This window comes from Triticum aestivum, chromosome 4D (assembly GCF_018294505.1).
Source record: "Triticum aestivum cultivar Chinese Spring chromosome 4D, IWGSC CS RefSeq v2.1, whole genome shotgun sequence".
Taxonomy (NCBI): domain Eukaryota; kingdom Viridiplantae; phylum Streptophyta; class Magnoliopsida; order Poales; family Poaceae; genus Triticum; species Triticum aestivum.
Genome location: NC_057805.1, coordinates 33073547 through 33145635, shown reverse-complemented (window position 1 = coordinate 33145635; position 72089 = coordinate 33073547). Strand labels below are relative to the sequence as shown.

General features: G+C 44.1%; 3 protein-coding genes across 5 annotated transcripts; 1 reads left to right on the top strand and 2 right to left on the bottom strand.

Moving 5' to 3' along the window:
* Positions 1–26194: 26194 nt before the first annotated feature.
* LOC123095973 (EPIDERMAL PATTERNING FACTOR-like protein 2) lies at positions 26195–27306 on the top strand. Its single transcript, XM_044517544.1, has 2 exons — positions 26195–26549; positions 26657–27306. The coding sequence occupies exons 1-2, from the start codon at positions 26468–26470 to the stop codon at positions 26956–26958; spliced, it is 384 nt and encodes a 127-aa protein (XP_044373479.1). The 5' UTR covers positions 26195–26467; the 3' UTR covers positions 26959–27306.
* A 1115-nt stretch (positions 27307–28421) lies between these two features.
* LOC123095972 (GDP-mannose transporter GONST1) lies at positions 28422–32969 on the bottom strand. 2 transcript variants are annotated; one of them, XM_044517543.1, is made up of 10 exons: positions 32604–32969; positions 31591–31762; positions 31226–31451; positions 30979–31118; positions 30349–30478; positions 30057–30155; positions 29717–29871; positions 29221–29337; positions 29035–29132; positions 28422–28930 (listed from the first exon to the last, which is right to left on the bottom strand). In XM_044517543.1, the coding sequence occupies exons 3-10, from the start codon at positions 31442–31444 to the stop codon at positions 28872–28874; spliced, it is 1017 nt and encodes a 338-aa protein (XP_044373478.1). In that variant the 5' UTR covers positions 31445–31451; positions 31591–31762; positions 32604–32969; the 3' UTR covers positions 28422–28871. The 2 variants fall into 2 exon arrangements, with proteins under 2 accessions (XP_044373478.1, XP_044373477.1); XM_044517542.1 differs by having other exon boundaries at positions 31595–31762.
* Positions 32970–34134: 1165 nt separating this feature from the next.
* On the bottom strand, positions 34135–40621 carry LOC123095970 (AMSH-like ubiquitin thioesterase 3). Of its 2 annotated transcripts, none has more exons than XM_044517540.1 (14): positions 40161–40621; positions 39905–39969; positions 39715–39808; positions 39383–39556; positions 39133–39239; positions 38566–38671; positions 38428–38474; positions 37982–38306; positions 37738–37827; positions 37597–37659; positions 36942–37016; positions 36099–36161; positions 35014–35066; positions 34135–34573 (listed from the first exon to the last, which is right to left on the bottom strand). In XM_044517540.1, the coding sequence occupies exons 1-14, from the start codon at positions 40287–40289 to the stop codon at positions 34393–34395; spliced, it is 1572 nt and encodes a 523-aa protein (XP_044373475.1). In that variant the 5' UTR covers positions 40290–40621; the 3' UTR covers positions 34135–34392. The 2 variants fall into 2 exon arrangements, with proteins under 2 accessions (XP_044373475.1, XP_044373476.1); XM_044517541.1 differs by having other exon boundaries at positions 39905–40079; positions 40161–40226.
* Between the last annotated feature and the right edge of the window lie 31468 nt (positions 40622–72089).

Sequence of the window (72089 nt, the reverse complement as noted above, 5' to 3'; positions counted from 1 at the left end):
CAACATCATCACTCAAGGTTCTGAGATATTACTAAACAGGCTACACCGGAGGTACTCAAACTGGGATATGACTCTGATCAACCAATCCTAAGAGACTACGGAGTAGTAACACGTGATCCTGATAGACAGAAGAGGAAGCCTAGTTCCTTAACCCCGTAGGAAAGATAGGATGACTCAGATCAGAAGGGCATGAGGTAAAAGAAGTAAAAAGAGCCTTACGTTCCCTTCCACAATCAATTCCCTTACATAACTAAAGAATTTCTAGACTCAACTTCGACCAGGTTGGCTTGGAAAACCTACAGGCAGTCAGGCTCTGATACCAAAGCTGTCGGGACCCCGATTCTAAGTCACACCGGTCTAGCATGTAACACCTCATGTCACTTTGCGGCCTCATGCACGGTATTCCCACGGGTGTCGCCTTACCATGGCCCGGGACCGTTTGCGCCTTTTGGCTCACGTATATGATAGTGTCGCTAGCATCCATATGACAGAGAACCCGGGCCGACATGACTAGTCGTGAACCCAAAGTGGCACTAGCTTACGGGGACAGGCATACATGAAACAACATCGAGCATGTCGGTCAGCAGCGTGTGAATCCGGGCTGTAGCAACTGGGCTAACAGGACTCCGGGAACCCGGGCTGTAGCAGGCTAGGCAGGACTCCGGATGTCACCACGTGACATTTCCCCGAAGGGACAGACACAGGAACGAAGTGAATCACATGCCGGCCAGTCTAAGTGTTCCGGAGCAGTAGTGCTGGGCTAGCAGGACTCCGGTAAACCGGGCTGTAGCGGACTACCATGGCTCGGTGGAAGCACTAGACTACATTTCCCCATAAGAGAGGCTACCAAGGATAGACAACTAGGTTGTCGGATCCCACACATAGCATTACCCGTTACATGTATGCATAACATGCAAGTATGTGCTGTACAACATGGCATCACAACATAACGCAAACTCATATAGATAAAAGGCCTAGAAGAGCCACATAGCATTAAGTACAAACAGGGGTCACATGACCCATCATTCAGAGCATACAAGCAACGGAAGCATTACATGTCTGAGTACAGACAACTACAAAAGAAAAGGGCGAGAAGCCTGACTATCTACAAGCCCCTCCCAAGGGTACAAGATCGTAGCTAAGGTACAAGCTACTCGTCGAAGTCCAAGCGGAACTACTAGTAAGACTGAAGTCTCCGCTGCAAGAACATAAATAAAGCAACATGAGTACAAAGGTACTCAGCAAGACTTACATCACATCCTACCATACATGCATTTGTATCAAGAAGGTAGTGTGGGGTTTAGTTGCAGCAAGCCAGCTTTGACTCAGTGGCTATCCTGTTCTACGACTACGAGAAACTTCTTTGAGGTAAGAAGGCGCACACGAGTCCACTAATCACCACCTCAATACACCACTATGGATTCATTCCCGTCTCACTACGAGAAGCCATCCATAGCACTCACACTTATCTTGAGCATTTTAGAGTATCCACTTCAAGTTGTCTATGTACCACGTAAGCATCCAAGAAGTCCATAACCGAGGACACGGCTATTCGAATAGATCATGGTAACCCTGCAGGGGTGTACTGCTTCACACACGCTCTCGCCACTTACCGCCATGTACACGTCGTGTACCTCGGCAACCTTCAAGCGGAAGCCTGGCGAGGGTGTCGGCCACGACCTGACTAACCACACACGACTCTAGTCCAGGTTTATCGCCTATTCGGGTTCCATCCGCAAGGAGATCCGGCCGAGGTTTCGCTCACGGCCCCAAATGATGTGTGCAGGGTTCCCGAGCCCACCATCCGGGTGCCACTCGGTACACCAGGCCACGTGTGCCTAGTCTGTCCCAAGCCCACCCTGCCGGGTGCCACTCGGTAGAAAAATAGCACTACCTACAAACACCAGAAACTTGCAACTCCTGGACAGAGACCAAGGCAGTTAATAAGTCGAGAGAGCTTGGAGCGCCCGGAGCCCAATGTGTGGTAGTAGCTAGTCATTGGACAACTTACACAGAACTCGGTTCTTAAGGACGGTCCCAATGAGACAACCCACCATGTACTCCTACATGGCCTCTCACCGCTACCTTTACCAAATCGTGTTCACACGCTTAACTCTCGGCACCAGAACATATCGTAACACTCCAATTCATTCCCAATGAACCAGGCCTGACACAACTCTAAGCAATAGCAGGCATGGCATGGTAGGAACACAACATGGCTCAATCAACTCCTACACATGGTAGTGGGTTTCAACTATTTACTGTGGCAATGACAGGTCATGCAGAGAATGGGTTCAACTACCGCAGCATAAAGTAGCAGTTGAATCGTTGTTGTCCTAATGCATAAAAGAGAGCAGGAGCGAGAGAGTAGGATTGTATCGGAATGAACAAGGGGGTTTGCTTGCCTGGTAGATCAACAGAGGAGGAACTGCTTCACAGGCAGGTACTCTCGAGCACTCTTCGGAGTAAGACCTATCGAGAAGGAGCGGTGTCGACAATCAATACACAAGCATATGCAACAATATGATGCATGATCATGGCATGTAGATGTGATGCTGTTTGTGCTAATGCATCAAGCATTCATTTGGGTGAAATCCATTTGAACCAAAGATTCAAATGCATCTCCAAAGTAAGCTCTTATATATGCCATTTATATGTTTTCACCTATACAGTAGCTATAAGTTGGTTTGTCATGCATGAAACTAGTACAGATGGATAGATTGCATTTTTCTGATGATTTTACATATATAAATTATTTCAATCTGAGCTACGGTTGAATTTCTATGAATTTTAGAAGTTTTACTAATTTCTGGAATTTCCTGATTTAATTTAAATCCAGAAAGGAATAAATGCGTCAGCATGACGGTGGCATGACGTCAGCGAGTCAACCACGGCTGACCAGGTCAAACCTGACGTGTGGGGTCCACACGTCAATGACACAGGGTTAAACAAGGGGTTAGTTTATCCTAATTACAGTGTTAGTGGCGTTGGGGCCCACTAGTCAGTGTCAGGGGTTAGCTTAGGTGGTGATTAGCACTAAGCTAATCACCTGACAGGCCGGACCCATGTGGCAGGACTCAGGCGACGGGGCTCGTCGCCGGCGACCACTGGCCACGTCGGAGTCCCCACTGGAAGCCACGGGAGCGGCGGCTGGGGGCACGAGGGGGTTGCCCGCGCTCCCGCGCATCCAGGGGAGCCTGCGAGAGGCTGCGGGGGCGGCGGAGCTCGCCGGAGCGGAGCTCGCGGCGGCGGCCGGAGCACGGCCAAGTGCGGTGAGGTGCTGCGGGGAACAGGGGAGTGAGCGGAGAGGCTCTACGGCCTCCTGGCGTCACCAGGAGCACGGTGACGCGCTCGGTTGCGGCCTGCGGTGGCCAGGGCAACGGCGGCGACATGGACGGCGGCGAGGAGCTACGGCCATGGTGGGGGTCGGGGCTACAGCGCGGGAACGGAGAAACGGAGAGAGGGGAACGGGGCAGGAGCTCACGGTGGACTCGACAGCGTCGTCAGAGAGCTCGGGGACGCACTGGAGACGGTGGGGCAGCGAAGACGATCTCCGGTGGCCGGAGATGAAGACGACGGCGATGGAGGCGCTCCAGGGCCTCCCGAGGCGCGTGGCTCGACGGAGAGGTAGCCGGCGACGTGGCGGAGCTTCTGGGCATGACGGAGGTGCGAGGGGACGGCGGTGGCTGCGGCAGCAGCGAGCGGCGGCGACGGTGGCGTTCGGCCGGGTCGAGAGAGAGAACCAGGGGAGGAGGGGAAACGGGAGAGAGTTAGAGAGGCTTGGGGGGTCGCGTGGCGACGTCCAGGCGTTCCAGGCGACGAGAGGGAGAAGCAGGAGGTGGCGCGCATGCGCGCGGGCGGCAAGCGCGTGCCCATCGTCCTCCTGGCGCGAGGAAGGGGACGACTGGCACGGCCAGCTGGCTGGGCCGGCCTGCTGGGCCGCTGGGCCAGGCCAGGCTGCACAGTGACGGGCTGCAGAGGGAGGTAAGTGCAGGTGGGTTTTCTTCCTTTCTTTCTATTTTTGTTTTCTGTAATTTGTTTTGATTTAGTTTTAAACACTAAATCATTTTATTTACTTCTGTCAATTTTTGTAGGAACTAGTTGGATTGCTCCAAAACTCCTCACCAATTAACAGAATTTTTGGACATATATTATATATATAGCAAATATATATCCAAAGCAAATAATTATGCATTAATTCCAAATGGCCAAAATAAATACTTATGAGCTCCTGAAAATATTGGTTTGATTTTTTATCTCTGTCCAATATTTTCAGAGAGTAACATGAACATTTTCTTGGACCTTTTTGGAGCAATTTTTATCTGGGTCATTTCCAGAAATGATTTCTGAGGGTTTCACGAATCCCCATTTCAAATTTAAATGAAATTTAAACATGATGCACACATGACTAGCTAGTCTAGGTCATACCAGAACTAGGGACGTGACACCATAATGCAATAAATATCAATATAAAAGCATGATGCAAAATGGACGTATCAACTCCCCCAAGCTTAGACCTCGCTTGTCCTCAAGCAGAAGCCGATAACGATAAATAAGTCCACATGTTTAGAGGTAGAGGTGTCGATAAAATAAAATACGGACATGAGGGCATCATGATCATTCTTATAACAACAACATATATGGATAATGTCATATGATTTCTTATGCTTAAGTAATAATCTATTCACAATGCAAAGTATGAATCAGAAACTTTATTGAGAACTAACAACCTATAATCTCAGTCATTGAAGCAATTGCAATTTATCATAACATAAGAAAGAGTCTATGTCAGAGCTTTTTAGCAAGCCCACATACTCAACTATCATTTAACCTTTCACAATTGCTAACACTCACACAATACTTGTGGTTACGGAGTTTTAATCGGACACAGAGAAAGATCGGGGCTTATAGTTTCGCCTCCCAACCTTTTACCTCAAGGGTAATGTCAACAATAATAGTTCATGCTAACTTACTTCCAATTAGATATATATGTCAGGATCTTTCCAACACATTGTGCTTGCCAAAGGATAAAATGTAAAAAAAAAGGAAAGGTGAAGATCACCATGACTCTTGCATAAGGTAGAAGATAAAAGTAAAAGATAGGCCCTTCGCAGAGGGAATCAAAGGTTGCCATGCGCTTTCAGGGTTGGATGCACAAAATCTTAATGCCAAAGAACGTCACTTTATATTGCCACTTGTGATGTGGACCTTTATTATGCAGTATGTCGCTTTTATTTCTTCCACATCACAAGATCGTATAAAGCTTATTTCCTCCACACTAATCAATCATACATATTTAGAGAGCAATTTTTATTGCTTGCACCAATGACAACTTACTTGAAGGATCTTACTCAATCCATAGGTAGATATGGTGGACTCTCATGGCAAAACTGGGTTTAAGGGTTTTTGGAAGCACAAGTAGTATCTCTACTTGGTGCAAAGAATTTGGCTAGCATGAGGGGGAAAGGCAAGCTCAACATGTTGGATGATCCATGACAATATACTTTATTTCAGATATAAGAAAACATAACCCATTACGTTGTCTTCCTTGTCCAACATCAACTCTTTAGCCTGTCATATTTTAATGAGTGCTCCCAATCATAAAAGATGTCCAAGATAGTATATTTATATGTGGAACCTCTCTTTCTTTATTACTTCCTATTAATTGCAACGATGACCAAAGCTATGTTTGTCAACTCTCAACAACTTTTAATCATCATACTCTTTCTATGTGAAGTCATTACTCTCCATAAGATCAATATGATCTCTTTATTTCTTTTTATTCTTTCTCTTTTCTTTTATTCCCTCAAGATCATGGCAAAATAATCAAGCCCTTGACTCAACACTAATCTTTATTATATAGCTCACGGACTCAATTACATAGAGGAATCATAAAGCAAAACTCAAAACTAGATCATACTAAAACTTCTATTCTACTAGATCAAGATAATACTAAAAGGATCGAACTAAGAAAACGGTAAAGATAGGAGTGTGATGGTGATACGATACCGGGGCACCTCCCCCAAGCTTGGCAGTTGCCAAGGGGAGTGCCCATACCCATATGATTATGTCTCCTTCTTCGGAGGTGATGGTGTGATATTCTTGGCGATGATACTCCTCAGGATACGATTCTCTTCCTCGAGCTTATTGAGTTGCTGCTTGAGATCCATTATCTCCTTACGGAGCTTACCCGTAATGGTTAAAGCTCCTCGCACCCATGGATGTTGCATAGCTGTAGGGGAACAGGTAACACTCTTTTTCATATTCTCGTGAGAAAGAAATCTAACATTGGAAGGGATAACCGAGTTTGGAATAGCCAAGCTTTGTAGTTCCCCCATCATGAATCCAGCTCGGAAGCGAGAAGTGACTTCTTGATCCTCCTCCATGGCATCTATCCTCTTCAAATCAGCCTCCATCTCTTCCTCCGTTGCTGGCCCAAAGTGGTCAGCATCGCTGTTTGTCCTTGATCTCGATGCCGGATGATACACCCGGCTCTCCCCGACTGACTCTTGAGAAGACATCCTGCTATAATCTGCAGCAGCAACAGCTCGAAACAAAAACAGAGGATATTTGCGTGATAAAAGAGTCAAAACCTTCGGGAGATTATATAATGAATTTTAATGACCAAAATACGTATCATGCAAGAAAACGGAGTCCGGAGAGCACACGGGGTGCCCACGAGGTAGGGGGCACGCCCAGGGGGGTAGGGCGCGCCCTCCACCCTCGTGGAGGCCTCGTGTCCTTCCCGGACTGCTTCTTATTTTTCTATTTTTCTAAATAATCCAAAACGGAGAAAAATTGCCATTAGAACTGTTTTGGAGTCGGTTTACTTACCGTACCACATACCTATTCCTTTTCGGAGTCTGTAACGTTCCGGAAAGTGTCTCTTATGTATTCCTCCGGGGCTACGGTTTCAATAACATTGGTTTCAACATTTATAGGATTACCTGAGATATAATGTTTGATTCTTTGACCGTTCACCACCTTTGGATTTGTGCCCTCGAAGTTGTTGATTTTTATGGCACCGGAACGATAGACCTCCTCGATAACGTAGGGACCTTCCCATTTAGAGAGAAGTTTCCCTGCAAAAAATCTTAAACGAGAGTTGTATAGCAATACATAATCACCTACATTGAACTCACGCTTTTGTATCCTTTTGTCATGCCATCTTTTAACTTTTTCTTTAAACAACTTGGCATTCTCATAGGCTTGGGTTCTCCATTCATCAAGTGAGCTAATGTCAAATAACCTCTTCTCACCGGCAAGTTTGAAATCATAGTTGAGCTCTCTAATGGCCCAATATGCCTTATGTTCTAGTTCGAGAGGTAAGTGACATGCTTTTCCATAAACCATTTTATACGGAGACATACCCATAGGATTTTTATATGCAGTTCTATAGGCCCATAATGCATCATCAAGTTTCTTGGACCAATTCTTTCTAGATCTATTAACAGTCTTTTGCAAAATTAATTTGAGCTCTCTATTACTCAATTCTACTTGACCACTAGACTACGGGTGATATGGAGATGCAATTCTATGATTAACATCATACTTGGCAAGCATTTTACGGAAAGCACCATGAATAAAATGTGAACCACCATCAGTCATTAAATATCTAGGGACTCCAAACCTCGGAAAAATAACTTCTTTAAGCATCTTAATAGAAGTGTTATGATCAGCACTACTAGTTGGAATAGCTTCTACCCACTTAGTAACGTAATCAACAACAACTAAAATATGTGTATATCCATTAGAGGCAGGAAACGGTCCGATATAATCAAAGCCCCAAACATCAAATGGTTCAATAACAAGTGAATAATTCATAGGCATTTCTTGACGTCTACTAATATTACCAATTCTTTGACATTCATCACAAGATAGGACAAACTTACGGGCATCCTTGAAGAGAGTAGGCCAATAAAAACTGGATTGTAATACCTTATGTGCAGTTCTATCTCCAGCATGGTGTCCTCCATAAGCCTCGGAGCGACACTTGCGTAGGATCTGTTCCTGTTCATGCTCAGGTACACAACATCTAATAACACCATTTACTCCTTCTTTATAAAGATGTGGGTCGTCCCAAAAGTAATGTCTCAAATCATAGAAAAACTTTTTCTTTTGCTGGTATGTGAAACTAGGTGGTATAAATTTAGCAACAATGTAATTAGCATAATCAGCATACCATGGAGCAGTACGAGAAGCATTTACGACATTTAGTTGTTCATCAGGAAAGCTATCCTCAATAGGTAGTGGGTCATCAAGAACATTTTCTAACCTAGACAAGTTGTCTGCAACGGGGTTCTCAGCTCCCTTTCTATCAATAATATGCAAATCAAATTCTTGTAGCAAGAGAACCCATCTAATAAGTCTAGGTTTAGCATCTTTCTTTTCCATAATATATTTAATAGCAGCATGATCAGTGTGAATAGTTACTTTAGAATCAACAATATAAGGTCTGAACTTATCACAAGCAAATACAACTGCTAAGAATACCTTTTCAGTAGTAGCATAATTTCTCTGGGCATTGTCTAGAGTTTTACTAGCATATTGAATAATATTTAATTTCTTATCAACTCTTTGCCCTAGAACAGCACCTACAGCATAATCACTAGCATCACACATAATTTCAAAGGGTAAATTCCAATCAGGTGGCTGAACAATAGGTGCAGAGATTAATGCTTTCTTAAGTATTTCAAATGCTTCTACACAATCATCATCAAAGACAAATGGTATATCTTTTTGTAATAAATTAGTCAGAGGCCGAGAAATTTTTGAGAAGTCCTTAATGAACCTCCTATAAAATCCAGCGTGACCAAGGAAACTTCTTATACCTTTGATGTCCTTGGGAGATGGCATCTTTTCAATATCATCAACTTTAGCTTTATCAACTTCAATACCTCTTTCAGAAATTTTATGCCCCAAAACAATACCTTCATTAACCATAAAGTGGCACTTCTCCCAATTCAAGACAAGGTTAGTTTCTTCACATCTCTGCAAAACTCGATCAAGGTTGATCAAGCAATCATCAAAAGAGGATCCATAAACGGAGAAATCGTCCATGAAAACCTCACAGATCTTTTCACAAAAGTCAGAGAATATAGCCATCATGCATCTTTGAAAGGTAGCAGGTGCATTACATAAACCAAAAGGCATACGTCTATAAGCAAAAGTACCGAAAGGGCAAGTAAAAGTGGTCTTAGCTTGATCATCAACTGACACAGGTATTTGAGAGAAACCAGAATAACCATCTAGAAAGCAAAAATGTGTATGTTTGGATAATCTTTCTAGCATTTGATCAATGAAAGTTAAGGGGTAATGATCTTTTTTAGTAGCTTTATTTAATTTGCGGAAATCAATTACAATCCTATAACCTGTAATAATTCTTTGCGGAATCAATTCATCTTTATCATTAGGAACGATAGTAATACCTCCCTTCTTAGGGACACAATGGACAGGACTTACCCACTAACTATTAGCAACGGGATAGATTATACCTGCCTCAAGGATCTTTAGTATTTCCTTTCTTACCACTTCTTTCATCTTAGGGTTCAGGCGTCGTTGGTGATCAATAACTGGTTTGGCATCTTTCTCCAAATTTATTTTGTGTTGACATAGAGTGGGACTAATGCCCTTAAGATCATCAAGAGTATATCCAATAGCAGCACGGTGCTTCTTCAGAGTTTTCAATAATTTTTCTTCCTCCTTCTCTGAAAGGTTAGCACTAATAATAACAGGATATATCTTCTTTTCATCAAGATAAGCATATTTAAGAGTATCAGGTAATGGTTTAAGCTCAAACACGGGATCACCCTTGGGTGGAGGAGGATCCCCTAGGATTTCAACAGGCAAGTTGTGTTTCAGAATAGGTCCCTTTTTAAAGAACACTTCATCTATTTCCCTTCTTTCATTCATAAACATATCATTTTCATGGTCTAGCAAATATTGTTCTAAAGGATCACTAGGAGGTACGGCAATAGAAGCAAGACCAATAATTTCGTCTTTACTAGGCAATTCCTCTTCACGGTGTTGTCTACGAAATTTAGAAAAGTTAAACTCATGAGACATATCACCTAGACCAATGGTAACAACATCCTTTTTGCAGTCTATCTTAGCATTAACAGTGTTTAAGAAGGGTCTACCAAATATAATCGAACAAAAGCTATCTTGTGGGGAACCAAGAACGAGAAAATCAGCAGGATATTTAGTTTTCCTACACAAGACTTCAACATCTCTAACAATCCCTATTGGTGAAATAGTATCTCTATTGGCAAGTTTAATTGTGACATCAATATCTTCTAATTCAGTAGGTGCAATATCATGCATAATTTCTTTGTATAAGTCAATAGGTATTGCACTAGCACTAGCACCCATATCACACAAGCCATGATAACAATGATCTCCTATTTTAACAGAAATAACAGGCATGCCTACCATAGGTCTATGTTTATCTTTAGCACAAGGTTTAGCAATTCTAGCAGTCTCATCACAGAAATAAATAACATGCCCATCAATATTATCAGCCAAGAGATCTTTAACAATAGCAATATTAGGTTCAACTTTAACTTGCTCAGGATGTGTATAAGTTATAATATTGCTTTTACGAACCACAGTTGAAGCTTTAGCATGATCCTTCATTCTAACAGGGAAAGGTGGTTTCTCAACATAGGCAGTAGGAACAATAGGACCATTATAAGTGATAGTCTTTTCTTCAACTTTAATAGGTGCAGCTACTTTTAATTCTATGGGAGGATGATATTTAAACCACTTCTTTTAGGGAGATCAACATGAGTAGCAAAAGATTCACAGAAAGAAGCTACTATCTCAGAGTCAAGTCCATATTTAGTGCTAAATTTACGGAAAACATCGGTATCCATAAAAGATTTAACACAATCAAACTTAGGTGTCATACCTGACTCCTTACCTTCGTCGAGGTCCCGATCTTTAGAGTTGCGTTTAATTCTTTCCAATAAATCCCATTTCAATTCAATAGTCTTCATCATAAAAGAGCCAACACAAGAAGTATCGAGCATGGTGCGATTGTTATCAGAAAGCCGAGCATAAAAATTTTGAATAATCATTTCTCTTGAGAGCTCATGATTGGGGCATGAATATAACATTGATTTAAGCCTCCCCCAAGCTTGAGCGATGCTTTCTCCATCGCCAGGCCAAAAATTATATATATAATTGCGATCACGATGAACAAGATGCATAGGATAAAACTTCTGATGAAATTCCAATTTCAATCGTTTGTAGTTTCATGATCCCATATCATCACATAGCCTATACCATGTCAATGCATCTCCCTTCAAAGATAAAGGGAAGACCTTCTTCTTAATAACATCATCGGGCATACCTGCAAGCTTAAATAATCCACAAACCTCATCCACATAGATTAGGTGCTCATCAGGATGTAATGTTCCATCTCCTGCAAAAGGATTAGCTAGCAGTTTTTCTACCACACCCGAAGGAATTTCAAAGTAGACATTTTCATTTTCAGTAGGTTCAGTAGGTTGAGGAGCAACTCTTTGCTCTACTGGTCGGGGTGAAGATACCCCGAACAAGCCCCTCAGAGGATTACTTTCCATAGTAACAAGTGACAATAAATTTCAGCACACTATATAAATTTTTCCTTACCAAATTCCACCTACCAAAGGCGCTTCACTCCCCGGCAACGGCGCCAGAAAAGAGTCTTGATGACCCACAAGTATAGGGGATCTATCGTAGTCCTTTCGATAAGTAGAGTGTCGAACCCAACGAGGAGCAGAAGGAAATGATAAGCGGTTTTCAGCAAGGTATTCTCTGCAAGCACTGAAATTATAGGTAACAGATAGTTTTGTGATAAGATAATTTGTAACGAGCAACAAGTAACAAAAGTAAATAAAGTGCAGCAAGGTGGCCCAATCCTTTTTGTAGCAAAGGACAAGCCTGGACAATTTCTTATATGGAGAAAAGCGCTCCCGAGGACACATGGGAATTATCGTCAAGCTAGTTTTCATCACGTTCATATGACTCGGTACTTTGTTAATTTGATATGTGGGTGGACCGGTGCTTGGGTGTTGTCCTTACTTGGACAAGCCCACTTATGATTAACCCCTATTGCAAGCATCCGCAACTACAAAGAAGTATTAAGGTAAACCTAACCATAGCATGAAACATATGGATCCAAATCAGCCCCTTACGAAGCAATGCATAAACTAGGGTTTAAGCTTCTGTCACTCTAGCAACCCATCATCTACTTATTACTTCCCAATGCCTTCCTCTAGGCCCAAACAATGGTAAAGTGTCATGTAGTCGACGTTCACATAACACCACTAGAGGAGAGACAACATACATCTCATCAAAATATCGAACGAATACCAGATTCACATGACTACTAATAGCAAGACTTCTCCCATGTCCTCAGGAACAAACGTAACTACTCACAAAGCATATTCATGTTCATAATCAGAGGAGTATTAATATGCATATAGGATCTGAACATATGATCTTCCACCAAATAAACCAACTAGCATCAACTACAAGGAGTAATCAACACTACTAGCAACCTACAGGTACCAATCCCAGACTTAGAGACAAGAATTCGATACAAGAGATGAACTAGGGTTTGAGAGGAGATGGTGCTGGTGAAGATGTTGATGGAGATTGGCCCTCTCCCGATGAGAGGAGCGTTGGTGATGATGATGGCGATGATTTCCCCCTCCCGGAGGGAAGTGTCCCCGGCAGAACAGCTCCGCCGGAGCCCTAGATTGGTTCCGCCAAGATTCCGCCTCGTGGCGGCGGAGTCTCGTCCCGAAAGCTTGCTTATGATTTTTCTTCAGACGAAAGACTTCATATAGCAGAAGATGGGCACCGGAGGGCCAACAAGGGGCCCACGAGGCAGGGGGCGCGTCCCCCGCCCTCGTGGCCAGGGTGTGGGCCCCCTCTGGTATTTCTTCCGCTCAATATTTTTATTATTTCCAAAAATAACTTCTGTGGAGTTTCAGGACTTTTGGAGTTGTGCAGAATAGGTCTCTAATATTTGCTTCTTTTCCAGCCTAGAATTCCAGCTGCCGGCATTCTCCCTCCTTATGTAAACCTTGTAAAATAAGAGAGAATAGGCATAAGTATTGTGACATAATGTGTAATAACATCCCATAATGCAATAAATATTGATATAAAAGCATGATGCAAAATGGACGTATCAGTGAGCGGCCCGAGGTCTAGTAAGAGTTACTGAGGCGCGATGCTCAGGAGGTCCCCTTTAGCGCTCAAGCAGCCATCAGGAGGTAAGAAAGGGGGGTGACGTTGCCGCAGCAGGGCTGCGGCTAGTGTGGTTCCTGGGCCTTAGCTGTTTTAGCCAACCCAGGCGCGAGACTTATCTTGACGGTCCGGAGTCGATTCCTCGTGATGCACCAGATTCGTGCGTAGGTGTCAATAGCATAGCTAGGACATGCCCATACGAGCCTCCCCCTCTTCTCCACGTTCTCCTTTGTGCTCTACGTCCTCAGGTACCGGCCCTCGAGCGAGCTCAGCCACCGCTGGTATGCCAGGTCGCGTGCCGTGGTCAAGGCCAGGGGGTGAGGGCTGGAGAGCCAGTAAGAGCTCCTGAGTCGCGATGCTCAGGAGCCCCCCTTTTAACGCGCAAGCGGATTGCATGGGAGAAGAGGGAGCTCGCGGTGCCGCCTGCTGTCATCCTTAGGGGATTCCTGCAAGCCAGCACAAGGAGAAACACAGGTTGCCACTATGGTTGCCGGTCTGCCACCGGTCGCTCCGCGAGGAGATGAAGGCACTGAGGGCCTGGTGAGGTGACGTGCGCGGGGCGTGCCGCGAGCCAGAGCTCGACCGCTCAGGTTTGTCGACGTTGCAGGGACGGACCCGAGCACAAGCGCCGTGCCAGCGTGAGCAGCTCCCGTGGTGGGTGGCAATCGAGCAGGTGATAGTCATATATAGATTAAGCATGGAAAGCAAACTGGCTCAAGTAAATGCAGGGAAGATACGTGTCACTGGGTCAGACCCGAGCGGTAAGGGGATGATGCAGCCCGAGGAGCGCCCCCAGCAAGGTAAGCTAACGACATAAAAAGGAGGATACATGCCACGGGGACGGACCCACGCGGCCTGGGAATGATGCAGCCCGAGGGGCGCTCCCAGCTAAATAAATTCAAAAAATGTCACCTGGTTCTGTTGTTGAAGAAATGTTGAGGCAGCTGAAGATGCATGGCGAAGGGGTTGCTCCTCACGAGCCACGGGGACCCTGAGCCTCAAGAGGCTCCGGGGGTCCAGGCGGTTCCTTGAGGACCGTCTCCATCTCCGTCAGGACGGCGCGGTGCCTGGCCTCCTGAGCCGCCAGGACGCGCCGCAAGTTGCACTGATAAGTGGATGCCACGCTCGGCAGGCCGAATGGCAGGTGAACGTCCAGAAGGGCTTCCTGAGACGTGACCCTGTTGAGTCCTGGAACGTCGATGCACACACGCAGCCCGGCATCCTCGCCCGGATGGGGAGCTGCGCCAGGTGAGCGGCGATCGCCACGCATGGCCCTTGCGTCTTGCAGATCCTGGGTGGTCTTGGTGATGAACTCCTGAGCGGTGGGCGCTCCTCGCCCTGTGTCCTCCTAAGGGAAACGTGCCGCGAAGCATGCCTCCAAGTGGTGCCCGAGCGCCTCCCTCGTGATGTTGGCGAGGTCTGAGGCCCTCCAGAAGAGAGCCCCCAAGCCCTGCCCAAGGAGGGCACCGGGCGCGCATTCCTATGCGAGGGACGGAGGCGCCCCAGGTGCGGGCATTGATCCTGACGAGGTACCACTCGTGACGCTGCCCTCCTGAGGTCCTGCACGGAGTAGCTACTTCTTCTTCTTGGGGACAACCTCGGGAGGGTATCGAGCTGCACTGTTGTTGGGGTCTTCGATTGACGCTGGTTGGAAGGCTCACTCGAGGGAGCACACTGCGTCTCTTTCCTCACAGGGGACTGTGATGATCCCGCTAGCATCTTGAGGACGTTGTAGCCGTGGTGCGTCACCGCCATGAACTTGGCCAGGACTGGATACCCGAGGATGGCATTGTATGGCAGACGGATGTGTGCGACATCAAAGTCGATGAGCTCGGTGCAGTAGTTGTTGCGTTCTCCGAAGGTGACAGGGAGGCGGATCTGCCCTATCGGGGTGGTGGAACCGTCGGTCACTCCTGAGAAAGGCTTGGTAGGCTGAAGCTGGTCGTAGGGCACTTGAAGGTTGTCGAACGTGTCGACGGACAAGACGTTGAGTCCTGCGCCGCCGTCGATGAGGGTCTTGGTGACTTGTACGTTGCTGATGACGGGTGAACAAAGCATTGGGAGAGCGCCAGCGGTTGCCGCACACTTGAGCTGATCTGCCAAACTGAAAGTGATGGTGCACTTGGACCACCTGAGCGGGCGAGTGGCCTCGAGCTTGGGAAGGACTGCGTTCACCTCGCGGGCAAACTGCTTGAAGATTCACTGTGAGGCTGGGGCTTGAGCTCCGCCCAAGATGCAGGCGATAGCACGCGGCTCCTGGAAGCCCCCAGTCCCCCTCGTCTTGATGGTGGTCGTCGTTCCTTCTTGGTGGTGGCGATAGCGGAGGAAGCCCAGCATTGCCCTAAGGACGGTCCTCGCGAGGCTGATCCCTCCAGGCACCCTCGCGAGGCTGATCCTGCCAGCGGTTCTCACGAGGCCGGTCGCGCCACTCCTGGCGTGGGCCACGGTCGTCCCAGCGTCCTCCGCCACGTCCTCCTCCTCGGTCGTAGCCTCGGTCGTTGCGCTCGGGGCGTCGACCGAAGCGTCCATCGCGAATGGCCCTGAGCTCTTGACAGTCGTTGGTGTTGTGACTATGCATGTTGTGGAAGGCGCAAAATGGTCGGCTGCTCTTGGATGACTCGGGCTGGTCCCTGCCACGCTTCGTGTCTGGCTCTGCCGCGAGCACGGCTGCTCCCTTGCGCTTCACGTCCTTGGCCTTGGCTTTCTTCTCCTCCAGGTCGGCAGCTGGGAGCTCGAGAAGGGAAAGGCGCCCTTCCTCAGCCCTTGAACACTTGGTCGCCAGGTTGAATAGCTCCAGGGATGTGCACAGCTCCTCGTGGATGGCGAGATCCTCCTTCATCTTGACGTCGCAGACGCCATCGGAGAATGCCGAGATGATGGCCTCGTCCGTCACCTTGGGGATCTTGAGACGAACGTTGTTGAAGCGCTGGATGTACTTCTAGAGGGTCTCTCCTAGTTGTTGCTTGACGCGGCGCAGATCACCCGTGGCCGGGGGGCGGTCGCGAGTGCCCTGGAAGTTGGCGATGAAGCAGTCGCGCATCTCGTCCCAAGAGGAGATCAAGCCTGGAGGCAGGTTCAGGAGCCACGAACGAGCGCCGTCTTTGAGCGCCATGGGGAACCAGTTCGCCGTGACTTTCTCGTCGCCGTTGGCCGCCTCGATGCTCAGCTCGTAGAGCTGCAAGAACTCCGCGGGGTCGGGGGTGCCGTCGTAACGAGGAGGCAGATCCGGCTTGAACTTGCCCGGCCAGGCGACGCTACGCAGCTCGGGGGTGAAGGCGCGGCAACTGGCCGTGGTCACTGGGGCCCGTCTTGGAGGTGGAGCTTGGTCTTGGCACCCGCGCGCCACCACATCGAGCAGCCCAGGGCCCTGCCGCAGCAAGCGATCCTGACGTGGCGGTGCGGGGAGCGGTGGAGCATTCTCTTGCGGGCGAGGGAATTCTTGGCAGCTTCCTTCTTCGCGCACGGGCGCCGGACGCGGTGGGTCGCGCCGCGGAGCCGCGCGCCTTGGTGCCAGGGCGCCGTCTTGGTGCAGAGGTGGTGGAGGTGCTCCGTGAGCTACGTCGCCTGTAGCTGGTGGTGGACGAGGCAGCGAGAGGGACGGTGCAGGGGAGCCCCCTGCGGCGCTGACAAGCTCGGCGATGTGGTCCAGCCAGTCCTTGTACAGGTCGTCGACGGGGCGGTAGCGCAGGAGCTCACGTGCCATGCACAGCGCGGCCTGCGCGGCCACGAGAGCGCGGCGAGCGTGGGACGCGAACCGGCCGGGGTCAGCGACGGAGTGGCGGTGCGGCCATCACGCCGCACCGAGGGGTGCAGCGAGGAGGCTTGCTGCTCGTTCCCCGCTGGGCCGGTGGCGGCGTTGGCGGCAGGCGACGGAGGACGACGAGGTGGCCCACCGACGGGAGCCGTCTAGGTGACGCGGGTGGCGAGGGCAGCCCTGCGCTCAGCGCGGGCTCGGCGGGCGTCATCCATGGAGATGACGAAGCAACGGGGCGCAGAGCGACGGAAGGAAAGCTTAGGCGCACCCCTACCTGGCGCGCCAAATGTCGGATCTCGGGTTCCGGCAAAACCCTTAAGGTTCGAACTCTGGGGTGCACGCGAAGATCTCTCCCTCACAGATCACGCCCTCACATGCTTCGCGATCTCTAGGCTAGCTCGACGAACTTGCAACACAAGGGACACAAGATTTATACTGTTTCGGGCCACCGTTGTGGTGTAATACCCTACTCCAGTGTGTGGTGGTGGATTGCCTCTTGGGATGAGGATGAACATGTTGGGGATCGTACCAGAATTTTAAAATTTCCTACGCATCACCAAGATCCATCTATGGAGTATACTAGCAACGAGGGGAAAGGAGTGCATCTACATACCCTTGTAGATCGCGAGCGGAAGCGTTCCAATGAACGGGGTTGATGGAGTCGTACTCGCCGTGATCCAAATCACCGATGACCGAGTGCCGAACGGACGGCACCTCCGCGTTCAACACACGTACGGAGCAGCGATGTCTCCTCCTTCTTGATCCAGCAAGGGGGAAGGAGAGGTTGATGGAGATCCGGCAGCACGACGGCGTGGTGGTGGATGTAGCGGGATCTCGGCAGGGCTTCGCCAAGCTTCTGCGAGAGGGAGAGGTGTTGCAGGGGAGGAGGGAGGCGCCTAGGGCTGTGGTATTGCTGCCCTCCCTCCCCCCCTTTATATAGGCCCCCTGGGGGGCGCCGGCCAAGAACCCATCTATGGGGGGCGGCGGCCAAGGGGGGGGGAAACTTCCCCCCCCAAGTCAACTGGGGCGCTCCCCCACCCTAGGGTTTCCAACCCTAGGCGCAGGGGGGAGGCCCATGGGGAGCGCCCCAGCCCACTAAGGGATGGTTCCCTTCCCACTTCAGCCCATGGGGCCCTCCGGGATAGGTGTCCCCACCCGGTGGACCCCCGGGACCCTTCCGGTGGTCCCGATACAATACCGATAACCCCCGAAACTTTCCCGGTGGCCGAAACTGGACTTCCTATATATAATTCTTCACCTCCGGACCATTCCGGAACTCCTCGTGACGTCCGGGATCTCATCCGGGACTCCGAAAAACTTTCTGGTTTCCGCATACTCATATCTCTACAACCCTAGCGTCACCGAACCTTAAGTGTGTAGACCCTACGGGTTCGGGAGACATGCAGACATGACCGAGACGCCTCTCCGGTCAATAACTAACAGCGGGATCTGGATACCCATGTTGGCTCCCACATGTTCCACGATGATCTCATCGGATGAACCACGATGTCGAGGATTCAATCAATCCCGTATACAATTCCCTTTGTCAATCGGTATGTTACTTGCCCGAGATTCGATCGTCGGTATCCCAATACCTTGTTCAATCTCGTTACCGGCAAGTCTCTTTACTTGTACCGCAATGCATGATCCCGTGACTAACTCCTTAGTCACATTGAGCTCATTATGATGATGCATTATCGAGTGGGCCCAGAGATACCTCTCCGTCATACGGAGTGACAAATCCCAGTCTCGATCCATGCCAACCCAACAGACACTTTCGGAGATACCCGTAGTGTACCTTTATAGTCACCCAGTTACGTTGTGACGTTTGGCACACCCAAAGTACTCCTACGGTATCCGGGAGTTGCACGATCTCATGGTCTAAGGAGAAGATACTTGACAATGGAAAAGCTCTAGCAAACGAACTACACGATCTTTGAGCTATGCTTAGGATTGGGTCTTGTCCATCACATCATTCTCCTAATGATGTGATCCCATTATCAATGACATCCAATGTCCATAGTCAGGAAACCATGACCATATGTTGATCAACGAGCTAGTCAACTAGAGGCTTACTAGGGACACGTTGTGGTCTATGTATTCACACATGCATTACGATTTCCGGATAACACAATTATAGCATGAACAATAGACAATTACCATGAATAAAGAAATATAATAATAACCATTTATTATTGCCTCTAGGGCATATTTCCAACAGAACAGTACAAGGGGAAGAACAGCCTCCTGAGGAGAGGTGTTCTTGTGCTTGGTGAACTTGAGGGTGTGTGAGGATTGCTCAAGATGAGATCGATCTACCCCCTCCTACTGTGGTGGCTAGTCCTATTTATAGAGGCCCCGGTCCTCTTCCCAAATATTGAGCGGGAAGGGATCCCACAACGGCCAATTTGAAAGGGGTCAGCTAGTACAGCTTATCCTGAAAAAAGTGGTCTTCGCCTGCCAAAGGCTCTGGTGGTGACGCCGTCTTGGGCTCCACGGTGACCTCTCCGTCTTGCCGTCCTGCTGGTCTTGGTCTCGTTGCATCGGTAGGGAAACCTTTGCTTGATGCCTCGGTACTCCTCGCCTGCGCTTGCCCCCTTAGCACCAAAGGGGAAACAAGGACACTATGCGCGCTGGCGCCCGCCTGGCCTTGGTTGTCATGGCTCACGTCATGACAACCTCGCGAGGTTTGCCTTGATCTCTCCGCCCCTCATGAGCCAGCCTGGTGAGGCCGCTCCCGAGGAGGTCTTGCGTCGTCCGCCTCGCAAGGCTTGGCCCCTCGCGAGGGTCTTGAGTGCTCGTTGACGAAGATGGGCCGTACGGGCCTACTCACAGAGCCATGCCGTGGGCCGCAGGCAGGCAAGTCTGGGGACCCCCGTTCCCAGAACGCCGACAGGAACAATGGAGCGAGCAACTAACTTATTGGAAATCATACATACTGATGTGTGCGGTCCAATGAGCATTGAGGCTTGTGGTGGCTATCATTATGTTCTCACCCTCACTGATGACTTAAGTAGATATGGGTATGTTTACTTAATGAAACACAAGTCTGAGACCTTTGAAAAGTTCAAGGAATTTCAGAGTGAGGTACAGAATCAATGTGACAGGAAAATAAAGATCTTACGATCAGATCATGGGGGAGAATACTTGAGTCACGAGTTTGGCACGCACCTAAGGAAATGTGGAATTGTTTCACAACTCACGCCGCCTGGAACACCTCAGCGAAATGGTGTGTCCGAACGTCGTAATCGCACTCTATTGGATATGGTGCGATCTATGATGTCTCTTACCGATCTACCGCTATCATTTTGGGGTTATGCTTTAGAGACTGCCGCATTCACTTTAAATAGGGCTCCGTCGAAATCTGTTGAGACGACACCGTATGAATTATGGTTTGGAAAGAAACCTAAGCTGTCGTTTCTGAAAGTTTGGGGATGCGATGCTTATGTCAAGAAACTTCAACCTAAAAAGCTCGAACCCAAGTCGGAAAAATGCATCTTCATAGGATACCCTAAGGAAACTATTGGGTATACCTTCTACCTCAGATCCGAAGGCAAGGTCTTTGTTGCCAAGAATGGATCCTTTCTAGAGAAAGAGTTTCTCTCGAAAGAAGTGAGTGGGAGGAAAGTAGAACTTGAGAGGTACTACCTCTTGAACCGGAAAGTAGCGCAGCTCAGGAAGATGTTTCTGTGGTGCCTGCACCGACTAGAGAGGAAGTTAATGATGATGATCATGAAACTTCGGATCAAGGTGCTACTGAACTTTGTAGGTCCACAAGGACACGTTCCGCACCAGAGTGGTACGGTAACCCTATCCTGGAAATCATGTTGTTAGACAACAGTGAACCTTCGAACTATGAAGAAGCGATGGCGGGCCCGGATTCCAACAAATGGCTTGAAGCCATGAAATCCGAGATAGGATCCATGTATGAAAACGAAGTATGGACTTTGACAGACTTGCCCGATGATCGGCAAGCCATAGAGAATAAATGGATCTTTAAGAAGAAGACTGACGCGAATGGTAATGTGACCATCTATAAGGCTCGGCTTGTCGTTAAGGGTTATCGACAAGTTCAAGGGGTTGACTACGATGAGACCTTCTCACCCGTAGCGAAGCTCAAGTCCGTCCGGATCATGTTAGCAATTGCCGCATTCTGCGATTATGAGATATGGCAAATGGACGTCAAAATGGCATTCCTTAATGGTTTCCTTGAGGAAGAATTGTATATGATGCAGCCGGAAGGTTTTGTCGATCCTAAGAATGCTGACAAGGTATGCAAGCTCCAGCGCTCCATCAATGGGTTGGTGCAAGCATCTCGGAGTTGGAACATTCGCTTTGATGAAATGATCAACGCGTTTGGGTTTATGCAGACTTATGGAGAAGCCTGTGTTTACAAGAAAGTGAGTGGGATCTCTGTAGCATTTCTCATATTATATGTGGATGATATACTATTGATGGGCAGTGATATAGAACTTTTGGAAAGCATAAAGGCCTATTTGAATAAGTGTTTTTCAATGAAGGACCCTGGAGAAGCTGCTTACATATTAGGCATCAAGATCTATAGAGATAGATCGAGACGCCTCATTGGTCTTTCACAAAGCACATACCTTGACAAGATATTGAAGAAGTTCAATATGGATCAGTCCAAGAAGGGGTTCTTGCCTGTATTACAAGGTGTGAGATTGAGCACGGCTCAATGCCCGACCTCGACAGAAGATAGAGAAAAGATGAGTGTCATCCCCTATGCCTCAGCCATAAGGTCTATTATGTATGCCATGCTGTGTACCAGACCTGATGTGAACCTTGCCGTAAGTTTGGTAGGGAGGTACCAAAGTAATCCCGGCATGGAACACTGGACAGCGGTCAAGAATATCCTGAAGTACCTGAAAAGGACTAAGGATGTGTTTCTCGTTTATGGAGGTGACGAAGAGCTTGTTGTAAAGGGTTACGTCGATGCTAGCTTCGACACAGATCTGGATGACTCCAAGTCACAAACCGGATACGTGTACATTTTGAATGGTGGGGCAGTCAGCTGGTGCAGTTGCAAGCAAAGCGACGTGGCGGGATCTACATGTGAAGCAGAGTACATAGCTGCCTCGGAGGCAGCGCAGGAAGCAGTCTGGATGAAGGAGTTCATCACCGACCTAGGAGTAATTCCCAATGCGTCGGGCCCGATGACTCTCTTCTGTGACAACACTGGAGCTATTGCCCTTGCCAAGGAGCCCATGTTTCACAAAAAGACCAGGCATATCAAGCGTCACTTCAACTCCATTCGTGAATACATTCAAGATGGAGACATAGATATTCGTAAAGTGCATACGGATCTGAATGTCGCAGATCCGTTGACTAAACCTCTTCCACGAGCAAAACATGATCAACACCAGAACTATATGGATGTTCGATTCATCACAATGTAACTAGATTACTGACTCTAGTGCAAGTGGGAAACTGTTGGAAATATGCCCTAGAGGCAATAATAAAATAGTTATTATTATATTTCCTTGTTCATGATAATTGTCTATTGTTCATGCTATAATACTATTAACCGGAAACCGTAATACATGTGTGAATACATAGACCACAACATGTCCCTAGTGAGCCTCTAGTTGACTAGCTCGTTGATCAACAGATGGTTGTGGTTTCCTGACCATGGACATTGGATGTCGTTGATAACGTGATCACATCATTAGAATAATGATGTGATGGACAAGACCCAATCCTAAGCATAGCACAAGATCGCGTAGTTCGTTTGCTAGAGCTTTTCTAATGTCAAGTATCGTTTCCTTACACCATGAGATTGTGCAACTCCCGGATACCGTAGGAATGCTTTGGGTGTATCAAACGTCACAACGTAACTGGGTGACTATAAAGGTGCACTACAGGTATCTCCAAAAGTGTCTGTTGGGTTGGCACGAATCGAGACTGGGATTTGTCAATCCGTGTGACGGAGAGGTATCTTTGGTCCCACTCGGTAATGCATCATCATAATGAGCTCAGTGTGACTAATGAGTTAGCCACGGGATCATGCGTTACGGAACGAGTAAAGAGACTTGCCAGTAACGAGATTGAACAAGGTATAGGGATACCAACGATCGAATCTCGGGCAAGTAACATACCGATGGACAAAGGGAATTGTATACGGGATTGATTGAATCCCCGACATCGTGGTTCATCCGATGAGATCATCGTGGAACATGTGGGAGCCAACATGGGTATCCAGATCCCGTTGTTGTTTATTGGCCGGAGAGAGGTCTCGGTCATGTCTGCATGGTTCCCGAACCCATAGGGTCTACACACTTAAGGTTCGGTGACGCTAGAGTTATTATGGGAAATAGTATGTGGTTACCGAAGGTAGTTCAGAGTCACGGATGAGATCCTGGACGTCACGAGGAGTTCCGGAATGGTGCGTAGGTGAAGATCGGTATATTGGACGAAGGGTATTGGAGTCCAGAAGTGTTCCGGGGGTACCAGGCTATGGCCAGCATGACCGAAAGGTGTTTCGGGAGCCCCGGCAAGTGTTGCAGGGCCTCATGCGCCAAGGGGAGGGGGCAAACCAGCCCACTAAGGGGCTGAGCGCCCCACACCCTTTCCCACGTTACTTGGGGAGGTGGGGCACCTCCACCTGGCTTGGGAGGCAAGCCTCCACCTGCTTGGCTTGGGGGGCAAGTCTCCCTGGGGTTTTCCTAGGGAGATCCAATCTGCCCTGGCCGCCGCCCCCTAGGGGAAACCCTAGGACACCTCCCCCTCTCCCCTTCCCCCTATATATAGTGAGGGGGTGGGAGGGCAGCCGTGACCCTTCCCCTGGCGCAGCCCTCCCCCTCTCCAACCCCTCCTCCTCTTCCGTAGTGCTTGGCGAAGCCCTGCCGGAGAACCACGAGCTCCTCCACCACCACGCCGTCGTGCTGCTGGAGTTCTCCCTCAACTTCCCCTCTCCGCTTGCTGGATCAAGAAGGAGGAGACGTCCCCGAGCTGTACGTGTGTTGAATGCAGAGGCGGCGTCCGTTCGGCGCTTGATCGGATCTTCCGCGATTTGAATCGCCGCGAGTACGACTCCATCAACCGCGTTCTTGTAACGCTTCCGCTTAGCGATCTTCAAGGGTATGAAGATGCACTCCCTCTCTCTCTCTCGTTGCTAGCATCTCCTAGATTGATCTTGGTGACACGTAGGAAAATTTTGAATTATTACTACGTTCCCCAACAACAGGCGCCAGGGCCTTGGGTCGCCACCGTCGCTAGTCAGATCGAGGGGCCAAACGACCATCGGGGTCGCGCCATAGCAGGGGCCGGGAGCAGCGTCGCCGCCGCCGTTCGAGAGATCGAGACAGGGAAGGGTTTCGGGGAGGGTGGACTGGTGAGTGCGGGTGCGCGAGGGAGGGGTGAGGGACTTATGGTTAGGCGCTTTGTGGGCCAGAAGGCCGGCCTGTTGGGCTGGGCTGATGTTCGCTGGCTCTCGGCATGTTTGCAGGCAACACTCGGGCCGGGCCGGGCTTCAATTCGGGCTAATTTTAAAGCCCGAGCCCGACCCGAAAATTAGCTATGGTCAGTTTTTCAAGCCCGAGCCCGTCTCGAGGCAAAAGCCTGGCCCGGCCCGGGTTTTTTGGGCCGGGCTCGGGCCGGGTTGCCGGCCCATGCCCAGGTTTAGAGCGAGCCCACTTTGTGCAAGCTTGATAGCTTCTTTTGCAATGAGGACTGGAGTTCGGTTCTCACGCCCTCTCGTCCTCCCTCTCTGACCAGCGCTCCAAATGCTTCCGCATCGAGAACTTTTGGGTTAATATGTCCGGTTTTCAAGAGGCATGGAATGAGGATCACAACCATGTCGAGCCCTACCAGGTGCTACACCACAAGCTCAAGAAGACTAGCATCAGATTAAAGGCTTGGACTAAAAATCTTTTCTCCAATGCGAAAGTTCAACTCCATATGGCCTTGAAGATAATTCTTCGCCTTGACGTTGCACAAGAATCTCGAACCATGAGCTTGACGGAGCTTGACCTTCAAAGGAGGTTCAAGCGGAGGGTCGTTGGCTTGGCTGTGCTTGAGAAAGCTAGAAATGGGCACGGGAGAATATCATACGGAAACATTCAAAGAAAACTTCGTGGAAACCATGTTTGAAAGTTTCAAAAAAATCTAAAATATGTGGGATGTTAAGAGGATGATATTCTATTGTCATGTGAAATTTCAAGTGAAAACACATTATGGGATGGGAGCTATGAACAAGACAAATTCAGCAATGAATAGTGAGTTACTGTTCAGCACTATTCAACATTGATTTTGTCTTTTTATAGCCCATATCCCGTAACTGTTTGTACTTGAAATTTTGCATTGCAATAGAACATCATCCTCTTAACATCCCATATTTTTTTTAGATTTTTTTGAAACTTAAAAACTTCGTTTTCTCGTGGTTTTCATCGGTTTCCACCGAACATTAGTTTCCATATGATAAGAATCACAAACATCAAAGAAGGAGATGCAAATACAAGAATCTTCCCCCTAAGAGTTAATGGTTGCCGAAGAAGGGTCTGCGCAGGGGCACCGGCGGGTCCCCGCTATTTTGGAAACGAGCCCAGCTCCACGCAAGTGCTCTGCCCCCCTTGCATCTCATCTCATCTCATCCTGCTTCGTTTCTCTCGAGCTGTTCTCTTCTTTTCTTGCATGGCTGCTGGTGCTGGAGCAAAGGACCTCGCTAATCCGTGCCCCTGCTGCCGTGCATGCAGTGCAATGTAAAGGAGGGAGAGCTAGGCAGGCATGCGTCGCTGTCTCTGCCCCCAGCCCTTGTGCCCTCCTGCTGCCTCTCTCTCCTCCCAACTCTTGTGCTCCCCCCTCCCCCTCTGGCTCTGACGCCGCTGCACGAAGCCTTTATGGCTTCAGAGCTCAGCCGCATTCAATGGCCAACGTCCGTGGTACTCCCTCCATCACAGTTTATAAGGCACACTTTCGTTTACATGCATTTTCAGAATATGTGAGGTTTAAGGCGCGTTGACATTTACTGCTTAGAGTAGTTAATTAGACTAGTACTAGGCAGGCTTTACTACTCCACAACTGCATGCATGCGGACGGCTCGTTTAATGGCCCGGTTGTTTACTGTGCTTTGATTTCTCAGCTAATTAGGCGTTGTGGTTTAACTTACGCAGCTATTTTTTAGTTTAGAGGAAAGAAAACTGAAGCCAATCGTGGATCACCTTGGTCCCAGAGATTTCTGATGTGCGCCTTATAAACTGTGACGGAGGGAGTAGTACCGGCGCACCACACCACCGTAGATAGACAGGGCCAACCCCTCTCCCTCTCTCGCTCTGTGTGGACCATTTATTCCCAGCGCCACAGCTACAAGGAACCCCTGCCCATGTGAGCGCGATCCCTGATATAAGTAGCAGGCTAGCGGTACCCTACTCCCCGGCTGCTTCCCTCATTCATTCATCAGTGAGTGCTTAGCTACCTCCAAGCTTCAGTCGAGCCGATCGAGCTGAGCTCCCTCCCCCCATGAAGCTCCTCCTACTTTACTCCTCGCTTCTGCTTCTGCTTCTCCTTTTGCTATCCTCCCAGGGCCTAGCCTCTACTCAAGGTACGTGCGTGCCAAGATCTTCTTACTGTCTCTAATACTCCACACCGCCTCATCTTCCTCACTTTCTCTGCCACTAGCTGATGTATCATGTTGCCGCTTTCTTGCAGGTAGAGGGCCGCTGCATTACCAGCTCAAGGAGCGAGCTCCAAAGGTGGTGGGGGTGCCGGAGGGAGCGGAGGCGATGTCGGCGGTGAGGATCGGGTCGAGGCCGCCGCGGTGCGAGGGGCGGTGCGCCCTGTGCGGCCGGTGCGAGGCGGTGCAGGTGCCGGTGGCGCCGCGGGACAAGGGGGGGAGCCACTTCCGCCTGTCCGGGGCCTTCGGCGGCGACGACGACGAGGGCTCCACCAACTACAAGCCGCTCAACTGGAAGTGCCGGTGCGCCGACAGGAGGCCGATCCTCAACCCGTGACCGAGGCCTGCTCAAGAAGATGATGTTTGATGAGCCTCCAGCATCTTTGATCCGTCCCATCACAGATCACATGGCTACTGTAAGTTGTTGGGAGAGGCTGCATGCGCTAAGATCAACTACACTACATGGCTGTGCAAGGAGTGGTTGTTGGGATAAGTTTTGGTCAGTTTGTTTAGGTATAGAGTTTATGATGATGATGCTGAATGATCCACTACATACTGCTAGTAGTTTGGAGCCGGTGTTGGCGCTGCACTAATTGATCAAGGAGCTGCTATGTTAACAGCTGCTTCTGAGTTCCCTATATTGTACTATAAGCTTGGTGGTGTAATTAAGAGACTGATATCACTTCGTATTGTCGCTCCGATGGACTAACAAGGTCATGTCAATACATTTGTACTACTGGCTTACATATGCGACCTTTTCTGAATCGTCTGGAAAAAAAAAATGAATGTTGAATGTAAATCGAGTTCATTTTGAAGAAAAAAACATAATGAAAATCGAGTTTTATTTACAAGAAAAATGGTACGTGTCCTTTTTTTTTGTTTGGAGATGATAAAGGCTCTGAAAAGGGGGGGCCAAACAGCGAGACAAGAGCTTTTTGGAGCCCTTGGAGCTACGCTCATCATTGCTGTAGCCTTGTCTTTCCCTCTGAAGAACTTGTGCCCGTAAGCAAAGCATGTGATTCGCTCCCAGGACATGTACTCCAGGCCCAGGGATTCGCTACCATCTCCTTGCACACAGACAGGCCCTAGCAGAGGACTCCAATAAGAAGATTACCTACTCGCGTCAGCCAACAACACACGTGATTTGATCGTGTGGTTTTTCTCTTCTTCTCATGGAGGTCGTTTTTCCCCACTGATGATCTATCAGTTTTACAGAATTTCAAGTTCAGTGAGAGAATGGCTAACTCAACTACTCAAGCCTTGAGCAAAGGTTACTAGAGTAGTACCGGTAACTGCATTCAACCAAGAGCCCTGACTGTCACGTGCAGATATGCGAAATCCTGCCTACCAACCTGAGTGCGAGAAAAGGACAGTGCTGAGCCAACATTCAATACTACTTGCTCCAGTGAGTGAATGTGGGTGCGCAGTGTGCGAGTCCTCGTTCTCTCGGCTGTACTGAGTGACAAGTCATGTCTCGTGTCCAAGGGCATTCAAGCGTCTGTCTCCTCGGCCTTTTCCTCTTCATCTTTTTACACAGGGAGAGCGGCCACAATAAATATTTATTACTCATGACAAAGCGTAAGGGCACAGCTTAACAGCAAGAGAGAGAGAGAGACTAGGCCAGGCCACGTCCACAGCCACAGCAGCAGTCAAACCTCGCCTCGAAACAAGTCTGCCACACAAACTATAAGCACGCGATGGGAAAAAATACACTAGAGAGAAACCAAAAGAGATGGCAAACTAGGGCACAACACGCTTGTTGCTTGAGTGAGGTGAATGCGCTTGACCAGCAATGGAAAATGCAGTAGAGAGAAACCCTCCCAGAAAGACCTTTCTCGGACGAATATCCATCCATCCCATGGCCAAGTTTTTCAGAGTAGCCGGTAGAACAGAGACCGTGTCTCCAGGATAAGAGAAGAGAATATACAGCATCGATCTGATCTGCCCAGCTGAGTTGGTTTCAGAGGAGAACCTCCAACCCAAGAATGAATTACTACCTGTATGTATTTACCCAATCATCTTCTATACCCCCAACTGCCTGGGATTTCAGCAGTATCTAACCATGTGTCTTACAGAGGACGTATATATGCCACCACCCACCCACAACCCCAGGACGGCTTCGAGATAAAAAACAAAACGAAGCACCAGGCCAACTGGGAAACAACCTCACACCTGCACAAGTTTCCCAGAGGTCTGATTTGAGGGAGCAGCCTGCTTTGCCTTGCCCTCTGTAGGATCTGCAAGCAACAGCTATGACTGGGAGTTTTCGCGCAACTTCGCCCTGGCAAAAAATACTCCTGCTAATAGCCCTGCAGAGTGAAAGGCATATATGGTTTCTTTGTTAGTGAAATGTGGTGCATGTCGGCAGCCATAAGGCAATAATTTCTTTGCCCTGGTCATAGACGAAACATACCAAACATGATGCTTATGGAGTTCTCCATGCTCGTGCGGACTTTAAAGAGAAGGATTCCAGCAATGGATAGAGGGATCTTGTTGAGGGAGCCCACAAGGCTGCAACAGGGAGGCAGTGTTGGCATTAGAAGATCAAGAAGAGTAAAGCGACACGATTTTAGAGAGGCTGATCAGATTCATTTGGCACCTATATGTTGTAGCGCTTGTCTGGCGAAGAAACCACATAGAAGTGAAGCTGATAGCAAGCCCCAAAACTCCGCTAGCGGTGATGACTAGCCAAAACGTGGGCATCCTCAGGAGAGGCCTGCAAACTCACTTTCCATAAGACACAAGTAGCATTTGCAATTACAACTAATTGTTCCGTCAGATATGCTAGCTGCAATAGTTGTATCTATAGTTGTATCTTGGTAGGAGCCTAAGTAATGGTTTTTTAACAGCAGATAACAAATTTGACCCTATACACCACTTCCCTGTCAAGATTCAGGTGCCATGGCCGTAACAGGTTCTTTAGACTGCATTATTTGACGTTGGTGTGCCATAGGAACTGAGTTGGAATGCCATGAAGGATATGAAAGGAACTTTCAAGATAAATAGTTCTTGTCACACAGGTGGAGACTCCACAGTTTGCATTTAGTTATTAGGTTCATGCTAGAACAAGTGAACGAGTGAAGTTTGAATCTTACGTTTCCAACAGGTACTCCACTTCATTGAAACCAAGCACGAGGATAACTCCCAATGGTAGTGAAAGAACATTATTCAGTAAAACCATTGAAAGCTCGTTCAAATTCCCGGACCTGGTGGATTCCTTCGCACTGTCCATTACATGCCTCAATGTAAGCTGGAAGCAAGTAGTTCATTTGTTAAAATTTATATGGAGGTACCTCACAACTGAAAATATTTGTCCTATAAACTATAGTGTGAATCTAGGAACTGAATGTAAGAATCTAGAACATTTGGGAAGAGTAACAGTTTGATAATTGGCTGCATATTGTAAATTTTCAGTGGCATTGAGAAGAACAATACCGAATATGATGCTGTTAAAAAACAGTTTAAGATCTGCCATGTATAGCCGACTGCATGAAATGACAGATCTGTTACTCCTCCTGCAATGGCTGAGATTATCTACAGAAACAGAGAGACGAGTCAGGTCTTTAAGGGCCCAATAGTGTATTGATTTAAGTCATGTTTCATGAACACCTATGATTAGATATATAGCAATGAATTGACTACATGCAATTATTCAGCAACAGAAGAAGAAAATAAGCCCCCTCAAGCATTCAAATCCTTCCCAAACATTCATAAATTCATGACATACCATCAACATTAGAGAAATCCAAACTTGTCTATCATGCTGCTTCTTAAAGAAGTAGGTTTCCCCAGAAGCCGTAAGAACATTGGCGACATTCTTCAATATAGTCAACATCGCAACATTGATGTACTTCAAACTGAAAGGTACAGAAAATGTTAGAATGTGCAGTGCTTATCTGGAATTTCCTTATTACAAGTTGAGGAACAATTTCTTCACAGCTCATATGGAAATGCTCAACTCATAATGTTCAGAAGACTTAGAAATTTTCATAGTCTGAACAAACTAATTGAACATGAACAGAGAAAGAGCAAACGGGCCTCAGCACAAAAAAAATTTACCCTTAGATGAAATCTATGGGCTATCAAACATTATTAAGCATCAATACTAATTTAAGGAGGAACAAGCTATATCCCATGTGTGTTCCTTTATGAATGGCTCTGAGAGTGGGGGCAAATTAATAGAGAGCAGTATTCATATTTTCCGAAACAGGGACTATACAATAGAAACATAAAATAATTGCTTAAATTCCATAAAATTACAAGATGCCCTGATATCGAAAGGATATAAGTACAGACCAGCATAAACTGCACAGAAAACAGTCCTCAGATCAAAATGATTTGAAAATTTGATACGTACCTAAACATGCTTGTAATTAGCATTCCGACAAATATGATGTTCACAGGCAACCAAACTTTGATTAACTTCCATGTTAGTGGTTCAGTTGAGATAACACCGGAGAGGGACAGTGTGGAAACTATGGTCACCGATACAATGTTCTGCAGCATAACACGATGAAGAAACTATCAGTGTTACCCACGCAGCATATCCATCAGAAGGAAAACAAGATTGCATAAGAAGTATATGGTCAGCCATAGCAATATACCTGGTAAAGCATCAGAAATATTCCAGCATTAAAACCATAGCCAGACAAAACAAACTTGTTAACTAAAATCATGCTGCAGGATGCTATACAGTAAGCAAGACCAGACAGAAGAGATTGATTCTGAATGTTTGGGAGCCTGAGGAAGTGTGACGGCCTATCTCTATCTTTTGAGGCCTCAACATCTTCCAAGTCAACGTCATCAACAGAGAAGGACCTCATCAAAGATCTGGAGAAAATATGAGACAAAAGCACAGTGCATTGTGTTAGCCCAGGCCATAAATGCTTCCTTGATATTTTCATTTGAGGAGGCGACAATGAGGTCCATAAATGCCTGCAAAATAACACATAGATCAAGAGAAGCTTACATGCCTGTTCCCAATCTCTCTCCTCATGGGACTTGCAAGTGCACCTTGTCCTCCAATCTGATCCCAGAGTTTACTCTTTTCTCCGTTCACGAGTGGACTGGTTGTACTAATCTCTGGTGATTTTCTCCCGGTAGGGGTGCCAGGATCCACATGATTGCCTAACTGTTGGATTCTACAAGGTAAAACAGTGCTGGCAATCAACAATAATCCAAATATTTAATGCTTGAATCTCTTATGTATTATGTTTAACAGCAGGTCCCATTTTGCAGTCTGGTCAAGCATGCGTATGAAACCGATGATACTTCAAAATGCATCAAGAATTAACAGTTTCCAAGAGAGTTTCCATATGTCCATACTATACTTCAAAATGCATTGTAGTGGAGCAAAATTCTAAGCATTTACAGTTTCCACAAGAGTTTCCATACGTCCATACTATACTTCAAAATGCATTGTAGTGGAGCAAAATTATAAGCATTTACAGTTTCCACAAGAGTTTTCATATATCCGTACTATAGATAAAATGAAACTAGAAGGATCAGTTCCAATATTTGCTCAGAATTTTCTGGTGACAAATTTTAAAATGTAGGAGTTGAGATGAGCCCAGTAAAGACATTGAACAAGCCAAGTTTCAAGCATCGCGAAATTACCTTGTCAAAATATTTTTCAAACATCACTGTGATTCATATATTTAATTATGGTTGCAGCATACCAGAGACATTCTGGGCTCCTAATCACTCATAGCGGCACATGAACTTGGGGATGCACCCTAGAACAGGGCCAAAAAAAATGGGTACTGACATATTGCGCAGGGACAGAGCAAAAGGAGTTCTCCTCAACTAAATCCACGGTTAACAAATTCAACACACATGAACTTGCAGGTCCCAAACCTACCCTCAATCCATGGGAAATACACATATGTGGACAGCTAGACATGCTAGTTGGGAGGAAACCAGGCCGCATGATTGATAGATAAGGGGGGGGAGGGAGTGATTAGGCGGAACCCTTCCTGCTACCTCATTCCGGGAGTGGCGAGCTTGGGGGTGTCCGGCGGCGACGAGCTGGGGAGGGCAGAGGTGGGATCCGGCGGTGAGGGCGCGCAGACGCTCCCGGCCCGACTTGCTCCGGCGAGAAGGCGGGCGGACAGGTGGAGGCGAGGGAGCTGGGAGGTCCGTGGTCCGTGGAGCAAGTGGGGAGAGGAAGAGGAGGAGCGGGAGCAGGAGGCGAAATGGTCGCCGCTGGCTCGGCTCGGCGGCTTGACGAGTCAGCGAGACCGAAACCCAGTGCCTCGGTTTATCCGGCCGTACGGTAGGCGGGCTGTCGCAGCTTGCAGAGGGGGGAACTGCCGGTTGGCGAGGTCAACGACGCGGCGGCAGTGAGCAAACGCACCACCCCATACGCCTGTACCGCCGCTAGGTACGACAGCGTCAGGTGTACCAGATAGGCAGATACCGGAGGTTTCAAGTCAAAATTCTGTAAATTTGATCGACTTTATAATGACATTATTGCGCAGGGACAGAGTATCTTTTCTAAATATATTTGGTCAAACCTAAGATTTCAAGTATTTTGGAACTGAGAAAGTACATCATATCAAGATTGCTCGGTTCGTCAATATCCCTCAAAGATCTTATATCTCTGGCACACTTTAATCTACTTCTAAATGTTTTTCCATAGCAACGGTAAGTTTTTTCCTATGTTTCATCAATTATAAGAAAGAAAAGTGTGTACAAAGTGAGACCGAAGCCAAATTATAACTACTCTCCTAACATTATGATCAACAAAATGTTTAGGGCAACTCCAACGACGTGTATCAAATCAGACACATCAAACCGCGGACATGTTCGACGGTTGTGTCCACGAACAACAACGGTAGGAGAGTCACTCATCCAACTGTATGCATCAAATACTAGGCATCAAATCCGGCCAGCACGGTAGGCCAGGCACATGGACTATAAGAACATGTAGTCGAACTGACAGTGGCCAAGCAGGACTGTCTCGACTCCGCTAAATTTCCTCAGGTTTACATCCGGTTTGTGGGATTTCAGACGACTGGATTGCTCTGCGGACATTTGATGTACCATGTTGTACTGTAAAAAAATGTCCGAATCCCGCAGTTCAAACATTTAGGGGGGCGCTTTGATGTACTGCGTTGAAGATGCTCTTGGCCTCCACGACACTCTACGACTCCATCTCTCTTCTGATGTTAGCCAAACTAATTGATGGCATTGTAGATATTTTCCGGAAGACTATCTTCATTCCAAATCTCTCGGAAGACGGGCATGGAAAGCGAGCCCGTGGCCTTCTTTCATCCTCCTCATGGTTGACCACCTCAATCCGCCAATGTTTCACGGGGTGAATTTATGCCAGGCTCCGGGGTTGATAACCAATTGTTTACCAAACCAAACTAGGAATTCCACCAAACTACAGCTATCTAGGGAATGGGTGGCAAAATATCAAGTGCAATGAAAACAGAGGAAAATCATCGAAGTGCAAAGGAACCTATGGCAAAAAAAAACAATGTAAAGAACCACGTGCACATTTGTGAAATATAGCTGTAGTTTAATTTGCTTCTCTCTTTTTGCAAGCAATCATCAACTGTGAATGTCTCTTTGTTCCCCGCACAAATAAATGACATGAGAACTCACTCTGCGTAGTGGTTACCAAAGAGGCAAATAGGGAGGGCGCTTGACGCGTGAGCTCGTAAAGCAATCAATTCCAATATGTACTGTACATTGTTATGTTCCGCAGCAAGGTACAAGTTTCTTATCTACCATGTATAAACGCCTAATTTAATCAGAATCAGGCTCACACGCGACGGAGGTCGACCATATCAAACTTCACAGTGGGGTTCATGTACACATGAGAGCAATGCTCGTAGATTGAAGTGCCATCAAGAGGCTCCTCGTGAGGATGGAAACCAGTCTCCTGGCAATCGTGGATCACCCCCATGCCACCTGGATCCGTGAGGTGAAATATGCCGTGCTTCCTGCTCAGAGAAAAATATAGACCATTATCATGAGATCGTCTAATCGGATGAACAGACAGCACCTATTGTAAATGATTTATTCATGACAATGAACAACAGTATGCGTATTTTCCGAGGATCTGTTTCAGGAAGGATTAAGCAACATTGCTTAGTATACTTGTTATTTTAGGTTCAACGGATTCAATGAAACTGAGGACCGAGGAATAACTGCAGGGGAGGAACGTAAAGCATGTGTGTGTCTACATAATCATTTGCAGATTCATGGTCTTAATTAGGAACTACTCTTTCCTCCAGCTATCAAGGAAATTATAGCATTTAGTTAATCTATGGCTAAGAAATACTGAAATGAAGAATAATAATATACAGCAATGGAAATTCAAACCACGAAATCAGCACTAATTTGCCCAAAAAACTGCATGCGAGTCCAATGTAACATATACCTTGTTGTATCGGTAGGCGCCATGACAATTGCAATTGCTTCAGGAAGCATGACCTGTTGAAGACAACAATGCCAAACACAGGATCAAGTTAAGAACACTAATGATTTGCTGGAGTAGTTTATGAAATACACTCGTAAGAAGCAAGCAGTTGACAAATTATATTGGCACGGTCTGCTTTTGACTGCAAGATGTATGTATGTAGATCCTCACAACATCTCCACTAACATAAAAGGCACCAGCTGTGGCTGATCCAAAACATCCTAACGACTCGGCTATCCACATCTAAAGGTCCATATTGATTCCATCTTCAGCGCAGCACAACACAACTAATACCTCCAGGCTTGCTGTAAATTATGAATCACCCACCGCTGCCTCCTGAATAGCATGCTGATGTACCCCTCCCAAACGTTCATTGCACGTGTTTAGTTACTTACTAGTTTAGTGATAAGGATTTCAGAAACAATAAAGAATTCCATCATTTTTGGCTCAGCAACAACATTTCAGACTGGACCAAAAACATACAAGAAAATGCCATGACTACCGTATACAACTTCATTACCAATGCTGCAATCATAGCCCGGTGCCAGGGAAGTTGTGCCGAAGCATAGAAATCCTTGCCCATAAAGTTAGAACTTAAGGAATTAGAGATAAGTCAGTAACAGAGACATCACAGTTAGCTGAATTCTATCTTCTGCACTAACCCTTCTACTTTAGGTGAGTAAATAATGAATAAAGGGAAAAATTTACAAGAATTTTCTCAAAGTGAGCCGCCAGCAGTCACCTGTTACACACTCTCAATCTCAGGGATGTAACGTCCCAACGAACACAGTTTCAAGATACTTGTGTCAAGCAAAATCATATAAGAAACACAACAATAATTTTTCTATTGATCGAGAAATTACAACCCAGCTTCATTGTTATAGTGCATTTAAATTCTGAGACTTTGGGCCACTACTGAACAACAGCCAAATATCGAGAAACCTTTTTTGGCTCAGATCAACTAGTTGCTGGACATGGAATCAATGAGTGCAAAGCACAATACAAATAACAATTACTACAACAGAAGTATGGCACATGGGGATTACCTGATACGAATAATGATTATGAAGATCAATGGAAGATAGAAAGCAGGTCTGTGTCGGATGTGTCTGAAAAAGAACATAAAATTGTGAAAAGGGGGTTTAATTGTCAATATATCATAGGTTAGGATACAGAGACACCAAATGGTGCTTTCGGCACAACTGAGCATCACGAAACTCCCACAGTGAGTATTAAACTGTAGCAATTTAGAGTACAGAATGAGTTAACAATAACCTTAGCTTCAACAAGTTCCCAAAAGATAACCCCATCCGCTCAAATATATTTGATAGGACACAAATTCTTTAAGCATAGGATTGATACTTTTGAATTTGGTAGGTGTGCTCCATGTGTACTACATCCATGCAATTTCTTGGGTGCTTTTGAACAGTGCACAATGGACTTCCCACAGATGGGGACATGGGCACTAATATGCATCAACAAACAAATACTCCCTCTGTAAACAAATGTATGACGTTTTAGGTCACTACTTTAATGACCTAAAATGTCTTACATTTGTTTACAGAGGGAGTAAAATTCAACTATGAATAGGATTTCAAAATAGATATAGTCATAATATGGACCCTTTTCACAGTACTTAAGCAGAGTAGCGACAGTCATGCTAGTTCAGTGTGTCTTGCTGTCTTTAATAGTCCGAGTAGCCACAGTTAGCCATTCTAGATCACTGTCTTAAATAGACATCATTGGTAGAAACTAAAACAGGAGGACAAATTATAGTTAACATTTCGTTTAGGTACAATCATTAAAATACAGGGAAAATGAACAGGACACTCAAAAGTCTGAATATAGTTTGATCAGTCAACAACAACAATTTGTTAAGCTAAACTTACATGAATCCAACCGAGGGTGAAAAGTGAGCCTTTGTCCTGAACTTCAAATATTTCCTCTTCATTCGTAGCTTGACACTGGAAAAGGAAAACAAGTTATTTCGTAAAATGCTAAACTCGGGGTACTGCACTGTAATATGTAAACTTGGAGTAAGAAGAGAAAACCATAGGCTCCTTGCATGAGCTTATGGCGGGTGCAGCATCAGCCACTAGCCACTAATCAAATTAATTTACTAAAACTCAAGCGTGGACATGAAACCTCCAGTTCTCACTGCCCTCAGACTCCAAGCCATATGACAGTAAATCATAAAGAGCATCTAAATCAAAGTTATATTCCATTTTATTTTAATAAAAGGAAACTCCTTCGCTGGTCACATTTTCTTCTGATAACGTATATAAACTTGTTAGGGTGCTCTGTAACATGTACAGTTTAGAGTTTACAATCATGAGCATCAGTCCAAATTGTTCAAATGTTTTGCTAAGCAATTACCAGTCCCTGTGAACTATGGATACAGAATATATTATATGAAAAAGGTATAAGAGCAGCGCGAATTACAAAAGGCTCGTCAACCTGATAAATTGCTTAGAGAAAGGACTCGGTTGACTTGAGGGTTAACATCTGATGAAAGAAATAAATACAGAAGGAAAAACAACTTACTGAATCAGACGTTGATTCCTGCTTAGGAATTATCAGTGTCGTCACATAAAAAGTTCTCTTTTTCTACATAAGCATATAGAAACGTTAGTGATGTAAACAAATATAATATTCCTTCTATTTTCTTCGTGGGGAGGTATATACCAGGTTACCAGCAAGAATCCCACATGTTTCCAGATTTTTTGCAGTATTTGCCTCAGCAAGTCTCAGAAAAGACTCCATTAACGCCACCGGCTGTCAAGGTAAAACAACATAATGGTCAAGAGGTACAGGTCTACATTTGCTACAGATGAAATATGGATAAAATAATCATGCTTAAGAATACAACGGATCTGGAACAATACCATGACAAAGTAAAGAACCTGCAATTTGAATTTAGTTTATTTACCACATGCAAATTTTGGAAACGCCCCGTGTCACAGGTAGCAAGTCCTGGTCTTGGATCAGCTACTCTTGATGGAGAAATCGGTCTACGCTCAGGATGTACTTGTGCCAGGACTGGTGGGGGGTTAGGCTGTCTGATATTCAGCTGGGAGAATTCTTCCTCGAAACTAACAGGAGACACAGAGGCTGGCTCTTTTACTGGTAAAGACCATTGACCATCATCAAGTGAGAGAACAGACTGCATATCACCATTGTTATTTGTCAATCCATCCAGTGATGTTGTATTAGGACCATGTGAGTCATTTTGGTTCAAGATTGCTGGAACTAAACTGCAGAAGCAATGGAACAAAAGGGGCATATAATCAGAAATAGTTATACCTACATTAGCTGTATGGGCTGGCATCTATACAAAGAAATGGAGAATAAGCTAAAACCTTTACAAGTTCTCACCTAGTGATATTGCTTTGGTTCAGTTCGGGGTAACTTGGATACTGGACCTGTAAAACAAGCAATTATAGAACTCATAATCAATAGTTTCATGTCATTAAATAAAACATATAAAGCAAATTGAGAACATAATAATTATACCTTCACACCACTAACAGGTCTTGTCCATTGGCCATGAAGCCCATTCGGTCCTAGTACTGAATGTCTGGATAGTGTTTCATCTTTTGGATATGGTAAACTGGCATATCTGCGTAAGTTACACAGAGGAAGCAAATTATTTTCTCCCTAATTATTAAACGAAAGCATTAGCCAACGACTATACAGTATGTAAACAGTTGTATATGACAGTTCATGTGTTTATAGCAATAAAAAGAAGCAGAGGCCCATCTATTGCAAGTTGGATCAAATAACCAAAGAGATTAGATGAGTTACAGATGAATAGAAATTGGAACATGATTTTCAGTAGCTATGTAAAAACAATTGCGTTGATTTTTCATTTCATTATAGAGAACAGTTTCGGAAAAGGAGGATACATGTTAACCAAAATGCAGTCAAACAAAATCTTATTTTTAAGAAATACCAAGACCAATTCCAAATCACTGATTCCAGAATCGGTCACGTACAGGGCTCGACACCCTGTGGCCATTTCCGAAATAAGATCGGTCTTGGTATAACATGGACATTAATAGGATCGAATGATAAACGTACGATTTGACTAGATGCCTATCAGGTTCAACACCCTGTGGCGATGCCTCTTGATGGTTCCACCTAGAGGATGATTTCTGCAATGGTCCTGTTGAGTTTCCAAACGCTGGCTGCATGAGAAAAATGTAAATCCCATGAAAAAAGAAATAAAACAATAGTATAAGAAAGATGCCAAGAAATATGCATTATATAACCCTTTCCTTTGTTAAAAAAGGTGGCATAAAAACTTCCAGATGGGAAATAAATGGTATACCTGTACCATATATGGACTTGCAGCAAGCTGATCTGTCCTAATGCTTGCACCATTTCCAGCATAGGTTTCATGTGGACCATTACGTTCTTCTGCAGCTCTTCTATTAAGCTCAGCAATTTGCTGTTTCACAATCGGCTTCAGAGACTCTAGCTCACTGATAACATTCAAGAGTTTCTACAAGAAATTTGAGCTAGTCAGCATAAGTATTTGACATATTTCTGTTCCAATAAAAATAACAAACTCTGACACTACACTTCTATGTTACTCATTAAGCAATCTAATAAATGCTGAAGCAGTAGGCGAAATAATCATTAAGCTTAGAGAGGTAATACATCGGAGTTATGCGGCCCTTTCTTCAGGAATTCCTTTTCTCTTGACTTGAATGCATGGTAATCACGATGCTTCGGGATCGTCTCAGACAACAGGCTGCCAGTAAACAGTGGTCAGCATACCATCAACACCAAGCTTAAGATATTGTGACAAGCTAATGCTAAGATATACCAACACAGGAGCACAACCCACCTCGAGTATCTCAGGAGGATAATGTACAGGTCGATGAGGTTCTTTTCCTCTCGATATATGTTGGCCTGTGCACCACATAAAACGACCCAAATGTTACACGCCCGCGAGCTAATTGACAGTATGTACGCTGATTGCGTAGCAAATACAAATGGATTCAGCGTCCCTGAACCCGAAACTGCCGGTTACATGGAGAAGTATCAGCACCAAAATACGGGATCGCGGAGCAGAGACTCTAAATCTCGGGTTAGGGTTTGACCTGGCGGAGAAGATTGTCGGCGATGCGGAAGTAGTAGGGGAGGCTGATGCGGTGGTCCACCGCCACCGGGCGCGCCATCCCCTCGATGTTTATGTATCTCCCAGCTTGCCAAGGTGATGCCATGGCCATATCCGGCGACGCCTAGTTCTGTGCCGACTCCTCCGGCGAGATTTTGCGGCGAAGATGGTCCGGGCGGATCTCCAGGTCACTCCGACGGTGGGAGGATGTGACCGCAGAGGCAGAGGGGCAGACAGACGCGGGGAGGCGGCGGAGACGCGGCGAAGAGACGATGGGGTGGGGGGTGGGGGGGAGCGCAGAACTTTAGAGGCAGCAGGAAGCGCAGTAGCGGCGGGGCGCGTCGGTCAGTGGGGGCAGTTGCCGGACGAGCCGATCGAGGAAGAGAGGGGGCGTGAGTAGGAGGGGACGAGGGCGCCGGCGAGGGGCGGAAACGGCGAAAGGAATGCCGTGTGCGATGAGGAATGTGACTAAATCTGTGATTAAGTTTATCACACTTGAAATACTCCACACTAAAAGATATTTTTTAGGGGGATATTTTTCTTTGTTATAAGTGTAGCTTCAATCCCCACTTAAAGTCCAATTTTTAGTGCATAATCATATTAACTCGTTAGAAATATTAACTCATTAGAATATGTATTTCCTCGTTGCAACGCGCGCATTTAGTTAGTAAGCATCAATAGTCCAACAAACTCTTTAGACAAATCTATGATCAAATGGTAATATGCCACATGAATGGCCTACTTAGTTGTCCACGTAGTCCTTTAACTTCACTAAGCTTTCTAGGATTGGAGAACTGAGAATCAATTGCGACCAATTGTTTTTGTGGTGGGACCCATTGATATGGTGAGATTTTTAGCATTTGGTTTGGCTTGGTCGGTGTTAGCATTGTAGGATGGCCAATTCGCCCCATTGCCGACGTACAAAAAAGTATCACTGATCCAAGTCACTTTTCTCGAGCCGCGTACGAGAGAAGAAAGTACTAATCCAAGAACAAGAACTAGCCCCTCATGATCCCGAGTAAGATCAATGGCAAGCTCAACCAAGTGATGATGCGCCATATATCGAGGCCCAAGGTCGTTCTCAAGATCAAGTTCAAGCAACGCCACAGCGTTCACATCACACTGAAGAATGAAGCACTTGCTTTGAACCAACACAAAGTGGCATCCAAGTTGAAAACTCTAGATCGCCTCACTGACAACATCATTGGTAGCATTTGCATAGGGGTAACCACTCGTAAACGTTTGGCAAACTTTGGTGAACATCACTCGTTTGACTCTTGTATTAAATCCCTCAAGAGGTAGAGGAGGCTTTGGAAGATCTGGATTAGTTAGATGATAGACATGAAGAACTCAACAACTACACCTACAACAAGGTTTGGTCTCTTGTGGTGAGGCCCAAGTGAGGAGATTATAATGTCATAGGGACCAAATGGTATTCAAGAACAAGAAAGATGTGGTAGTATAAGATTGCAAGAAACTAAAGAACGTGAAAATAAAAGTTAGGTGTTGTTTGGGTAAAGAGACAATTAACTTAGTAAAACGAGTATGGATTAGTGGTGGTAGGATTTGCGGAATTGTCTCTTAGCAATTGACTACGTTACTATACCGATAGCAAGTTTTTATGTGGGAGAGGCCACTGCTAGCATGTCATCCCTTACTTGAAACTCTGTGCACTTATGATTGGAACTATTAGCAAGCATCCGCAACTACTAACGTTCATTAAGGTAAAACCCAACCATAGCATTAAGATATATATTGGTCCCCCTTCAATCCCATATGCATCAATTTCTATGGTAGGAAGAAGCTTCTGTCACCCTTGCCCTCCAATGCATAGTCCTATCAACATACAACTAACCCTATGGTGTGATCCACACGCACGCTCATATGATGGGCACCAAAGGACAGCAACATAACCACAAGCAAATTAAACCAATCATAGCAATTCACCAATTACCGATAGGACAACAAAAATCTACTCAAGCATCATAGGATGGCAACATATCATTGGATAATAATATGAAGTATAAAGCACCATGTTCAAGTAGAGGGTACAGCGGGTTGCGGGAGAGTGGACCGCTGAATATAGATGGGGGAAGGTGATGAAGATGTTGGTGAAGATGACGGAGTTGTTGGAGTAGATCGCCGTCACGCGATGATTGCCCCGGCGGCATTTCGGCGCCACCGGGAGAGAGGGGAGAGATCCCCCCTCCTTCTTCTTCTTCCTTGGCCTCCCCCTAGATGGGAGGAGAGTTCCCCTCTGGTCCATGGCCTCCATGGCGGCGGAGGGGCGGGAGCCCCTCCAAGATTGGACCTCCCTCTCTGTTCTCTTCTCTTTCGCGTTCCTATTTTCTGGCCGAAAATAGTTTCTTATATTCCCGGAGATCAGTAACTCCGATTGCGCTGAGATTTTAACACGATTTTTTCCGGTTATAAGCTTCCTTGCGCCCGAAGTAGAGCTCCAACCGACTTACGAGAAGGGCACAAACCACCACCACGCGTTAGGGGCCCGCCCTGGTGCCTTATGGTGGCTGTGGGCCCCCGTTTGCGTTGATTCCACCTCCCACAAATCACGAATACGAGCACGCCGAGGGCGACGCAGGCGAGGACGGCGAGCAGGACCCGGTAGGACACCGGGGCCGAGGGCGACCGGGGGTCCTCGAGATCGAGGGCGCAGACGGGGACGGGGAGGGCTCTTGTGGAGCGGAGGGGGCGGGCGTAGCGCGCCGTCCTTGCCGCCGTCTCCCCATGGGGAGGAGAGGAAGGAAGAGGACGCGAAGGCGAGATGACGGCGGTGTGGGGCTGGCCCTGGACGGGAGCGGGGCAGGGAGGCGCGGGCGGGAGGAAGAGGAGAGGAGGCGACGGCGGCGGCGGCGGGGCTGGGAGGTGGGCGCGGGTTAGGGTTTCGAGGGAGAGAGAGGCGAGGCGGGAGGAGCTGGGCGCGGGGGAGGCGCGGGTGCGGGAGGGAGGAGGCGGCTTAGGTCATCCCACGGCAGCGGCCCACTTTTTATACCCCTGTACGTGAAATGACAGAAATGCCCTCGGCGGGGCAGCGAAATTACAGGCGGTGGCACACTGGAGGGCATACAACGGTCTACTATTCATTGTAGCAGTAACTTTTTTTGATCCAACGGCTGATATCGACCAGGAGCGAGATCGAACGGTCCACAACGCATCAAAAAACCGATCCGACGGCCGAGACTCGCTGAGCTCTGAGAAGCCTCATGTTCTCCCTAGATACTTATATCAGGATTCCAAAATAATTCTCCGTAAAATATTATCGCGTTTGGACTTCGTTTGATACGGATATTCTGCGAAACAAAAAACATGCAACAAACAGGAACTGACACTGGGCACTGGATCAATAGGTTAGTGCAATAAATCATATAAATTGTTGCCAAAAGTATGTGGAAGTTGTATAATATTGGCACGAAACAATCAAAAATTATAGATACGACGGAGACGTATCAACATCCCCAAGCTTAATTCCTACTCGTCCTCGAGTAGGCAAATGATAAAAAAGATAATTTTTGATGTGAAATGCTACCTAGCATAATCTTGATCATATATCTAATCATGGCATGAATGTTAAGACAAGAGTGATTCAAATCAATAGTCTTCAATTTGACATAAAGACATCAATGCTCAGGCATCCCAACAAACAATCTTGTCTTTCAAAATATCAATGCTAAAGAACGCTATCCCTACAAAATCATATAGTCTTGTCATGCTCCATCTTCTTAACACAAAGTATCTATCATGTACTACCCCGCTGTCAGCCAAGCAATTGGTTCATACTTTTTAGCGCGCTTCAGCTTTTTCAACTCCCACGCAATACATGACCACAAGCCATGGATATAACACTATGGGGGGAATAGAATACGGTGGTAGATATTCATTTGGAGAAGACAAAAAAGTAAGAAAGTCTCACATCAATGCGGCTAATCAACGGGCTATGGAGATGCCCATCAATTGATATCAATGCGAGGAGTAGGGATTGTCATGCAACGGATGCACTAAAAGCTATAAGTGTATGAAAGCTCAACATGCAAACTCAGTGGGTGTGCATCTAACTCTATAATGAAAAATTCCCACTAGTATATGAAAGTGACAACATAGGAAACTCTCTATATGAAAAACTAAAGGAAATATGCCCTAGAGGCAATAATAAAGTTGTTATTTATATTTCCTTATATCATGATAAATGTTTATTATTCACGCTAGAATTGTATTAACCGGAAACTTAGTACATGTGTGAATACATAGACAAAACAGAGTGTCCCTAGTATGCCTCTACTTGACTAGCTCGTTGATGAAAGATGGTTATGTTTCCTGACCATAGACATGTGTTGTCATTTGATGAACAGGATCACATCATTAGAGAATGATGTGATGGACAAGAACCATCCGTTAGCTTAGCATAAATGATCGTTTAGTTTTATTGCTATTGCTTTCTTCATGACTTATACATATTCCTCTGACTATGAGATTATGCAACTCCCGAATACCGGAGGAACACTTTGTGTGCTATCAAACATCACAACATAACTGGGTGATTATAAAGATGCTCTACAGGTGTCTCCGAAGGTGTTTGTTGAGTTGGCATAGATCGAGATTAGGATTTGTCACTCCGAGTATCGGACAGGTATCTCTGGGCCCTCTCGGTAATGCACATCACTATAAGCCTTGCAAGCAATGTGACTAATGAGTTAGTTACGGGATGATGCATTACAGAACGATTAAAGAGACTTGCCGGTAACGAGATTGAACTAGGTATAAGAATACCGACGATCGAATCTCGGGCAAGTAACATACCAATGACAAAGAGAATAACGTATGTTGTTATGCGGTTTGACCGATAAAGATCTTCGTAGAATATGTAGGAGCCAATATGAGCATCCAGGTTCCGCTATTGGTTATTGACCGGAGATGTGTCTCGGTCATGTCTACATAGTTCTCAAACCCGTAGGGTCCGCACGCTTAACGTTCGATGATGATTTGTATTATGAGTTGTGTGTTTTGGTGACCGAAGTTTTTTCGGAGTCCCGGATGAGATCAAGGACATGACGAGGAGTCTCGAAATGGTCGAGAGGTAAAGATTCATATATTGGAAGGTTGTATTCGGACATCGGAATGGTTCCGAGTGATTCGGGTATTTTTACGGAGTACCGGGAGGTTACCGGAACCCCCCGGGGAAGTGTTGGGCCAACATGGGCCTAAGGGAGAGAGAGGGAAGCCCACGGGGGATGGCCACGCGCCGGGGATGGCCACGCGCCCCCTCCTAGGGAGTCCGAATAGGACAAGGAGGATGGGGCGGCGCCCCCCTTCCCTTTCCCTCTCCCTTTCCTTCCTTTTTCCTCCGGTGGAAGAAAGGAAGGGGGGGCGAACCCCACTTGGACTAGGAGTCCAAGTAGGACTCCCCCCATGGCGCGCCCCTCCTGGCCGTCGGCCTCTCTCCCCCTCCTTTATATACGTGGGCAGGGGGCACCCCAAAGGCACACCAAGAATTCTCTTAGCCGTGTGCGGTGCCCCCCTCCACAGTTTACGCCTTCGGTCATAGCGTCGTAGTGCTTAGGCGAAGCTCTGCGCGGATCACATCACCAACACCGTCGCCACGCTGTCGTGTTGACGGGACTCTCCCTCAACCCTCTACTGGATCAAGAGTTCGAGGGACGTCATCGAGTTGAACGTGTGCTGAACACGGAGGTGTCGTACGTTCGGTACTTGGATCAGTTGGATCGTGAAGACGTTCGACTACATCAACCGCGTTAACATAATGCTTCCGCTTTCGGTCTATGAGGGTACGTGGACACACTCTCCCCCTCTCGTTGATATGCATCTCATAGATAGATCTTGCGTGATCGTAGGAATTTTTTTGAAATTGCATGCTACGTTCCCCAACAAAAACATGGTGCTATTTTGAAGCACAAGTGTGGTATTTGCATGCCCCTTCTCTCTTTTCTCTCATTTTTTTCTTTTCTTTTTTCCCTTTTTCTTTTCTTTTATTTTTCTTTTCTTTGGCTCTTTTTGGCCTCGCTTTTTCTTTCTTTTCTTTTGTTCTTTTAGACCGGAGTCTCATCCCGACTTGCGAGGGAATCATAGTCTCCATCATCCTTTCCTCAGTGGGACATGCTCTAATAATGAATAATGATGATCATCACACTTCTTTTACTTATACCTCAAAAGAAATAGAAATTACAACTTGATACCTAGAACAAAGTATAACTCTTTATGAATGCCTCTGGCAGTGTACCAGGATGTGCAATGATCAAGCGTAACAACGATATAAAAAACGGGCAACCATGGAAATATCATGCTAGCTATCTTATGATCATGTAAAGCAATATGACAATGAATGCTCAAGTCATCAAAATGGAAGCGGTGGAAGTTGCATGGCAATATATCTTAGAATGGCTATGGAAAGGCCATAATAGGTAGGTATGATGGATGTTTTGAGGAAGATATAATAAGGCTTATGTGTGATAGAGTGTATCATATCACGGGGTTTGGATGCACCGGCGAAGTTTGCACCAACTCTCGAGGTGAGAAAGGGCAATGCACGGTACCGTAGAGGCCAGCAAATTGCGGAAAAGTAAGAGTGCGTATAATCCATGGACCCACATTAGTCATAAAGAACTCATATACTTATTGCAAAAGTTTTTTATCTCTCAAAGCAAAGTACTACTACGCATGCCCCTAGGGGGGCGGTTGGTAGGAGTTAGCCATCGCTCGCCCCCGACCTCCACACAAAGGAAGAAAATCAATAATAAATCATGCTCCAATTTCATAGCATAACGGGAGACAATACGTGCATGCTTCGGGAATCACAAACTTTAACACCAATATCTTACTAAACACGATCATCCACTAGTACCTCCCACATATTATCATCTCTATATCGCAAAACTATTGCAAGGAATCAAACATATCATATTCAGTGATCCACAAGTTTTATGTAGGATTTTATGACTAACCATGCAATTGAACAATTCCTGTTGACTCTCTAAATAGATATAAGTGAAGCATGAGAGTTTAATTCTTTCTAGAAAAGACCATGCTCTAATAAATATAAGTGAAGCAAAAGAGCGATCAACAATAACGTTTTTCCATGTGAAGAGAAACAGGCAATCCAAACTTCAAATGATATAAGTGAAGCACATGAAGCATTCTATAAAGCCATACTCAAATGATATAAGTGAAGTGTAATGAACATTCTATAAATCATGGACTATATCATACCAGCATGGTGCATAAAAGAAAAATGAAAAATAAACACAAAAGACGTTCCAAGATTTACACATATCACATGAACGAAACAAAAACGAAAACATACCGATACTTGTTGAAGAAAGATGGGATGCCTTCTGGGGCGTCCCCAAGCTTAGATGATTGAGTCTCCTTGGATATTTACTTGGGGTGCCTTGGGCATCACCAAGCTTGAACTCTTGCCTCTCCTCCTTCTCCTCATATCGAGACCTCCTCGGTCTTTGAACACTTCATCCACACAAAACTTAACAGAAAGCTCGGTAAGATTCATTAGTATAATAAAGCAAATCACTACTTTAAGTACTGTTGCAAACCCATTCATATTTTGTTTTTGCATTGTAGCTACTATATTGTAACTTCTCCATGGGTTATACCACCGATAGAATCGATAGCTTCATCAAAACAAGCAAAACAATGCATCAAAAACAGAATCTGTCTTAAACAGGACAGTGTGTAGTAATCTGAACATTGACCATACTTCTGTAACTCCAAAAATTCTGAAAAATTAGGACAAAATAAAAAATTTGCATAGCAGCACTGTGTAAAAAAAATCAGAATTATGTAAAATCACACACTACGGCAAAAGTTTCTGTTTTTGCACCGCACATACCAACAAACAATCTAATCATCCTAAAGGCAAATTTTGGCACATTCTTTTTATAATACAATGGATTTGTAAAGGGGGATAATTATTTTTGTTGAAAAGTTTATGTAATTCAAGATTTACAAAGTTTCCATGGGCATGAACAAAGTTCAAGGCATGCCCCCGCTTCCACGGTGCTCGCCCTTCTCGCTTTCACTTTTCCTTTTGTAAAGTTTTAAGTTCCCCTCTATATTTTTTGTTTTTAAACTTTATAAAAGCACACAACAGAATAAAATGACTCTCTAAAACTTCCGGGTTGTCTCCTGATACGTCTCCAACGTATCTATAATTTTTGATTGTTCCATGCTATATTATATTCTGTTTTGGATGATTAATGGGCTTTATTATACACTTTTATATTATTTTTGGGACTAACCTATTAACCGGAGGCCCAGCCCAAATTGCTGTTTTTTTGCCTATTTCAGTGTTTCTCAGAAAAAGAATATCAAACGGAGTCCAAACGGAATGAAACCTTCGGGAACGTGATTTTTGGAACAAACGTGATCTAGAGGACTTGGAGTGGACGTCAAGCAACAGACGAGGAAGCCACGAGGTAGGGGGGCGCGCCCACCCCCACCAGGCACGCCCTCCACCCTCGTGGGCCCCCCGTTGCTCCATCGACGTACTTCTTCCTCCTATATATACCCATATACCCTGGAAACATCATATATGGAGCAAAAACCCTATTTCCACCGCATCAACCTTCTGTACCGTGAGATCCCATCTTGGGGCCTTTTCCGGCGCTCCGTCGGAGGGGGCATTGAACATGGACGGCTTCTACATCAACACCATAGCCTCTCCGATGATGTGTGAGTAGTTTACCTCAGACCTTCGGGTCCATAGTTATTAGCTAGATGGCTTGTTTTCTCTCTTTGGATCTCAATACAAAGTTCTCCTCGATCTTCTTGGAGACCTATTAGATGTAATCTTCTTTTGCGGTGTGTTTGTCGAGATCCGATGAATTGTGGGTTTATGATCAAGTTTATCTATGAACAATATTTGAATCTCCTCTGAATTCTTTTATGTATGATTGGTTATGTTTGCAAGTCTCTTCGAATTATCAGTTTGGTTTGGCCTACTAGATTGATCTTTCTTGCAATGGGAGAAGTGCTTAGCTTTGGGTTCAATCTTGCGGTGTCCTTTCCCAGTGACAGCAGGGGCAGCAAGGCACGTATTGTATTGTTGCCATCGAGGATAAAAAGATGGGGTTTATATCATATTGCATGAGTTTATCCCTCTACATCATGTCATCTTGCTTAAAGCATTACTCTATTCTTATGAACTTAATACTCTAGATGCATGCTGGATAGCGGTCGATGTGTGGAGTAATAGTAGTAGATGCAGAATCGTTTCGGTCTACTTGTCACGGACGTGATGCCTATATACATGATCATACCTAGATACTCTCATAACTATGCTCAATTCTATCAATTGCTCGACAGTAATTCGTTTACCCACCGTAATACTTATGCTATCTTGAGAGAAGCCACTAGTGAAACCTATGGCCCCCGGGTCTATTTTCCATCATATTAATCTCCCGTCAACAAGCTATTTCTGGCGCCGTTTATTTTACTTTGCATCTTTATTTCTCTTTATCATAAAAATACCAAAAATATTATCTTATCATATCTATCAGATCTCACTCTCGTAAGTGACCGTGAAGGGATTGACAACCCCTTTATCGCGTTGGTTGCGAGGTTCTTATTTGTTTGTGTAGGTGCGTGGGACTCGAGCGTGGTCTCCTACTGGATTGATACCTTAGTTCTCAAAAACCGAGGGAAATACTTACGGTACTTTACTGCATCATCCTTTCCTCTTCAAGAGAAAACCAACGCAGTGCTCAAGAGGTAGCAAGAAGGATTTCTGGCGCCGTTGCCGGGGATTCTACGCACAAGTCAACACATACCAAGTACCCATCACAAACTCTTATCCCTCATATTACATTATTTGCCATTTGCCTCTAGTTTTCCTCTCCCCCACTTCACCCTTGACATTTTATTCGCCCTCTCTTTTCCGTTCGTCGCTTTCTTGCTTGCCTTGTCATTATGGCTAGTCCTCTATCTACTCCGTTGTCTCCCGAGTTTGAAGTTCTTCACTTCAAACAAAGACAAGGAGAAAACTTAAAAGATGCTTGGTTTAGAATGATGGAATCTTATCGTAATTGTACCCTAGAGGTGAACTTTAGAATTTTGCTTCGCAATTTTTATGTTGGACTGAATATGTCACATAGACAACTCTTGGATTGCGTTGCCAAAGGCAATTTTATCAAAGTTGATCCCAGTGTTGCGCATGAAATTATAGAGGGTATAGTGGGAACACTACCTCAACAAAAGGGGCCTCATCATACCCAGGAAGAAATGCAAGTTTTTGAGAAAATTTGCGAAGTAACAATTTTTTTACAAAAATCTCTTGAACCTTTTAAGAGTGTTAGTGGAAATATTCACCGCATGAATATGTTGATTACTCTTTGCAATAAGCGGTTGGATTCTTTAGATCTGAAAATCTCGGAATATGAAGGGAAGCGTAAAGAACCTCCCGGATTCGAGCATAACTCCGCTAAAAAATTAAAGACCCAAGATGATAATACTTAGATCTATCCTTGTTTTTATGCCTAGCTAGGGGCGTTAAACGATAGCGCTTGTTGGGAGGCAACCCAATTTTATTTTACTTTTTTTTTGCTTTTTGCTGATGTTTAGGAATAAATCTTTGATCCAGCCTCTGGTTAGATTTGGATTTATGTTTTAGTTAGTGTTTGTGCCAAGTTAAACCTATAGGATCTTCTTGGATGATAGTTATTTGATCTTGCTGAAAATTCCAGAAACTTTCTGTTCACAAAAACAATTGTTAAAAATCACCAGAACGTGATAAAATACTGATTCCAATTGCAGTAGATCAATAAACAAATTATATAGGTCGTCCTATTTTGGTAGAATTTTTTGAGTTCCAGAAGTTCGCGTCAGTTACAGATTACTACAGACTGTTCTGTTTTTGACAGATTCTGTTTTTCATGTGTTGTTTGCTTATTTTGATGAATCTATGGCTAGTAAAATAGTTTATAAACCATAGAGAAGTTGGAATACAGTAAGTTTAACACCAATATAAATAAATAATGAGTTCAATACAGTACCTTGAAGTGGTGTTTTGTTTTCTTTCGCTAACGGAGCTCACGAGATTTTCTGTTGAGTTTTGTGTTGTGAAGTTTTCAAGTTTTGGGTAAAGATTTGATGGATTATGGAACAAGGAGTGGAAAGATCCTAAGCTTGGGGATGCCCATGGCACCCCAATGTAATCTAAGGACACCAAAAAGCCATAGCTTGGGGATGCCCCGGAAGGCATCCCCTCTTTCGTCTTCGTCCATCGGTAACTTTACTTGGAGCTATATTTTTATTCACCACATGATATGTGTTTTGCTTGGAGTGTCTTGTATGATTTGAGTCTTTGCTTTTTAGTTTACCACAATCATCCTTGCTATACACACCTTTTGAGAGAGACACACATGATTTGGAATTTATTAGAATACTCTATGTGCTTCACTTATATCTTTTGAGCTATATAGTTTTTGCTCTAGTGCTTCACTTATATCTTTTAGAGCACGGTGGTGGTTTTGTTTTATAGAAACTATTGTTCTATCATGCTTCACTCATATCATTTTGAGAGTCCTACAAAACAGCATGGTAATTTGCTTTAATTGTGAAATTAGTCCTAATATGCTAGGTATTCAAGATTAGTAAAAACTTTCTTTTGAGTGTGTTGAATACTAAGAGAAGTTTGATGCTTGATGATTGTTTTGAGATATGGAGGTAGTGATATTAAAGTTGTGCTAGTTTAGTAGTTGTGAATTTGAGGAATACTTGTGTTGAAGTTTGCAAATCCCGTAGCATGCACGTATGGTACACGTTGTGTAACAAATTTGAAACATGAGGTGTTCTTTGATTGTCCTCCATATGAGTGGCGGTCGGGGACGAGCGATGGTCTTTTCCTACCAATCTATCCCCCTAGGAGCATGCGCGTAGTGCTTGGTTTTTGATGACTTGTAGATTTTTGCAATAAGTATGTGAGTTCTTTATGACTAATGTTGAGTCCATGGATTATACGCACTCTTACCCTTCCATCATTGCTAGCCTCTTCGGTACCGTGCATTGCCCTTTCTCACCTTGAGAGTTGGTGCAAACTTCGCCGGTGGATCCAAACCCCGTGATACGATACGCTCTATCACACATAAGCCTCCTTATATCTTCCTCAAAACAGCCACCATACCTACCTATTATGGCATTTCCATAGCCATTCCGATATATATTGCCATGCAACTTTCCACCATTCCGTTTGTCATGACACGTTCATCATTGTCATATTGCCTTGCATGATCATGTAGTTAACATCGTATTTGTGGCAAAGCCACCATGCATATTATTTCATACATGTCACTCTTGATTCATTTCCCGGTACACCGCCGGAGGCATTCATATAGAGTCATACTTTGTTCTAGTATCGAGTTGTAATCATTGAGTTGTAAATAAATAGAAGTGTGATGATCATCATTCATAGAGCACTGTCCCAATAAAAAAAGGCCCAAAAATAGAAAATAAAAAGGGGCAATGCTCCTATCTTTTTCCATACTTGTGCTTCAAAGTAGCACCATGATCTTTATGATAGAGAGTCTCTTGTTTTGTCACTTTCATATACTAGTGGGAATTTTTTGTTATAGAACTTGGCTTGTATATTCCAACAATGGGCTTCCTCAAATGCCCTAGGTCTTCGTGAGCAAGCAAGTTGGATGCACACCCACTTAGTTTCTTTTGTTGAGCTTTCATACATTTATAGCTCTAGTGCATCCGTTGCATGACAATCCATACTCCTCACATTAACATCAATTGATGGGCATCTCCATAGCCCGTTGATTAGCCGCGTTGATGTGAGACTTTCTCCTTTTTTTGTCTTCTCTACATAACCCCCATCATTATATTCTATTCCACCCATAGTGCTATATCCATGGCTCACGCTCATGTATTGCGTGAAAGTTGAAAAAAGTTTGAGATTACTAAAGTATGAAACAATTGCTTGGCTTGTCATCGGGGTTGTGCATGATGAGAGCATTCTTGTGTGACGAAAATGGAGGATGACCAAACTATATGATTTTGTAGGGATGAACTTTCTTTGGCCATGTTATTTTGAGAAGACATAATTGCTTGGTTAGTATGCTTGAAGTATTATTACTTTTATGTCAATATTAAACTTTTATCTTAAACATGGTGCTATTTTGAAACACAAGTGTGGTATTTGCATGCCCCTTCTCTCTTTTCTCTCATTTTTTTCTTTTTTTTCTTTTTTCCCTTTTTCTTTTCTTTTATTTTTCTTTTCTTTGGCTCTTTTTGGCCTCACTTTTTCTTTCTTTTCTTTTGTTCTTTTAGACCGGAGTCTCATCCCGACTTGCGAGGGAATCATAGTCTCCATCATCCTTTCCTCACTGGGACATGCTCTAATAATGAATAATGATGATCATCACACTTCTTTTACTTATAACTCAAAAGAAATAGAAATTACAATTTGATACCTAGAACAAAGTATAACTCTTTATGAATGCCTCTGGCAGTGTACCAGGATGTGCAATGATCTAGCGTAACAACGATATAAAAAACGGGCAAGCCATGGAAATATCATGCTAGCTATCTTATGATCATGTAAAGCAATATGACAATGAATGCTCAAGTCATCAAAATGGAAGCGGTGGAAGTTGCATGGCAATATATCTTAGAATGGCTATGGAAAGGCCATAATAGGTAGGTATGATGGTTGTTTTGAGGAAGATATAATAAGGCTTATGTGTGATAGAGTGTATCATATCACGGGGTTTGGATGCACCGGCGAAGTTTGCACCGACTCTCGAGGTGAGAAAGGGCAATGCACGGTACCGTAGAGGCGAGCAAATTGCGGAAAGGTAAGAGTGCGTATAATCCATGGACCCACATTAGTCATAAAGAACTCATATACTTATTGCAAAAGTTTTTTATCTCTCAAAGCAAAGTACTACTACGCATGCCCCTAGGGGGGCGGTTGGTAGGAGTTAACCATCGCTCGCCCCCGACCTCCACACAAAGGAAGACAATCAATAATAAATCATGCTCCAATTTCATAGCATTACGGGAGACAATACATGCATGCTTCGGGAATCACAAACTTTAACACCAATATCTTACTAAACACGATCATCCACTAGTACCTCCCACATATTATCATCTCTATATCACAAAACTATTGTAAGGAATCAAACATATCATATTCAGTGATCCACAAGTTTTATGTAGGATTTTATGACTAACCATGCAATTGAACAATTCCTGTTGACTCTCTAAATAGATATAAGTGAAGCATGAGAGTTTAATTCTTTCTAGAAAAGACCATGCTCTAATAAATATAAGTGAAGCAAAAGGGCGATCAACAATGACGTTTTTCCATGTGAAGAGAAACAGGCAATCCAAACTTCAAATGATATAAGTGAAGCACATGAAGCATTCTATAGAGCCATACTCAAAAGATATAAGTGAAGTGTAATGAACATTCTATAAATCAACCATGGACTATATCATACCAGCATGGTGCATAAAAGAAAAATGAAAAATAAACACAAAAGACGTTCCAAGATTAACACATATCACATGAACGAAACGAAAACGAAAACATACCGATACTTGTTGAAGAAAGATGGGATGCCTTCCGGGGCGTCCCCAAGCTTAGATGATTGAGTCTCCTTGGATATTTACTTGGGGTGCCTTGGGTATAACCAAGCTTGAACTCTTGCCTCTCCTCCTTCTCCTCATATCGAGACCTCCTCGATCTTTGAACACTTCATCCACACAAAACTTAACAGAAAGCTCGGTAAGATTCGTTAGTATAATAAAGCAAATCACTACTTCAAGTACTGTTGCAAACCCATTCATATTTTGTTTTTTCATTGTAGCTACTGTATTGTAACTTCTCCATGGCTTATACCACCGATAGAATCGATAGCTTCATCAAAACAAGCAAAACAATGCATCAAAAACAGAATTTGTCTTAAACAGGACAGTCTGTAGTAATCTGAACATTGACCATACTTTTGTAGCTCCAAAAATTCTGAAAAATTAGGACAAAATAAACAATTTGCATAGCAGCACTGTGTAAAAAAAATTCAGAATTATGTAAAATCACACACTACGGCAAAAGTTTCTGTTTTTGCACCGCACATACCAACAAACAATCTAATCATCCTAAAGGCAAATCTTGGCACATTATTTTCATAATACAATGGATTTGTAAAAGGGGATAATTATTTTTGTTGAAAAGTTTATGTAATTCAAGATTTACAAAGTTTCCATGGGCATGAACAAAGTTCAAGGCATGCCCCCGCTTCCACGGTGCTCGTCCTTCTCGCTTTCACTTTTCCTTTTGTAAAGTTTTAAGTTCCCCTCTATATTTTTTTGTTTTTAAACTTTATAAAAGCACACAACAGAATAAAATGACTCTCTAAAACTTCCGGGTTGTCTCCTGATACGTCTCCAACGTATCTATAATTTTTGATTGTTCCATGCTATATTATATTCTGTTTTGGATGATTAATGGGCTTTATTATACACTTTTATATTATTTTTGGGACTAACCTATTAACCGGAGGCCCAGCCCAAATTGCTGTTTTTTGCCTATTTCAGTGTTTCTCAGAAAAAGAATATCAAACGGAGTCCAAACAGAATGAAACCTTCGGGAACGTGATTTTTGGAACAAACGTGATCTAGAGGACTTGGAGTGGACGTCAAGCAACAGACGAGGAAGCCACGAGGTAGGGGGGCGCGCCCACCCCCACCAGGCACGCCCTCCACCCTCGTGGGCCCTTCGTTGCTCCATCGACGTACTTCTTCCTCCTATATATACCCATATACCCTGGAAACATCATATATGGAGCAAAAACCCTATTTCCACCGCATCAACCTTCTGTACCGTGAGATCCCATCTTGGGGCCTTTTCCGGCGCTCCGCCGGAGGGGGCATTGAACATGGACGGCTTCTACATCAACACCATAGCCTCTCCGATGATGTGTGAGTAGTTTACCTCAGACCTTCGGGTCCATAGTTATTAGTTAGATGGCTTGTTTTCTCTCTTTGGATCTCAATACAAAGTTCTCCTCGATCTTCTTGGAGACCTATTAGATGTAATCTTCTTTTGCGGTGTGTTTGTCGAGATCCGATGAATTGTGGGTTTATGATCAAGTTTATCTATGAACAATATTTGAATCTCCTCTGAATTCTTTTATGTATGATTGGTTATCTTTGCAAGTCTCTTCGAATTATCAGTTTGGTTTGGCCTACTAGATTGGTCTTTCTTGCAATGGGAGAAGTGCTTAGCTTTGGGTTCAATCTTGCGGTGTCCTTTCCCAGTGACAGCAGGGGCAGCAAGGCACGTATTGTATTGTTGCCATCGAGGATAAAAAGATGGGGTTTATATCATATTGCATGAGTTTATCCCTCTACATCATGTCATCTTGCTTAAAGCATTACTCTATTCTTATGAACTTAATACTCTAGATGCATGCTGGATAGTGGTCGATGTGTGGAGTAATAGTAGTAGATGCATAATCGTTTCGGTCTACTTGTCACGGATGTGATGTCTATATACATGATCATACCTAGATATTCTCATAACTATGCTCAATTCTATCAATTGCTCGACAGTAATTCGTTTACCCACCGTAATACTTATGCTATCTTGAGAGAAGCCACTAGTGAAACCTATGGTCCCCGGGTCTATTTTCCATCATATTAATCTCCCGTCAACAAGCTATTTCTGGCGCCGTTTATTTTACTTTGCATCTTTATTTCTCTTTATCATAAAAATACCAAAAATATTATCTTATCATATCTATCGGATCTCACTCTCGTAAGTGACCGTGAAGGGATTGACAACCCCTTTATCGCGTTGGTTGCGAGGTTCTTATTTGTTTGTGTAGGTGTGTGGGACTCGAGCATGGTCTCCTACTGGATTGATACCTTGGTTCTCAAAAACTGAGGGAAATACTTATGCTACTTTACTGCATCACCCTTTCCTCTTCAAGGGAAAACCAACGCAGTGCTCAAGAGGTAGCATCTCCCTGGCAGCGCTTTCTTTAAAGCCATTAAGCTAGGCATAAAGTGATCAAGTAATCGATCCACCCGGATCCCAAGGTATATCAAAGTCCATTTTAATTAACAATGATTTGGCATTTAGTAGTGAGCACAAAGCAACATATATCAAGCAATGTCGAAGTCTTACTCTCTTCCTATGCATCGCGATGTCATAAAAGAACAATTCATACACATCAAGTAAAGGCCAATACATAGCATAAGCAGTTTCTTGCAATTCTATCGTGTTGGAAACATAGAGAGGCGGAGATGTAGTTCCTCTCTCATAATAATTGCAAGTAGGAGCAGCAAGCACATGCATATAATATTCATCAAAATCATCATGTGTAACGGTAAAAGGCAACCCATCAATATAGTCCTTAATAAGTACAAACTTCTCCGATATAGTGTAGTTGGGAGAATTCAAGAAGATAATAGGACTATCATGTGTGGGTGCAATAGCATCAATTTCATTCTTAACATAAGGAACTATAGCAAGTGCATCTCCATAAGCATAATTCAAATTGGCATCATGGCCACAAGCATCGCAAGCATCAAGTTCATCAAAAAGGGATGTTTCAAAAGGATCAACGGGATTATAGCAATCATCATAGCGTTCATCCTTCTGTAAGCATAAAGGGAAATTATATAAGGTACGAGTTGAAGAGTTACTCTCATTAGAAGGTGGGCACGGGTAGCTAATCTGCTCTTACTCCTTTTGTTCTTCGCTCTCATCGTCATCTTTTTCATCCAATGAGCTCACAGTTTCATCAATTCCTTCTTCCATAGATTCCTGCAAAATATTAGTCTCTTCTTGGACAACGGAGACTTTCTCAAGAAATACATTAATATCGGAATTGTATTTATAATTCTCATAGCAATATTTAAGTATAGCAAAATTTTCAGGTCTATAAACAGAATCATCATAATCTTCATACTTTTCAAATAAAGATTCAATTTCATAAGCACCCTTAAAAGCAACACATTCTTCTATTCGCTCCACATCATAGTAATCATATCTACCATTAGCATAAGAAGCCAAGGTTTCATTATCACTAAATTTGCATGAAAAGGGAAGGTGTGGAGCCTTCATCCTAGAGCAACAAGTATAATCATATCTCTGGCATAAATTCCAAGCATACCAATGCAACATATCAATTTGATCCCATAATAGTTTCCCTTTTTGTGTCAAGTGATAATCCCTAAAGTATTCACATTGATCCAACGTGTCTCCCATTATCAAGTTGAATGGGGTTTTCTCAGGATTATCAAAGTAGTGTTTAATATTTTTCACATAACGAGCATCGAGGGTTTTAGGAGGTTCCCCATCTCCATGAGTAGAAAGTACAACTAATTTTTTTGGTATTTCGTGTTCCATATCCATAACTAAAGATAGAGAACAACTTAGAAGTAGAACAGAAAATAAAAACTACTTAGTGATAAAGCAAACAAGCACACACACGAGAATATTCACCCCACGCTATTGCTCCCCGGCAACGGCGCCAGAAAAAGGTCTTGATGACCCACAAGTATAGGGGATTGTTTGTAGCCTTTTTCGATAAATAAGAGTGTCGAACCCAACGAGTAGCTAAAGGTAGAGCAAATATTCCCTCAGGTTCTATCGACCACTGATACAACTCTACGCACACTTAACATTTGCTTTCCCTAGAACAAGAATAAAACTAGAAGTACTTTGTAGGTGTGGTAGGATAAGATTGAAAGAAACTAAAGAACGTGAAAATAAAATTTAGGTGTTGTTTGGATAAAGAAACAATTAACTTAGTAAAATGAGTGTCGATTAGTGTTGGTAGGATTTGCGGAATTGTCCCTTAGCAATTGACTATGTTGCTAGACCGATAGCAAGTTTTATGTGAGAGAGGCCACTGCTAGCATGTCATTGATAACCCATAAGTATAGGGGATCGCAACAGTTTTTGAGGGTAGATTATTCAACCCAAATTTATAGATTCTACACAAGGGGAGCCAAAGAATATTTGTAAGTATTAGCAGCTGAGTTGTCAATTTCAACCACACCTGGAGATTAATTATCTGCAGCAAAGTGATTAGTAGCAAAGTAGTATGATAGTTTTGATAGTAGTAACAGCAGCAATAGCAACGATAACAGTGATATCAGTAGTTTTGTAATAATTGCAACATTAACGATAGCAATAGTAACTTAGCAAGAACAATATGAGATAAATTCGTAGGCATTGGATTAGTGACTTGTTGGATGATATTCATCATGAGACAGTTATAACCTAGGGCGATACGACACTGCTCCAGTTTGTCAATATAATGTAGGCATGTATTCTGTAAATAGTCATACGTGCTTATGGAAAGAACTGTTGCATGACATCTTTTGTCCTACCCTCCCATGGCAGCGGGGTCCTATTGGAAACTAAGGGATATTAAGGCCTCCTTTTAATAGAGAACCGGAACAAAGCATTAACACATAGTGAATACATGAACTCCTCAAACTACGGTCATCACCGGGAGTGGTCCCGACTATTGTCACTCCGGGGTTGCGGGATCATAACACATAGTAGGTGACTATAACTTGCAAGATCGGATCTAGAACATGGATATAATGGTGATAACATAAACGGTTCAGATCTGAATTCATGGCACCCGGGCCCAAAGTGACAAGCATTAAGCATGGCAAAGTCATAGCAACATCAATCTTAGAACATAGTGGATACTAGGGATCAAGCCCTAACAAAACTAACTCAATTACATGATGAATCTCATCCAACTCCTCACCGACCAGCGAGCCTATGAAGGAATTACTCACTCCCGGTGGGGAGCATCATGGAATTGGCAATGGAGAAGGGTTGGTGATGACGAAGATCCCCCTCTTCGGAGCCCCAAACCGACTCCAGAACTGGCCTCCCGATGAAGAATAGGAGGTGATGGCGGCTCCATCTCGTGGAACGCGATAATTCTTTATCCCTGTTTTTTTTTGGAAAAATAGGATTTTATAGCGCAGGTTTCAGGGTCTGCGGGGCCACCAAGTGGGGACAACCCACCTGGGCACGCCTGGTGAGGGGGGCGCGCCCTGGTGGGTTGTTCCCACCCACGTGCGCCCTTCTGGTAGGTCTTGGCTCCAGAAATTCTCTTATTGGATATAAAAATTCCTCGCAAAGTTTTGTTCCATTCTGAGAACTTTTATTTCTGCACAAAGACAACACCATGGTAGTTCTGCTGAAAACAGCGTCAGTCCGGGGTTAGTTTCATTCAAATCATGCAAATTAGAGTCCAAAACAAGAGGAAAAGCATTAGAAAAAGTAGATACGTTGGAGACGTATCAACTCCAAGCTTAAACCTTTGCTTGTCCTCAAGCAATTCAGTTGATAATCTGAAAGTGAAAAAGAAAAACCTTTACGAACTCTTTTGCTCTTGTTTGCATAAATAAGCTTAAACAACACCCAGGTTTTCAGCCAATCATTATAACTAACCATGACGACAGTAACTCTTAAAGATTATATTAACTCATATCAATGACATAACTAGCTAGCAAGCAATAATAAGATATCTCAAACGGCAACACGTTGTCAAAACAACCATGACATAATATGACAATAGTGGTATCTCGCTAGCCCTTTCTGAGACCGCAAAACATAAATACAGAGCACCTCCAAAGTTCAAGCAGCGACTAAACATTGTAATTCATGGTAAAAAAGATCCAGTCATGATGCACCCAACATTAGCTACATACAATGCATAAGCATGACAGCAGTGCTCTCAGGTTCTGGCACTTATTTTAGAAGGTGATGACACAATATAAAAGTAAATAGATAGTCCCTTCGCAGAGGGAAGCAGTGATTTGCAGAGGTGCCAGAGCTCAAGTTTTAAAACAGAGGTAAATGATATTTTGAGACATGCACCCTTCTCATTTACTTCACGACCATCAGTTATCAATATCTTCCATGCTAAACACGCTAGTGGCGGTTCCCAAGCGATAAAGTAAAGGTTTTGACTCCATTGGGAGTTTTTGTTTGATTATTTGTAAGCTCTTTTCTTTTTGCAGTTTGGGACTGGGCATCCCTATTACCGCCCTTTTCTCGTGCGATGGCGAGTGAATAAACACTCGACCTAAGAATAACCCGCTTAGCATGGAAGATACCGACCACCTCCTGTCGTTCCATGAACGATCCAGGCACACAAAAATGATATTTATTTGAAGTTTTTAGAGATGGCACATGCAAATTTACTTAGGACGGCAGGGTAATACCGCATATAGGTAGGTATGGTGGACTCATCTGGAATAACTTGGGTTCAAGGTTTTTAATGTACAAGCAGAATTCCTACTTAGTACAGGCGAAGGCTAGCAATTAGATTGAGAAGCGGCCAGCTAGAGAGCAACAACGGTCATGCACATGCATTATGCGTAAGTAACATTGGACACTAGCATGAGTAGGATATGAACACCATGAACATAAATATCATAGAGGCTATCTTGGTTTTGATTCGACTACATGCATGAACATGTGCCAAGTCAAGCCACTCGAACATTCAGAGGAGGATACCATATCATCATACTATATCACAATCATTTTAACGCAATGTTGACATCCAAGATAAATCATTATCCACTCCTAGCTACTTATGCATGGCATGAGAAACTATAATCTCTAATTGTCATTGCAAACATGTTTAATCATAATGGGCTGAATCATGGATACTAGGTTAAACATATTTACAAAAACAGAACAAGTCGAGTTCATAACAGTTATTCTCTGCCATGGCCAGTTCATCGAATATCGTCATTATTGCCTTTCACTTGCACGACTGAACGATATGAAAATAATAATAGTGCAAGAATGCCGTGGACTAAGCTGGAATCTGCAAACATTTTATTCAACGGGAGAAGACAAGGTAAAATGGGCTCTTTATTAGATCAACAGTTATTCATATGAGAGACACTCAACATTTTCATCGTGGTCTTCTCCTCGGTACGACTCAAATAAAAAGGAAAGAAATTCAGAGAAACACACAGAAATATTTTTGGAGTTTTTGGTTTTCTTGAACAAGCTAGTCAAAGGGAAAAGCAAAAACGAGAAAATATTTACACGAGAAAGCTCCCAACAAGCAAAAGAAGAACAAAGAAATCTTTTTGGGTTTTCTTTTTAGTGCTACAGCTAACTACTCTAGAAAGAAAATCAAAAAGAAGCAGGAAATATTTTTGGACTTTCTCAAGTTTTTCAAACACACAAGAAGAAAGCAAGAGAATAAAATTAAGCATGTATGATACAATGAAAAAGTGTGAACACCGACGACTGAAATGAAATGTGTGAACATGAATGTAATGTCGGTGAGAAACACGTACTCCCCCAAGCTTAGGCTTTTGGCCTAACTTGGTAATCGATCAGTAATCTGGATAGTAGTTGGCATGGTAGCTCACGGAGGCTCTCGGTGCGGATGCCTCGGCCTGCCGTGCTGCCTCCACTGCTGCGTTGTGAGCTCAGGCCTCGCTCTCAAGAACAAAGTATCTTCCTTTGCTGTGATAGTCAAAAAGAGCAGGCGCAGGCAAATATGTGTGCACAATAGATTTTTGGTTAAACAACAGATTATAAGTGAAACTATGGACTTTTCCTATAAGGATCTTATGACTCTTCAAAACATCAAAATCTAAATACTGCATGGGTAGGATAGGGTCAAAGGGCAAAGGTGAACCACCCATCCCTCGTGCTAAACACGTGGCATATATTCCACCATAGAAATAGCCATTATTAGCATTATGCTGAAGTCTGCGTGCAACAATTGCTCCTAGGTTATAACTCCTATCACCGGTGAGAGCGGTGCGTATGAGGCTCAAGTCTGGAGCACAAAGAGTACTACAATCTTGCTTGCCTACTATACATTTCCCGTTAAATAATGCAAAGTACTGAAAATGAATGCTCTTTATTTTACCGTGTGTCACTCCCCTTGTCTCACCGTAGCAAAGACTAGTCAAGAATGATTGGTACTCAGCCCTTGGCGGTTCGTCAAGCGAACCCCGGAATGGGAGTTTGCAGTGGTGAGCAAAACTCTCTAGTGAGATGGTAAATGGATTTTCATAAAGCTTAAATGACACCCTAGACCACGGGGATGGAATTTAATTTTTTTGACAAATGATTCAGTGAGAGTGTGGTGTTGTTCGCACTTATCTGAAATGTAGGGACCGAGACTGGCATTGTGATCATATTGCTCAAATTCCTCCTTAATGCCCACACGCATCATATAATCATCGCAAGGCCATAAGCATGTCTTGGTGGCTGCATCTCGAATGGAACTTTCACTCGGTTCAACATAAGACAGGCGAGCGGAGTTGTCACTAGAAGATGCCCCCCCCCCCCCGAGGATCTCCTCCTCGAAGAACTATTTCCAAATAGGTTCATCATGTTCGCGTACAATTTTCTGAAAATTTTGGTGACAAAAATTTATCAACAAAACTTTATAAGATTGATAGTAGCTACTCATAGGGATACATAGATGCCATAGCAAGCATTCAAACTACTTAGAACTCTAAGAATTCAACATGCAAGCTCATCTACAGCAGCACCTAGAGTAGCTAATTATTCAAAATATAAATCACTAAAACAAAAACTAATTGGACAAATGGTGGAGTCACATACCAAGCAACAATCCCCCGAAACAGTTTCGGAAACGGAGCTTCGAGCAAAGAGATCGAAATCCGCGGGTTTGAGAGCAAGAACACGGGTGTCGGTGTCAAAACCGGCGGATCTCGGGTAGGGGGTCCCGAACTGTGCGTCTAGGATCGATGGTAAAAGGAGATGGGGGACACGATGTTTACCCAGGTTCGGGCCCTCTCTATGGAGGTAATACCCTACTTCCTGCTTGATTGATCTTGATGAATATGAGTGTTACAAGAGTTGATCTACCACGAGATCGTAATGGCTAAACCCTAGAAGTCTAGCCTGTATGACTATGGTAATGAGTATCTCCTTTCCGGACTAATTCCTCCGGTTTATATAGACACTGGGAGGATCTAGGGTTTACGTAGAGTCGGTTACATAAGAAGGAATCTTCATAGTCGGTCGCCAAGCTTGCCTTCCACGCCAAGAAGGGTCCAATCCGGACACAGGTACAATCTTCGGCCTTCATGTCTTCACAGCCCATCAGTCCGGCCCATGGATAACGGGCCGGACGCCCGAGGACCCCTTAGTCCGGGACTCCCTCAACGGGAGAGAGAGTAATGGAGAATTTTTTTCTGGAGGTAAGTGATGATGTGGTGTGAAGGGATAAGTGAGGGGGCCCACGTGGGGACCACAACCCACCAAGGTGCGCCTGGGGGTCCTTGCGCACCCAGGTGGGTTGTGCCCACCTAGTGCACCTCCCTCTGATATTATTTGCACCAAAAATTCTCAAATATTCGGAAAAAATTGTATTAAATTTTCAGAGCATTCTGAGAACTTTTATTTTTGGGTCATTTTTTATTGCACGGGAAATTCAAAAAACAGACAAAACATGGCATTTTATTTTATTTAACTAATAAAAACAGAAAACAAAAGGTAGGGACAGAAGGTAGTGCTTACTAAATTCATCAACTTCATACCGCTCAAAAATGATCCATTAATAAGGTTGATCAAGTCTTATTAACAACCACTTTCGATTAGCATGAAAGCGAAGAACTATCGTAAATCACTAAGTTACCTCAACGGGGATATGAATGTCCCCAACAATAAGCATTTCATATTTCTTTTTAACAATAGGCAGAGGTAGATGAAAACTTCCAATAGTGATTGTCGGAGATTTTTCAATAACATTAATACCATTCACTTGGAATTGTTTCTTCGGAAAGTGCACCCTATGCTCATTACCATTGATATGAAAAGTGACCTTGCTTTTATTGCAATCAATAATAGCCCCTGTAGTATTCAAGAAGGGTCTACCAAGGATAATCGACATGTTGTCGTCCTCAGGCATCTCAAGTCTAACGAAGTCAGTCAAAATAGTAACATTAGAAACAACAACGGGCACATCCTCACAAATACCGACAGGTATGGTAGTTGATTTGTCATCCATTTGCAAAGATATTTCAGTAGGTGTGAGTTTATTCAAATCAAGTCTTTTATATAAAGAGAAAGGCATAACACTAACACCAGCTCCTAAGTCACACAAAGCAGTTTTCACATAATTCTTTTTGATGGAGCAAGGTATAGTTGGTATTCCCGGATCTCCAAGTTTTTTAGGTACTCCATCCTTAAAAGTCTAATTAGCAAGCATAGTGGAGATTTCAGCTTCCGATATTTTTCTCTTATTAGTGATGATGTCTTTCATATACTTTGCATAATGAGGCATTTTCAAGATATCAGTCAAGCGAGTACGCAAAAAGACTGGCCTCGGCATTTCAGCAAAGCGTTCAAATTCTTCATCATCTTTCTTTTTAGTTGACTTGGGTGGAAAAGGCATAGGTTTTTGAACCCACGGTTCTCTTTCTTTACCGTGTTTTCTAGCAATGAAGTCTCTTTTATCATACCTTTTATTCTTAGGTTGTGGGTTATCAAGATCAATAGGTGGTTCTATCTCAACATCATTGTCTGGTTCTTTTTCATTGTTTGGTTGAGCATCTTCATGAACATCAGCATTATCTTTTTCATTATCACTAGGTGGATGTTCATTACCAGATTGAGTTTCAACATCAGAAATAGAGACATCATTATCATTATTAGGAGGTTTTTCTACTTCAGGTTCACTAGAAGCATGCAAAGTCCTATCATTTTCCTTCTTGTTCTTCTTCTTTTTAGAAGGACTAGGTGCAGTAGTGTTGTTTCTCTGTGAATCATGTTCAATTCTTTTTGGGTGTCCCTCAGGATAAAGTGGTTCCTGAGTCATTTTACCTCCTCTAGTTGCAACTCTAACAGCAAAGTCATGTATATTATTATTCATTTCATCAAGCATCTCTCTTTGAGATTTCGCAACTTGTTCTAACTAGGTTTGTACCATAGAAGCATGCTTTCCCACACCTCTAACATCACTTGAGATTCTAAATAACATGTCACTCAAGCGAGCAATCATATCAGAGTTGTATTTCAATTGTTTCATAACATTTGCATTGAAGTGATCTTGTTTTCTAATATAGTTTTCAAACTCATAAAGGCATTGGCTAGGATGCATATTGTGAGGATTATCATTATCATTGAACTTCATTAAAGAATTTACGTTTACCACCTTAGGCAGTGGTGGTGTATCAAGCTCATGTATTTCTTCAATAGGAGGTAAATTTTTGACATCCTCAGCTTTAATACCTTTTTCCTTCACAGATTTCTTTGCCTCTTGCATATCTTCAGGACTGAGATGTAATATATATACCCCTCTTCTTCGGAGTGGGTTTAGGCGGTGATTCAGGAAGAGTCTAATCATCATAGTTTTTCAATATATTATTCAATAATTCTTCAGCTTACCCAACAGTTCGTTCCCTGAAATCACAACCAGCACAACTGTCTAGGAACTCCCTAGAAGCACCGGTTACTCCATTATAGAAGATATCAAGTATTTCATTTTTCTTAAGAGGATGATCAGGCAAAGCATTAAGCAACTGGCAAAGCCTCCCCCAAGCTTGTGGGAGACTCTCTTCTTTTAATTTGCACAAAGTTAAATATTTCCCGTAAGGCAGCTTGTTTCTTATGAGCAGGAAAATATTTTTCAGAGAAGTAGTAAATCGTATCCTGGGGACTACGCACACAACTAGGAGCAAGAGTATTGTACCAAGTTTTAGCATCACCCTTTAATGAGAACGGAAATAGTTTGAGAATAAAGTAATAGCAAATCTTCTCATCATGAGTAAACAGGGTGGCTATGTCATTCAACTTAGTAAGATCTGCCACAACAGATTCAGTTTCATAACCATGGAAAGGATCAGATTCAACCAAAGTAATTAACACTGGGTCGACAGATAATTCATAATCCTTATCATCAATAAAGATAGGTGAGGTAGAAAAGGATCACATTTCATTCTAGCATTCAGAATTTTTCTTTATACTTGCATAATAATTTCTCTAGATCATCTCTATCCTTACAAGCAAGAATATCGCTAGTTGTCTCCTCATTCATAACATAACCTTCCGGTACTTTAGGCAATTCATATCTAGGAAGGCTAGTTCTAGCAGGTGTTTCAGTTTCAAGCTCATCATCAGATTCAACAACATCATGTTGTATTACTCTAGCAATTTGTTCATCAAGAAATTCACCTAGTGGCACATCATCATTATCAAGCAAGGTACTAGCATCATCATAAGCATTATCCATAGCAGAAGTAGCATCATCAATAACTTGCAACATATCAGAATTGATAGCATGTGGTGGCGTTGCAAGTTTACTTATAACAGAAGGTGAATCTAAAGCAGACTTGGATGGCAGTTCCTTACCCCCCCTCGTCTTAGAGGGAAATATCTTGGTCTTAGCATCCTTCAGATTCCTCATAGTGATAATATGATAACAATCCCAAGTGACTCGGCAAATATAGCTATGCTCCCCGACAACGGCGCCAGAAAAAGGTCTTGATAACCCACAAGTATAGGGGATCGCAACAGTTTTCGAGGGTAGAGTATTCAACCCAAATTTATAAATTCGATACAAGGGGAGCCAAAGAATATTTGTAAGTATTAGCAGCTGAGTTGTCAATTCAATCACGCCTGGAGATTAATTATCTGCAGCAAAGTGATTAGTAGCAAAGTAGTATGATAGTTTTGATAATAGTAACAGCGGTAATAGCAACGATAACAGTGATAGCAGTAGTTTTGTAACAAGTGCAACAGTAATGATAGCAGTAGTAACTTAGCAAGAACAATATGAGATAAATTCGTAGGCATTGGATCGGTGACTTGTTGGATGATATTCATCATGGGACAGTTATAACCTAGGGCGATACGACACTAGCTCCAGTTCGTCAATATAATGTAGTCATGTATTCTGTAAATAGTCATACGTGCTTATGGAAAGAACTGTTGCATGACATCTTTTGTCCTACCCTCCCGTGGCAGCGGGGTCCTATTGGAAACTAAGGGATATTAAGGCCTCCTTTTAATAGAGAACCGGAACAAAGCATTAACACATAGTGAATACATGAACTCCTCAAACTACGGTCATCACCGGGAGTGGTCCCGACTATTGTCACTCCGGGGTTGCCTGATCATAACACATAGTAGGTGACTATAACTTGCAAGATCGGATCTAGAACATGGATATAATGGTGATAACATAAATGGTTCAGATCTGAATTCATGGCACCCGTGCCCAAAGTGACAAGCATTAAGCATGGCAAAGTCATAGCAACATCAATCTTAGAACGACTAGGGATCAAGCCCTAACAAAACTAACTCGATTACATGATGAATCTCATCCAACTCCTCACCGACCAGCGAGCCTACGAAGGAATTACTCACTCCCGGTGGGGAGCATCATGGAATTGGCGATGGAGAAGGGCTGGTGATGACGAAGAACGAAGATCCCCCTCTCCGAAGCCCCAAACGGACTCCAGATCTAGCCTCCTGATGAAGAATAGGAGGTGACGGTGGCTCCGTCTCGTCGAACACGATAATTCTTTCTACCTGATTTTTTTTCTGGAAAAATAGGATTTTATAGCGTAGGTTTCAGGGTCTGCGGGGCCACCAGGTGGGGACAACCCACCTGGGCGCGCCTGGTGAGGGGGGCGCGCCCTGGTGGGTTGTGCCCACCCAGGTGCACCCCTCCGGTAGGTCTTGGCTCCAGAAATTCTCTTATTTGATATAAAAATTCCTCGCAAACTCTCGTTCCATTCCGAGAACTTCTATTTCTGCACAAAAACAACACCATGGTAGTTCTGCCGAAACCAGCGTCAGTCCGGGGTTAGTTTCATTCAAATCATGCAAATTAGAGTCCAACACAAGAGGAAAAGCGTTAGGAAAAGTAGATACGTTGGAGACGTATCAGTCATCCCTTACTTGGAACTCTATCCACTTATGATTGGAATTGTTAGCAAGCATCCGCAACTACTAACGTTCATTAAGGTAAAACCCAACCATAGCATTAAGATATATATTGGCCCCCCTTCAATCCCGTATGCATCAATATCTATGGTAGGAAGAAGCTTCTGTCACCCTTGCCTTCCAATGCAAAGTCCTATCAACATACAACTAACCCTATGGTGTAATCCAGACGCACGCTCATATGATGGGCACCAAAGGATAGCAACATAACCACAAGCAAATTAAACCAATCATAGCAATTCACCAATTACTGATAGGACAACAAAAATCTACTCAAGCATCATAGGATGGCAACATATCATTGGATAATAATATGAAGTATAAAGCACCATGTTCAAGTAGAGGGTACAACGGGTTGCGGGAGAGTGGATGATACGTCTCCAACGTATCTATAATTTATGAAGTATTCATGCTATTATATTATCCATCTTGGATGTTTAATGGGCCTTACTATGCACTTTTATATTATTTTTGGGACTAACCTATTAACCCAGAGCCCAGTGCCAGTTTCTGTTTTTTCCCTTGTTTCAGTGTTTCGCAGAAAAGGAATATCAAACGGAGTCCAAACGGAATGAAACCTTCGGGAGCGTGATTTTTGGAACAAACGTGATCCAGGAGACTTGGAGTTGAAGTCAGGGAAGCTTCTTGGTGGCCACGAGGCAGGGAGGCGCGCCTGCCCCTGGGCGCGCCCCCACCCTCGTGGGCCCCTCGTGGCTCCCCTTACCGACTTCTTTCGCCTATATATATCCATATACCCTAAAAACATGGGGGAACAGAATAGATCGGGCGTTCCGCCGCTGCAAGCCTCTGTAACCACCAAAAACCAATCGGGACCCTGTTCCGGCACCCTGTCGGAGTGGGGATCCCTCACCGGTGGCCATCTTCATCATCCCGGCGCTCTCCATGACGAGGAGGGAGTAGTTCACCCTCGGGGCTGAGGGTATGTACCAGTAGCTATGTGTTTGATCTCTCTCTCTCTCTCGTGTTCTTGATTCGGCACGATCTTGATGTATCGTGAGCTTTGCTATTATAGTTGGATCTTATGATGTTTCTCCCCCTCTACTCTCTTGTAATGGATTGAGTTTTCCCTTTGAAGTGATCTTATCGGATTGAGTCTTTAAGGATTTGAGAACACTTGATGTATGTCTTGCCGTGCTTATCTGTGGTGACAATAGGATATTCACGTGATCTACTTGATGTATGTTTTGGTGATCAACTTGCGGGTTCAATGAAATTATGCATAGGGGTTGGCACACGTTTTCGTCTTGACTCTCTGGTAGAAACTTTGGGGCACTCTTTGAAGTACTTTGTGTTGGTTTGAATAGATGAATTTGAGGTTGTGTGATGCATATCGTATAGTCATACCCACAGATACTCGAGGTGACATTGGAGTATCTAGGTGACATTAGGGTTTTGGTTGATTTGTGTATTAAGGTGTTATTCTAGTACGAACTCTATGATAGATCGAACGGAAAGAATAGCTTCATGTTATTTTACTACGGACTGTTGAATAGATCGATCAGAAAGGATAACTTTGAGGTGGTTTTGTACCCTACAATAATCTCTTCGTTTGTTCTCCTCTATTAGTGACTTTGGAGTGACTCTTTGTTGCATGTTGAGGGATAGTTATATGATCCGATTATGTTATTATTGTTGAGAGAACTTGCACTAGTGAAAGTATGAACCCTAGGCCTTGTTTCAACGCATTGCAATACCGTTTACGCTCACTTTTATCGCTTGTTACCTTGCTGTTTTTATATTTTCAGATTACAAAAACCTATATCTACCATCCATATTGCACTTGTATCACCATCTCTTCGCCGAACTAGTGCACCTATACAATTTACCATTGTATTGGGTGTGTTGGGGACACAAGAGACTCTTTGTTATTTGGTTGCAGGGTTGTTTGAGAGAGACCATCTTCATCCTACGCCTCCCACGGATTGATAAACCTTAGGTCATCCACTTGAGGGAAATTTGCTACTGTCCTACAAACCTCTGCACTTGGAGGCCCAACAACGTCTACAAGGAGAAGGTTGCGTAGTAGACATCAAGCTCTTTTCTGGCGCCGTTGCCGAGGAGGTGAGTGCTTGAAGGTATATCTTTAGATCTTGCAATTGAATCTTTTAGTTTCTTGTTTTAGCACTAGTTTAGTTTATAAAATAAAACTACAAAAAAATGGAATTGAGTTTGCCTCATACACTTCATCTCTTTAATATCTTTCGTGAGAATGATGGGAAGGAAAATTGTGCTCAAGTACTAGAAGAAGAATTACATAGAATACTTGGCTTAAAATATGTGAATGATGAGCATGATTTCAATGTTGTTAGTATGAATTCTTTGAATACCCATGATGCTAATGATATGCAAAGCCACAAGCTTGGGGATGCTATGTTTGATGAAGATGATATGTTTAGTCCCCCAAATTTCGATGAGCAAATTTATTATGATGAAAGCATGCCTCCTATTTATGATGATTATTGTGATGACACGTATCCTATAAAGAATAAATATAAGCATGAAACTTGTCATCATGATTTTAATTTTCAATTGGATTATGCTTCACATGATAGTTATTTTGTTGAGTTTGCTAACACTACTATTGGTGAGAAGAATTTTGCTTATGTGGAGAGTAATAAAATTTCTATGCTTGTAGATCATGAAAAGAATGCTTTAGGTGCTGGTTATATTGTTGAATTCATTCATGATGCTACTGAAAATTATTATGAGGGAGGAATATATGCTTGTAGGAATTGCAATAATATCAAGTTTCCTCTCTATGTGCTTAAAGTTTTGAAGTTATGCTTGTTTTGCCTTCCTATGATAGTTGATTACTGTTCCCATAAGTTGTTTGCTCACAAAATTCCTATGCATAGGAAGTGGGTTAGACTTAAATGTGCTAGTCATATTCTTCAC

Coding starts and splice junctions, on each gene's coding strand:
- LOC123095973 (XM_044517544.1), top strand. CDS start 26,468: ATGAAGCTCCTCCTACTTTACTCCTCGCTTCTGCTTCTGCTTCTCCTT. Junction 26,550..26,656: donor GGGCCTAGCCTCTACTCAAG/GTACGTGCGTGC, acceptor GCTTTCTTGCAG/GTAGAGGGCCGCTGCATTAC.
- LOC123095972 (XM_044517542.1), bottom strand. Junction 31,119..31,225: donor TATTTCTGATGCTTTACCAG/GTATATTGCTAT, acceptor GTTATGCTGCAG/AACATTGTATCGGTGACCAT. Junction 29,338..29,716: donor GTGGAGTACCTGTTGGAAAC/GTAAGATTCAAA, acceptor GTGAGTTTGCAG/GCCTCTCCTGAGGATGCCCA.
- LOC123095970 (XM_044517540.1), bottom strand. CDS start 40,289: ATGGCCATGGCATCACCTTGGCAAGCTGGGAGATACATAAACATCGAG. Junction 36,162..36,941: donor TCACCCTCGGTTGGATTCAT/GTAAGTTTAGCT, acceptor GTTCTTTTTCAG/ACACATCCGACACAGACCTG. Junction 34,574..35,013: donor GCGCCTACCGATACAACAAG/GTATATGTTACA, acceptor TTCTCTGAGCAG/GAAGCACGGCATATTTCACC.